The 72,089-nt window shown below is 36.5% G+C and overlaps 5 protein-coding genes across 6 annotated transcripts; 2 read left to right on the forward strand and 3 right to left on the reverse strand.

Annotated features, from left to right (window-relative positions):
• Positions 1–2,617: 2,617 nt before the first annotated feature.
• LOC104098675 (cytidine deaminase 1-like) lies at positions 2,618–3,997 on the reverse strand. Its single transcript, XM_009605472.2, has one exon. The coding sequence runs from the start codon at positions 3,725–3,727 to the stop codon at positions 2,735–2,737; it is 993 nt and encodes a 330-aa protein (XP_009603767.1). The 5' UTR covers positions 3,728–3,997; the 3' UTR covers positions 2,618–2,734.
• Positions 3,998–12,144: 8,147 nt separating this feature from the next.
• LOC104098674 (uncharacterized) lies at positions 12,145–20,066 on the forward strand. Of its 2 annotated transcripts, XR_011413205.1 has the most exons (9): positions 12,145–12,472; positions 13,098–13,165; positions 13,287–13,434; positions 13,515–13,595; positions 14,170–14,256; positions 15,506–15,591; positions 15,789–15,909; positions 16,781–16,928; positions 19,612–20,066. XR_011413205.1 is itself a non-coding variant. In XM_009605471.4 (8 exons), exons 1-8 carry the CDS (start codon positions 12,206–12,208, stop codon positions 16,856–16,858), a joined length of 936 nt encoding a protein of 311 aa, XP_009603766.1. In that variant the 5' UTR covers positions 12,145–12,205; the 3' UTR covers positions 16,859–17,086. The 2 variants fall into 2 exon arrangements, 1 of the variants encoding a protein (XP_009603766.1); XM_009605471.4 differs by lacking the exon at positions 19,612–20,066 and having other exon boundaries at positions 16,781–17,086.
• Positions 20,067–23,670: 3,604 nt separating this feature from the next.
• On the reverse strand, positions 23,671–24,569 carry LOC138903916 (uncharacterized). The gene is made up of 2 exons (XM_070192491.1): positions 24,114–24,569; positions 23,671–24,045 (listed from the first exon to the last, which is right to left on the reverse strand). The coding sequence occupies exons 1-2, from the start codon at positions 24,567–24,569 to the stop codon at positions 23,671–23,673; spliced, it is 831 nt and encodes a 276-aa protein (XP_070048592.1).
• Positions 24,570–29,094: 4,525 nt separating this feature from the next.
• LOC104098673 (tetraspanin-2) lies at positions 29,095–32,236 on the reverse strand. Its single transcript, XM_009605470.4, has 2 exons — positions 31,416–32,236; positions 29,095–29,541 (listed from the first exon to the last, which is right to left on the reverse strand). The coding sequence occupies exons 1-2, from the start codon at positions 31,911–31,913 to the stop codon at positions 29,230–29,232; spliced, it is 810 nt and encodes a 269-aa protein (XP_009603765.1). The 5' UTR covers positions 31,914–32,236; the 3' UTR covers positions 29,095–29,229.
• A 6,360-nt stretch (positions 32,237–38,596) lies between these two features.
• On the forward strand, positions 38,597–39,373 carry LOC138903917 (uncharacterized). The gene has a single exon (XM_070192492.1). It carries the CDS (start codon positions 38,597–38,599, stop codon positions 39,371–39,373), a length of 777 nt encoding a protein of 258 aa, XP_070048593.1.
• Positions 39,374–72,089: the final 32,716 nt, after the last annotated feature.

Genomic DNA, 72,089 nt, shown 5'->3' on the forward strand with positions numbered 1-72,089 from the left:
ATACTGGAACTCCAGTATAATATGCTCTCCAGTATAATATGCTGGAGTGATTTTGAATAGTATTTTCGTTCACATTTATCTTTACATGAAAAGTGGCTAAATTTCGATTCATTTTGAAACTGTGGGTATTTTTCAATTACCACTTGTAAATCTGGCTATTTTTGAATTTCTCCCATATTAAATAGAGAAACTATCAGCTATGTCCATTTATAAGTTGCTTATTATAAAAAGTGGCTAATTCATAAGATATTACTAATATTAGCCAAATATTACCAATATTAGCCAATTAACTATTCATAGTTAAAAAAAAAAGGTCAAATTTTTGCTTTCTTTTGAGTGGGTGTTATTAGAATAGATTGGGTACATCTTAAGAAGTTTGACTCCCAGTTTTGGGATGATTTGGTGGAGTTTTGAGATGATTTGAATTGAAAATTCGAAGTAGAAGATGGACATGGAAAAAATAATATGTGTATCACATATGTATCATATTAGTATCAAATGTGTATCACACGTATATCCATGTATACCTGTGTGTAGATACATGTGTGATACGTGTTTGATACATGTGTCATAAAAGAATTTTTTGAACTCGATTTTAACTACGAATTTTGATACCAAATCAGTCCAAATCACTTCCAATCTTCCTCAGATTTTGTATATTGACTCATCTACATGTTTTCGATGAATTTCAACCATACCCATTGAAAAATGTCCTTTTTTGCTTAGATTTTGGAATCTTGAATATATATATTTTTTGTATTTCATCACCTTATTTGCTACTTCATCCATGAAATTTCCTTTCCGTCTTGCATCTAATGTTGCTAATCACAATTAAAATATGAAAAGAGATTTTTGAGTGTGATTCTTGGAGAGAAAGAACCTTATTAATTTGAGTTCTTATTAATTTGAGTTTTCAATTTTTATATGTGTTTGGCTAGAATTGATAAATTTATGATTAATGATTAGAGATTGGTAAGTTGAGACTTATTTGGGATATTCCCGTAAGATTCCCTATTAAATATCTATAAGTAGACAATTTTCGTAAAATAAGCTACTCATGAAATTCGTCTATAACGTATATTATAACTCGTATTGGTTACTGAAATCAATTTATCTATTTTCCTAGAAAGCATACCGGGGATCATTTTAAGGCTCCTCCTCTGAATGGATTGTAATGATTTGAGTGATTGTTATTCACTGCATTACAAGCTGATCCTTATTCAATTTGTTCGTGAACCAAAATGATTTTTTTATTTTTTTTTATATTCGAAAAATCCCCAAAGACCAATAGCCCAAGATCAGTGTAATCAAATTCGAATTGTGTAGTTCTTGTGGAGAATAGTCATTTTGTTTGTGCATCTTTTGGGAAAAATTTGCAACCTTGAATTTAATGAAACAGTTGGGTCTCTGAGTCCAGAAAGATCTTCAAACTATACTGAAGAAAAACATACCTACACACTGTTTTCTCATAGAAAAATCATCTTTGATCAATCTTTATCTCAGGAGAAACTACGATAAGGATGACACCTATCCCTTCAAATGATTAATTGAACAGTCAACCAGTACTTATCAAATATTAAATAAAGGGATCAAGTTAATGTTAGAATTATATTAGTATTATTTTTTTGCTTAAAAGTTAATGATAGAATTCCATCAAAAGATGATGAATTTTACGATTCAACAAAAGCAAGAAGATAGAACTCTAATGAGTATATCATCATTTTAAAAGGTTGTCTCTGTAATTGGAGTTCTGCTCTAAAAGCAACCAATTACAACACGACTTTGCCTGTAAATATTCCAGTTGCATGTAAGTCCAATCTTGAGATGGACATATTCTAACATGTCTCTTTTAGTAAAAGGGTAATCAAAAAGATAAGGCATAAAGCAGCAGCAGAAAGCGGAAAGTACAATTTGACCTTCAATTACTATACAAAACAGCGCAGAAAAATAATCTTATACTGTATCTGACTATTCTTAATCAGATAAGTACACTAATAAAAAGTTGGTTTGAGATTTGGGAGTTTATATTGATTAGTTAAGCACTGCTGATTAATTTAAGCAAATGTTACCATCAAACGAAATATGCCAGTTCTTAGAATCTCATTTGTGACTTGGTAGTCCCAACTCCCACATAATATTACTCCACTACACATACATAAAGGTACATTACTGCAAAAATAATGGATTTTTGCTTGCTGATTCAACTAGAAAGTTAAATTTGCCAACCCAATGCCAGCTTTATTTGTAAAAGGGCACAAAGAAGCATGATTCACATGAACTGCGAACACCTAACTAAGCCTAGCAATAAGATCTCTATTCTTTTAGCAGAGCAATTAGATCTATAGCATTAACAACAATAAAATAATGTATCTCAATTCCAAGCAAGATGAATTACATCGAAAAAGGCATATGATCTCTCTTTTGTGGGTTGTTTCTCTCGTATCTGACCTATCCAAGTTAGCCCTTCCAAGCTTGGCAAAGAGGTGGATCGTCCGATCTTAAAATAGGTCATCAGTAAAGAAAATTACAAAATGAGCATATGTAAGCGGGTGTAGCTAACCGAAGAGCGGAAAAAGGAATCACAAAATTAAACTTACCGAATCATCATAAAAAGAGGTGGACCAAATTTTTATTTATTCATGAATTGATTCATCATCCAACTTGATATTTGTACAAAGCCAACTTACAAATGCAGACTACTAATGAACAAATATTGGTTAAACTCACATAAATTTCAATCCTTTATGCATCCATTCTTAGCAAATGAGCAATGGAACACCCTCAAGTCACATTTAGGAGAAACCATCTTAAAAAACAGCTTTGCCGTATCCTCTTGCCTTACCTTAGCACCTTCCTTCTCCACCAAAGCCGCCGCCACAATCCGCTCATATCCACCACCACCTCCGGCGACATAAGCCACCAATGCCGCCTGCACTGGCCCTAAACTTGGATTATAAGCAGCTGATTCCACATAAGAACCTCTGTAAATCTTGCCTTCAGAATCCATGAGTGCCACCCCTGATGGACACCCGCTGTACGGCGCGTGTGAGTCATTAGCAGCCTCTAAAGCTGCAATCTTTAAAAGGCTTTCCTCTGTTTCAGTCTTTTTGCGAAATCCATTGCTTAAATTCACAACGCCATTAACTCTTTTCGAATCATTATCTGAAAACCCATTGCACAGATCTCCATCGTGAATATAATTAGACAGAGATAAACCGTTGTTATGGCGCTCGAGGAGCAGAGGAGTTTCGTCATCCAATAGATCAAACGGACCAAATGGGTTAGGCAGGATTTCACTCAAAGGTTTAAATGTGACATCATCGGGATTGTTTTGGTGCTGAGATGTGATGTGGATTTGGAGAGAAGAAGGGTTGCGGAGTTCTTGAAGGAATTGTCGGCAGTGGCCGCAAGGAGCGGCGGAGACGGCGAATGCGACGAGGCGGGGGCAACGGTGGACGGCGAGGTTCGTGAGGAGAAATTGCTCGGCGTGGACGGAATGGTGAAGGGGTAAACCAGGGAACTCGAGGTTAACGCCGAGGAAGACACGACCGTCGGAGCCGAGGCCGACGGCGCCGACGTGATAATTGGAGATGGGCGGCCGGGCGAGTGTCTGGGCTGGTTGAACCAAGGCCGGAAGCAGCTGGCGGACTGAAGGTAGGCCTAGTTTTTGGGCAATGGACTCAGCCTCTGAGGCTTCCACCACAAATTTGGGTTGATCCCGATCCATGATATTCGTTTTTGTGTAATGTAATTCTTTTCTTTTTCTATTTTTTTACTTTTCTGCTATTTCCGGTGTTTATTTTGAGAAGGTTTTGTGTAAGATTTGATTGAGGGGAGGAGAGGGGGGGGGGGGGGTGTTGACGTTTGGTTCTTAGGGGAGCTCCTTGAAATGAGGAAGAAGAGGGAAAAATAATGTGAGGGCTAAATCGAATGGCAATTTATAGAACACGTTCTGGTCATTGGTGAATAATGATTTTCCTTCTTCTTCTTCTTTTTTTTTTTTTTTTAGAGAAAATGTATATGATATTCGGAATATTTAATTCAAATTCATATCATATAAAATCCCTTGAAAAGGAAAAATTTTCCATTTCAAGGTTCTAATCTGAAACTTATGATTAACGATGATTAAGATCATTCATCCTAAAATCATGCATTCACTCTCCTTGCCCTTTAGTATTTTGTTCGACTCAATTAAATCGACTCAACTTAAGTTTAGTAAATTGCCAAAAGCATTTAAAATATTTATTTTGTACTATTTGAAGTGCCTATTTAAAAATTTAGGAAGTTTGGAGGCTGACATTAAAAAGTCGTACAAATATTGGTGTTAATTTTCTTTTATAGAATACTTTTTTTATATCTTTAATGACACTATTTTATAGTCAAATATATGTATATCATAATTTAAACTCGCAAATTCTAAAAGTCTTTTTCTCTTTATTAAACTCCGTATCAAATACCGTCAATTAAATTTAAATTAGCAGAGTACTAAATTGTTAAACATATCTTTTCATAACTAGCAAGTAGCAAGTCTCTTTAAACAATAATAAAATCAAATATTAATCATAATATTAGAGAGTGCAAAGATTAACAGCAAGAATAGAACAATACAAGCTACAACTTGCATATGAATAACGCGACATATTAAATCGCATTTGCTAATGCGACTTATAAATCAATTCGTTAAGCGAGACGTACAAATTGCATTCTACTTATAAATTTCATATTATCGAAATACGACTTATAAATCGTATTATACGAATGCGACTTAAAAATCTCATTTTTAAATACGACTTATAAATCGCATTATAGTAAACGACTTGCAGGTCTCATTTGCAATGAGCAGCATAAATTTATACCTTATGTACTAGTGGAGCAACCTTGACATGTTAAACTTTTGGTGATACCCAAAAGCCATGTGGCTTCAGTTTTAAATTTTTTAATCAATCTTATATTTATTTTCTGATTTATATAAAAAAAATTGTTCCAACACAATTTGCTTGGCAAAATATTGAAGTTACAAAATAACTCCATCCTAAAATCATGCATTCACTCTCCATGTCTTTTATTTTTCACATTTTGCTCAACTCAATTAAATCGACGCCACTTAAGCTCATTAAATTGTTAAAAACATTTAGAACACTATTTGAAGTGCCTATTTACGAATTTTGAAAGTTTGGAGGCTGGCATTAAAAAATTATACAAATACTGGTGCTAAGTCTATTACGTATACTTTATAGATTACTATTTTTTTAACTTTTAATGACATTATTTATAGTCAAATACATGCATATCATAATTTAAAATCAAAAATTTAAAAGTCTTTCTCTCTTTATTGAATTTTGTAAATCAAATACAATAATAATAATAATAATATACCTAGTTTAATCCCATATGTAGGGGTGTACAAATGAAACCGACAAACCGTACCAACCCGATAATCCGAGTCAAACCGGAAAAAAAAATCCGACTATGATTTGTTTTGATTTGGCTTGGTGTTGGAAAAACAAATCCGACACATATTTGGTTTGGTTTGGTTTGGTTTGGTTTTAACTAAAAAAAGTCAAACTGAAACCAAACCAACCCGACATTATATGTATAGAAGTTTTAAATATATTTAATACATAAAAATATTTCTCGTAGTGTAGTTTATAAATATTTCTTAAGTTTTTTCATAGTTTTATGTTTTAACATATTATTTCAAGCTTGGACTTATAATTTTTGGATGCTCCAATAAGTTTTATAATCCATAAATGTTAGTAACTCAAATAAATCCTAAACCAAAATCAAATCAATAATAATACTAATAAAAGACATGCAATTTAATTGTACTATGAATGAAAATAGTGTTGGATATCTATTTTTTAGTTTTTTATTGGTTTAGATAAAATGTATAACTTATTTTTCTTTTAGTGGTTAGTCATGTAAGTAGTACTTATTAGTCATAATTTTAAATTATGTTTGTTTTCATTATGGCTTATTAATAATATTTATTTTATGCGATTTTATTATCTTTATTGTTGAATATTTTAGTACAATGCCATGAGTCATCTCATATTTATGTTACTTTATTGAAAAACACCTTATATAATTCTGTCTTACTAGGATTAAAGAAATATTTGGAGTACAAATTTTACGTTTTATGTTATGAAGATTTTATGAAAAAAAACCGAAAAAACCCAAAAACCCGAAAAATTCAAGAAAAATCGAGATTAAAAAATCCGACTTTTATTGGTTTGGTTTGCTATTTAGATTTAATAACCCGATATAATTGGTTTGGTTTGGTAATTAGAAAATCCGAACCAATCTGACCCATGTACCCCCTACCCACATGTATAGCCTGAGAAGGGTACTGTGTACGTAGAACTTACTCATACCTTGTGTGAGGTAGAGACAGGGGCGGAGGGAGTGTAGAACATACGGGTTCGGCCGAACCCAGTAACTTTGGTTTAAATCATGATTTTTTTAAATAAATTCATTAAATATGTACAAATTATTAATTTAGAACCACTAACTTTAAAAGATCTGGAATTCCGAACTCATATGTTTCAAATCCTGACTCCGCCTCTGGATAGAGGGGATGTTTCCGATAGATCCTCGGCTCATAAAAAAAATAAAATAAAGCAAGTTTGAGAAAAAAACAGTAGTGAAGAGGCCATATGTTGGAAATACCGGAGAAAAGAAACAGTAAAGACATCAAAATAATAAGATTCGTAAATCAAATACTTTAACATAAATTTAAATCAGGGAAGTACTAAATTGTTTAAAGTATCTTTTCATAACTAGCAAGTAACAAATCTGGTAAAACAATAATAGAACCAAATATTGTACAATCATAATATTGGAGACCAAAACGCAGTTTAATTAACGTAATAGAAGTATAGAACAACTTATGAAGTGGCATTATCTTAATCATACCTTTTCTCGTGGTTTCTTTTTCTCCTAGCTTTGGATCGCACAAAAGGAATGAGTTCATTACTAAATTCCCTCAACCACCTCTCCTCTCAACCACCTCTCCTCTGATTAATTATAGTCCTAGCCACAGGTCGGAGCTAGATGTCCGGAAAGGGGTTCAAATTCTAATCGCTGAAAATTACACTATGTATATAAGATTATTATTTTTTTATTATAAATATTTAATATTGAATTTCTTTAACTTTTTCGCATAATTATTTTCTTATATTTTTAAACTTTCTTGGTGAAAATTTTAGTTCCACTACCGTCATCCCTGATCCCCACAACAAAAATACCAAGAAACACATGTCAATTTTGGTTGATGATGATCATGCTTGGTTTTGAGACAGACAAAGACAAAGATATCTAGCTGGAACCATAACCAAACAAACATAAATAATTTGTTTCTGAAAGTGCCACAAGTACAATTTTGGATCAACTCGATCATTGTTTTTGGTGTTATTTTGAAGAATACGCAATTTATTTCTTAAAAGGAAAAACAGTATATATATATATATATATATATAAAGTAGTAGTAAAGTACTAGTATTAGTAGACGGTGGAGGTATTAAAACAAAAAATAAACAAACAAATATTGATGATTAAGGAGTTCCCATAATTTGTAGCATTTCCTTTCTTTATTCGATTGATTAGAAATCGAACAAAAGAGTACAAAACTTAAGTCAACTTCCTAGAAGAGGGGATGCAACCAAACCAAGGTATCAGCTCATTATATTTTTTTAAGGTTTAGAATTAATCTGCAATAATTAATAGATCTGTATAATTAAACAAACTTGACGCGTAGCTTAGGTGCAGGGAAGCTTGCATTTAACAGAATCTAATGGACGTTCCTTCTTGGAAACTGATTCATCAAATTCGAGGTTAATTCATGCACTGACAATTTTGGAATTACTAATATTAAACACTTCCATTGCAGCTTAGAATGTAATTTTGCGGTCTTATTTTTCTGCGAATGCCGTAAGTATCATTCATTGGATAAAAGTGTAGAGACTAATTTAGGATTTTGGATCAGGAACGGAAAAAGGAGAATGAGTAGGACTGGCTCGAGGTCAATTCTTTTTTTTTTAGGAGAGATCACACTCCTTTCTTTAGCGCTTGTTTAAATTTATGATTCTCGCATCAACCTCAAGTTGATATTATAATAATAACATTAACACACAAGATCAAGACAAATGAATTTTCATAATGCCGCAACCCACCCTCTAGATCCGCCCCCGAGGATCATTAATATTACAGCATAGCAATAATATTCTTTAGAACAAAAATTTTACTGGTAGATATTGGCGAATAAATCCACAGAATCCTCTTAATCAAACAATCCTTCTTCATCTTTTAAATGGGGAAAAGAACCCCTTAATCTTGAACCAATAGTGGAAAATCAAAAGATTAAAATTGGCCTTTAATATTTTTGGATTGTAACACATGGAGTAGCTTTTAATAAATTCCACGTAATTTCTTTAACCTTTTTTATTTGAAAAATAATACCCTTTCACCTTTTGAATAGATATACTCTTTAATTTTAAATGATGACAAAAAATGAACTGAATAGACTGCATATATTTTCAAAATGTCCAAAGGAACCCACAGTAAGTAAGTAAGAGACAATTGTAACTCTTAAGTTTTACCAAAATTTAATTCTCAGTTTCGGATTATTTATTTTAAAAAAAGAGAGTATTATAACAAGCGACTCTGAGACTCCCCATAAAACTAGGGAATCAATATTATGGATCCACTTGAACATTGATTCGGCAAATAGGAAGCAAATGATCAGATAACAGAGGATTCCTTGTTTGAGCCAAACTATTTTTATTTGACCTAAGATAAAACAGCACACATTCATGCCTAGTAGCATAAAAAGAACCAATATAATACTTTTTTTTACAAATAAATGTTTAACATGAAATTCTTTACTCATCAACTTCATAGGCATGCCTATTGTTCTATGTAGCAGCTTACAATATTACATGAAAGGGGAGTCTAAATTTATCGTGGTGTGATTAAAAGATCACGAAAATAACCTCTTATAAGATCAAATATGGTCCAACATTTCTTCAAACTCGAAACATGGTGAGAATTTAGTGCACTAAATTGTCTCGTAGTCTTTAATATTATATATATAGTTGGTGCAAGCTTGCAAGCATTAAGGTGGGGAACATAAAATTCTGTTATGGTTGCTTATGCAATATGGAACCATTATCATTATGAGTGGTGATATTCATTTCATTGTTTGCTTCTTCTTAAAATGCTACTTTCGTGGAGCCCTTACCCCATACCTACCTATCCCTATCCCAAACGTGTCATGTCAACCTGTTGTGCAATGAGTTATAGCTCTCATTTTTTAGCATTCTACTCCATGATTTCGAGTTCCATAAGCAATTCTATTCCATCAACAATGATTGTATTGTATTGGAATGAAGTCTTGAGTTTCCAGTTTTAGATATGAAGTCATTTTTATTAGGGATTGTTTTATCCCAAAATATAAAAATTTTAGATATGAATTCCAATTTAATCAAATCTGCAAATATATTGAACATAAAAAGAGAAAAAAGAAAAATTCATTCCAAATACACCACCTCGTTATCAATGGTTACACTTTTATAGCTTGACCATAACAGCTGTTTGGCACACAATTACATAACTAGACAAAAATGCTAGCAATTTCGCTTTGGTGGGTACGAAATCCTCCTTTCATAAATCATTGCTCAGTTTATATATTGACGCTTGTTTCTCGCCTTACGTTTGCCTTTCAATGGAGGGGGGGGGGGGGGGTCCGATATGGAGTAACGAATAAGAAAAAGGTCTAGCGAAAATTGAAACTTACAGATGTAAGAGGTAAGATAGCAACTCAATTAGTGAATTACTACTCTGTTATCAATTATGTATAATTAATTATGTGTATAAAGAAATAGAGAAAAATATCACAATAGTCCAAGTAGATGTTTTTCTCTTTTTGATTGTTAATTTATAGGGCGTCAATCTAAATTGATATGAAATACGAAAATTGAATCATCTGAAATTTGGAACTGGTATATAGGTGAAAATTAAAGGACCAATCAGTAAAAGTTATAGGAAGAAACATACAAAGATTTTGGTCCACGAGAGTTAATATTACTTCAATTTTGGGACACAGAATTTGGATGGATTTGCAAGAGAGGACATTTTCTTGAACTTAGAATTGCCTTTTATTGTGGTTGACATTGACCCTTATACAATTAGTGGTCAGAGAAATTTTAAAGACCAAATTCAGAAAGTATATTTTTAAAATGAAGGAAATTGTTGATTTGATGGTTGCAGTTTCCATTTAAAACAACAGATTGCATTGTTTTAAACTAGTATAAGTTAACATTATTTACCGTCGAGGATTGTATTAGAATAGTTCGAGTAACTTTATCTTTAATTAAAGGTATAGATTTCATGCCTTGAGAATAAATATTTTTTTATGAGAACGCTTTGCCCCTTAGTGTGCCTACTTGGTAAGAATTTAGATTAGTTAGGTCTATCGATTTTGGATACTTGATTATTAAAAAATATTAAAATCATTTTGGTTTTGTAACATGTGATTTGCACGGCATATAATGTTCTTTTTTTCCTTTTCCGGACAATTTCTCGAGTGTTTATTACTTGTACGGTAGTAATAATTGACAACCAAATGTAACATCTATATCAAGGAAAACAACAAAGAGCTCAAGGTCATTCGACACACTTATATATTAATCTCAACTAACCCATTATGTAGTGCAACCTAGCTGGTTCTTTGTCTTCAATAAAACGTTTTTATCAGTAAAAGAAACAAGAAAACAAATGAAAGATAGAAAGAAAAAGGAAAGTAGTTCCAATTGCAGCCTTACGTTTATTTCCACGGGGGTGTATTGTATTCCCTGGAAATACACATAGATTCTAAACAAATCAATTTTAACGTGACTACAAATGAGAACGTGTTGACTACAATTTGAGTTGACAATTGGACTTATCTCCGGGGCGGATGTACCGTTATAGGTACGGGTTCAATTGAACCTATAACTTTCGACGCGGCGTATAAATTTAGGTGTAAAAATTATAATAAGTAGTAGAGATAAACCCATAAACCTAAAAGTTTCAATACTAAAAACCTAAAAATTGAACCCATAAACTTTAAATCCTGAATCCGCCGCTGCTTAGCTCATGCTTATATTGAAAAAAACAACGAAGTAGCTAACAAAATTAGCTAGAAACGGAGTAGCACAACTAGCACTTTTTACGTGATATACCCATCTTTTTGCTGTCAATAGTGTTGGCTAAAAATTTACTAGACCAACTGATACGAAATTTACAACGAAGATATTCAGATGAAAGTTTGATAATTAAGTTTGAGGAAATTACTCTGCTTTTAAGCTCTAGGTATCTATGCTTGTTTTTAGAAAGTAACGTCCTAGTTTTTATAGTCAAATTAAATTATAAAACTTTGTGAAAGCAAACCTAATTATGGCTAGCATTAGTAAACATGAAATGAAAGCTAAAAAAATTGAGGGCGCATCTGTAAAGCCACTGTATTTGAGTGTAATACATGACTGATGTGTTTGTTTGGCCAAATAATTATTTGGTCAAGACTGAATTAGTTGTAATTGGGGTAGAGTAATTATACTCTTCAATTCTCAAAGGATGAGGGGTTAATTATTGATTGTAAATTACATATTGACACAATTACTTTTAAAATATGAATTTTCAAGAAAATTTTTCCCACTACTCTAAAAATTAATTACAAAGTTGACCGGTAAGTGACACAACGAGAATTTCCAAATCTACAGCTAACGTAGTAGGATGGCTATAAGTAGAAAAGAGGATTCTGTATCTCCAAAATATTTGGGGTAGGTGCACAAACAACCATTCTTTTGAGACGTTATTTAGAAATTAGTAACTACTTATTTTGCCCTGAAGTTATAAACTAAAAATTTTAAATTTAGGATAAGTCAAGACAATTTAATCCCGAAAAATTAAAATTCAAGATGCATTAGATATACTTAATAGCAGCCTTTTAGAGTGGCTATCCGGAGTCATTTTTACAAATATTTGGGCCATTGAGTAGTAGAGGCCCGAGTGAAAGTCAGTTGGATCAGTGACACAGAGTGTGGACACGTTCACCAAATACCCATCACCAGAAATGAGCTAAAAAACATTGAGGAAAAACAAAAGGCATTACTTGTGTCTACGTGCTAAAAAATGGTGTAGATAATACCATAATCCAATAATCACAAAAATGGCTAACCGTTTTGGTGTCAAATTACAGAACAGGCTGCCAAGTTTGGCGGGTGTTTATCCATTTTCAGCTCCCATAACAACTACCAATTCAGTTATTTATTCTTATAAAAAGTTAAGAATTGTTGGTAAGAGGAGAGCGTTTATTCCACGTAGAGTGGTGATAGGAATTGGGATATCAGTTTGGTCTCAGTTCATGGGCATGGCTGCCAATGTCGGTGGTAAATCTTTCATGGCTTCTGCCAGTCAGAAGAGTGCAATTGAGCAGGTAATTAAATTCTTCATCTTTCAGCTTCAACCCATGCTAGATTTTGGTTAATCTTCTCTTATCGTTACCTGTTAGGTTTCCCTAAAAAGTTATAAATTTTCGGGTTCGAACGAATAGATGACTCTTAGTTAGCTTGGTTTCTTTTCCGGACTGTTGGAGTTGTGGAATGTGGTTATTTAGTTTATGCATACAGCATATTCAATCTATTGTGCAAGGTTGGGGATTACCTGGCAAAGTTGGGAACTTTATGACGTCAATGTGGAGTGTGAGTGGTAAAATTGATCATAGAATATTATTGATCATTGAAATGATAATGAGCTCATAGAGGTGGCATTTGGTAACCCAATTTTCCTTGAAAATTCAAGGATTAATAGAACAAATCATTCTTAGAAGATTATTGATCTGGCAAGTAATGAACTAAGGCCAGAATTGGATTACCTGGAATAGGCATTGTTTGCGATCTAATTTCAGTTTCATAGTCCAGCTGAATCTTGTTGTCGCTAAACCTATCTACTGATACACCTTTGTCAAACTTATGTCTCAACATCGAATGATTCGTTCTGATTGAGGACAAGTTCGCTTGGTTCTAGTTTTCATGCATTGGCTTTTATTTGCTTTCTTGAAGGTTTTGAAGAATGTCGAATGGCCAGAACAATTTCCTTTCAGGGATGAGGATTTCCAGCGCTTTGATGAGTAAAAACTTTCCAACTTTTGCTTGCTTTTTGTTTGTGTTCCAAAACTTTACTTTTCATAGCCATAGAGCTGTGGGCTGAAAAATTGATTGGACTTATTTTTGGGTTGAGTTCATCTTCAGATCACCAGATACATTATTCTATGAAATGCCACGATTTGTGACACATATCGATGATCAAGCTATTGCTGCACTTACCAAATATTACTCAGAAGTCTTGCCTCCTAGTAATGCTCCTGGAGTAGCAATACTTGATATGTGTAGCAGTTGGGTAAGATATCTCTTGCTTGTAATTCTCTCTTTTCCTGAACATGCTTACATGATCATCAACTAGATTTTCTTCTTATCTAGGTCAGTCATTACCCTGCTGGGTACAAGCAAGAAAGGATAGTTGGAATGGGTTTGAATGAAGAAGAGCTTAAGCGAAATCCGGTAAGAGCTAAACACTACCTTTCAGTCTTAGCCTCCCTCATTTTTATAATTTTCTATTATGGCCATCTGAACATAACCTGCCTTTGTCTTTTAAGTATGATTGATGCACTTCGGTCCTGATCTTCTCTTCTTCAATTAACATGTCCTGTCACACCCCATAACCCACCCACCCACCCCACACACACGAAAGGAAAAAAGAAAAAGGGAGGAAGTTCCATGCCCTGCAAATTGTGGTCCACTGTAGACAAAGATACCATTTTCCAGAAGTCGCCATTTGGGTGTGAGAGCTTTTTTCCTGTGTCTGATCAAGATCCAGAAATGGGTGGCCATATTTTAGGAGATTTTTGACGGATTAAGGCAATGCAAGAACTTCTCTCACTTCTGCTTTATAAAAAATGAGAAAAAGCTGAATATCATATTTAGATAGAGAAAATAAAAAAGTGATATATTCTTTACTCGAATTTGTTCCCTTATGTTTCATTGTGCAATGTGGATGTCACTTGGAATGTATTCTCGATAAAGCATCACCTTGATCAGATGAATTCGTGAACTTGCATATTCGATATCTCTGCAGGTTCTAACAGAGTATGTAGTTCAAGACTTGAACAATAATCCTAAGCTCCCATTTGGAGACAATACCTTTGATGTTATAACCAATGTGGTATGTTCATCTTATCCATTTTTCATTGATATCTGGCATTGAGCAAATGCTCGTCTTTTCTGCATCCTATGTGAACATGCATACACTTGCTTAATGATGATGCTATTCATTGTACTTCAAAGTTTCTCTTGCATCATTAGCTCCGCTGGGCATTCTATTGCATAAGAATTGGATGATCCATGTCTTTTTGGTTTTAAAGAAACGGGGCTTTGGCAGCAATTCAGTGAAATTGCTTTTTAATTTAATGCTGACATTGTCTCTTCATTTATGGTTGGAATCCACTAGTTTAGTTGCTGCTTGGTCTCCTAAGGTTGAGAATAAGTCTGATTACATCTAAATGTCAGTTGTCCACTTGTGGTCTTATCAGTAGCCTCCGTAGGATCAGAAAATAAATTGTGCCACGATTGACTAGAGAAGTACTATGTAGTAACTTAGTCCATATTCGCTGGCAATGAGTTCTAATGTTTGTTCTCCTTTACTCGTTTCACAGTGATAAAAGAAACATGAAGCATCCAGCTTTTGAGATCACTGTTGGAACTTGCAACCAACTAACTTCTGATGACAGATTTTTCAAATTTAAAATGAGATAACATTTGTTCTTTCTAGGAAGATCCAGCTTCAAATCCATTGTATTCCGTCAGAGACAAGTTGCGCTCTTGCACTCAATCACATGCATCAATTGTGCTTTATCACTTCATAATAGGTTATACAATTATCGAATAGGACCTGGTTCCTTTATCCTCAACCAAACACATCTCCAAACTACTAGAATCTGTAAAAGAAGAGCAGAAATAAGAACTTATGTCAAAAGAACAAGGGGAAAACTTTTCTGAAACCGAACACACCCATAATTTCAACACCTTAAGCATAACACGGTATAGAAAACTTGGCCATTAGTGATCTTGTCCATTAAGAATGTGATTGTACCTTGCCAGTCACATTCTTCCAGAGATGGCTGGCTCTTTTTTCAATAATTTGTGACATTTCTTTCTTCTCTTTTATATGTGGATTCTGGAAATAGGAAACCATGCTTTATGCTTCCCCTTTATCCTGCTAGAGACAACTACCTACTCTGATATTTGTGATAAGTTATAGACAACATTTAGGATGACTAAACATCCGGTCTTGGACTGTAAATCATAAGTTGCATAGTTGTCATAGAAATACTATTTCTTGCATTAATGGAGTGCTCTTCTTGCATGTTGTAGTGAAAAATTTAAAAGCTAATGAACATGGATTCCCCTTGCAGGTTAGTGTTGATTACTTAACAAAGCCTCTTGATGTTTTCAAGGAAATGTCTCGTGTTCTTAAACCTGGTGGGCTTGCAATTATGAGGTAAATAATGACAAGAAAGTGAAATTTTTTATTATGTCTGACGAATACAAATCCAAAAAGTTTCTTGGCTTGGTTCCAGCTACCCTTTTTCTGCTTAGATATCTAAACTTGGGCCATTAATTTCCGGTGTTTCCTTTAACACTAATTGTAAGGCCTAAAACCAATCTTCAACTATTTGGGCTCTTCCTGTGTACCAGTTTCTCGAACCGCTGCTTCTTTACAAAGGCTATCTCGATTTGGACATCAACTGGAGATGCTGATCATGTTATGATAGTTGGGTCTTATTTCCATTATGCTGGAGGATTTGAACCTCCACAGGTAACTTCTAGGTTCTCTGCTTAGAGCATTTGTTAAAGTTCATCATCTTCGGCATATTAATCTCACAAAGAGATGATTTCTCCTCAATCCATATGATAGCAAAGGTTAAACTTATTTGATAAGTTAAAATGTCAACACCTTGTACCACTTTCCTTAGCAAAGAACACATCCCTTTTGTTTGTAAGCATTGTAAAATTGTGATTCATGACACTACATGACAACTGTTTATCCCATAATTGGGACATCTCCCCACCCCCAAAACACATACACAAGAAAAGAAAATGTGAAAGGAGCCACAGGCAAAAGTCATTTGATTCAAAAGAACAAAACGTATGAGAGTATAGGGCTAACTTCTACTATGCTAGTTCTCTTGGAGTAAGGTGTTCATATGTTACTTGCTCACTTGTAGTTTCTGCTATAATAATTTAGGCTTTAGAAGGAAAGCCAAGAAGAGAGGAAGGATAAAGCTGCTGCTATCATAATATGGATATTTCTGTCTGCCTCTCCCTTGAGCATCTTTTTAGTTTTTAGGGCATGTGATACAACTTTCTCTTTTCGTTATTTTATACTCGACGTGAATTCATCCTATGTTGAGTATCGATATATCAGCATGAAGTTATATATGATAATGCAAAAACCTGGCCCTGTTAATAGTTTGGTTAAAGGGTAAGACGCTGAATTCCTAGTGGACATTGCTAGAAAGTAGTCTGATTGGATCCACACAAATTGTACCTAAGTACTAGAGCTTTTCTTCCAGAAAACTCTTTAACTTCTTTGATTTTAGTTTAAACAATTCTGTCGCTTATTGGCTTTTAAGATTGAGAATCACTTTTTGCTTCTGCTGATTATTTTTCACGTTGTTTCATTATAGGCTGTGGATATATCTCCTAACCCTGGACGTTCGGACCCCATGTATATAGTATATTCCAGGAAGATAGCGACAGCCTGAAATTGGACTACTGGTCTAGATGGTTCTGTTAGCTCGTGCCATTTCAGCTATGAGTTTTCGTGTCGATTTGGTAAGTATTTTATTCATTGATCACAGGAATGTACAGTCAAGAGTAGTGAAAGGTGAGATAGAATAGATCTGCTCCTGATCTGAGAGAATGTATTCCCTATTTTCCTTCATAAACACATTCAACAGAGGTAATTCAAAATCCATCCAGTTTAACTATTATAGCCAAAAGTCATAAGTTGGCAAAAGTACTTATTTGGTTGGGAAGGATAGGAGGGTGTTTGGATTGACTTATTTTAAGTGTTTATTGGCTTTTAAGCATTTTTTTAGTTTGTGGTGTTTGGCAACGATAAAAAGTGTTTAAATGCACTTACTTTTAGGCATAAAAAGTACAAAAATAAGCCAAAAGCCAAAAGTTGAATATTACCAACTTATGACTTTTGGCTTTTAGCTTAAAAGTTACTTTTTAAAAGTCAATCCTAACACCCTCTGGGACTTCTGACTCCAAGCCTACCCTACCCGAAAAAAAGTTTCAGCTATTGATGTAGCCTCTAGCGGCGTGGTCCAGAACAAGCCTTTGCTGACGTTGACAATCGATTCCTTCCAAAGGGAGCTGTTGCCGGACTCTATTATGGGTTTCTGACCACATTCTCCATAGGGCCCTTTTATCTCTTCCTTCTCCGAGCTCTGGTTATGGAAGAAGGAACCGAGAAGAAGGTATCAACAACAACTGATTTTATTACGGGACAGCTCATGATTCATGACCATGTATATTTAAGTTTTAGAGGTCAGTAAGAGGACTAGGAGAGGAAAGAAAGAAGACCTACATTACACATCGCGAGGAAGGCACTAAACTATTTGTTTGTTTGTTTTTAAGAATTGTGGATGACCAACAGGAAAAATGGTGAGTCCCAAATCCCAATGTTGAGTTGGTTTCAAAAAATTATGGACCAAATTTAAAAACAATTATCTGGTACTTGGGGGCGTTGATGGTCACACTATCTTGTCGATAATGTCGGCGAGGGGTCATTTGGTTGGCCGCTTAGAAATGAAACTATTCCAATATAAATTTCACACAACTAACCTAAGAATGATATAATAACAAGAATACAAAGATAGATGCAAAGAAATTTATGTGGCCCCATGAATGGTGGAATTTAGCAAGTAATCGGAGCGCTAGGTTCAAGCAACTTCATACGATTTTATCCCTTTAACTCTTCAATCTAATTTCTATATTCATAGCTTAGAAGGCTTACCTTCACCTCTCTTAATTGGTTCTGCCAATATGCCTAGTCCACAACCAAGGAAGAACAATTCCAATATATATCAAGTGTACATAAAAGGTACAAAATTAAAGATATCAGTCTACTTAGTCAGCTCAGGTGATCTCCATAATCTATTTATTTCATAGGGGAATATAAATAATACATGGACGATTTGTAGATAACACATATTCGATTTATGATTTCACCAAGATCTCTCACTTTATAAAATAAAAAAATCCTGATAATAATTCATAAGCGATCAACGAGAGCACTTAGGCGATCCAGTGGTCCACAGAGCACTTAATTGAGACAAAATGGTACAAAGAATATGTGCAACTGGAAACACAGAAACTAACACCTAAATGCAAAACAAGCTGCAAATGGTTTTGGAGTTTTAAGTTTTGGAATTAAAAGATTGGTGAATGGGAAATAGAGGGAAAGTGAGCTCCATTTTGCTTTGGAAAGAGTAAAGTGTTCCTCATTGACGGTGGAAAGAAAAGTGAATGTGTTTATATTGAGAAAACACTTCATTTGGTGTTAAATGGTTTGGAAAGAAACTAAGTCTCGCGTTGTCGCCGTCGGCTTCGGCTTTGCTCATAGATTGATTAATTTTTTTGGACAAAATTTCTTTCAATTATTTAATTAATTAACGAAAATTCAACCTGGAATACAGGACCCGCGACTGACCCGGTCCGGTTCTTTCCCGGATTATTTTAAATCCTTTTCCCTGAATATTTCAAACGTGAAATTTTCCCACATGTTCCAACAACTATGGCTGTTTCAGAAAGGTTGCAAACCTTTTCAGAAACAGTGCCAGAAAATGGCTATAAATATGGCTTGATCCCAGAATCTTTCCTTACGAAATTTTCTCATCTTTTTCTTCTTCTTATGCACAAAATTTTCAGTGTGTTTAACAACCATTGAGTGGTTCGCAGTTCATTAGAGTTTTTGGTACCAATACACTTGTGAGTTAAATCGTTCTATCCTGGAAGATAATATTCCAGCACCTTGGGTACTTGAAGGGAATAATTTCCTTAAGGACTCACTGTGCATTCAGTGGGCTCGATTTATTCCGAAATTATTTTCAGATATTTTTTCGACATTCTGTTGCTGCTAACTTTCTATTTCTATTTTATGTTTCAGAAAGTTTACTGTTTCATTATTCATTATAGTAATACAGATTGGCTAACAATCTTAAAAAAATTAATTTTTATATTATAATCTGTATTCTGTTTTTGGAGATTAAAACCTGTGTAGTTTTCTACTCCTTTTGAATTTTTCTATTCTGATTTGAAGATATAAAAACTTCATTGGAGTATTAAAATTCAGAAACGATTTGAAAACATAAAAACTTCATCGTTTTCTGTGAAACATTATATAAAAACTTCTGTTTTATTTATTAAACGTACTATTTATCATTAATTACAGTATTGTTTACTGTTCTATTTTTTGCCATTAATTGAACTCTTCTGTTGTTGACAGTGAGAAAAGATAATTGATAATGGAAATCCTTCTGCGACTGTTGCGGCAACGACGATAGCCTCATTAACCCGAATTGATGTGCCACTGACCGAGAAATAGGAGAAATTTTCTGGAGCCAACTTCAAAGGATGGCAGCAAAGGGTGTTCTTATGGCTTACCACACTTGGTATGCAGAAAATCACCAGTGAAGAACCTCCAGTGCATGTCGTGGACATGCCAGACAACGAGAAATTTATGATTGTTGAGCGTGGAAACAGACAGATTTTCTTTGCAAAGGCTACATCCTAAGTGCTTTGGAGGATGACTTGTATAATGTCTACAGTTCTATGTAAACTTCGAAAGAATTATGGGATGCATTTGAGAAGAAGTATAAGACTGAAGATGCATGCTTGAAAAAGTTTGTGGTTAATTTTTTAGACTATAAAATAATAGACATCAAAACTGTTGGAACCCAAGTTCAAGAGCTTCAAATTATTTTTTACGACCTTATTGCTGAAGGTATGGTAGTGAATGAAACATTTCAAGTGGCTGCAATGATTGAAAAATTGCCTCCTTCGTGGAGAGATTTCAAAAACTATCTTAAGCACAAGTGCAAAGAAAAAGTTGGAAGATCTTGTGATTCGTCTCAAGATTGAGGAAGACAATAAAACAACTGAAAAGAAATCTCGTGAAAATTCAACGATTATGGGAGCTAATATCGTTGAGGAGACTACTCCAAAAAGTAAGAAGAGGAAGAGGTCTTCTGGACAGACTAAGGAGCAGAACAAGAAGAAATTCAAGGGCAACTCCTACAATTGTGGAAAAGCTTGTCACAAAGCCCCTGATTGTCGTCTCCCGAAAAAGGATAAGAAAAAGGGACAAGCTAACATAGTGGAGAAGAATGATGACATTGATGATCTGTGTGCAATACTTTCGGAATGCAACCTAGTTGAAAATCCGAAGAAGTGGTGAATTGACTCTGGATCCACTCGACATGTTTGTGCTGTCAAAGAAGCATTTCCGACTTACTCTACTGTTGGTCCCGAATAAGAGCTTTCCATGGGAAATACTCCAACAACCAAGATTAAGGGTTATGGGAAGATATTCCTGAAAATGACTTCCGGCAAAGTGTTAACGCTCAACAACGTTCTTCATGTTCCTACTATTAGAAAGAATTTAGTTTCAACTTCTTTACTTGTTAAGAATGGATTCAAATGTGTATTTGTATCTGACAAAGTTGTTGTAAGCAAGAATGAAATGTATGTTGGAAAGGGCTACCTCACAGAGGGCCTTTTCAAACTCAATGTAATGGTTGTTGACACTATTAATAAAATTTAGCTTCTTCTTATTTATTGGAGTCAAATGATTTATGGTATATTCGTTTAGGACATGTCAATTACAAAACTTTGTGAAAGTTAATTTATTTAGAAGTATTGCCTAAATTCGAGTGTAATAAATCAAAATATCACATATGTGTTGAATCTAAGTTTGTTTTATAAGTTTGTAAAACATCTTTATAAGTATGTTGAAAGGAATTCAAATCCTTTAGACTTAATTCATACTAACATTTGTGATATAAAGTCGACACCATCTCGAGGTGGAAAAAAGTATTTTATAACTTTTATTGACGATTGTACTCGATATTGTTATGTTTATTTGCCTAATAGTAAGTATGAAACAATTGAAGTATTTAAGCAATAACCACCACCTAGTATAATCCCGCAAGTGGGTTCTGGGGAGGGTAGGATGTATGCAGCCTTACCCCTACCCTGGAGGGGCAGGGAGACTGTTTCCGATAGACCCTCGGCTAAAGACGGTGAAGGAAGCCCTGATATCAAGTAATAGCAAGACCAATAATTAGAAAACTAAATCGAAGATAGCAACAGAGAATATGAAAGGGGTACCGATAACAAGTAATAGCAAGACAGTATAATTAGAGAAATAAATCCAAGGCAGCACACGAGAATATGAACGAAGTACTGCTAGTAAACTACGAAATTACCGATGTCAAGTAGTAACGGAACAAGACATGCAAATATAGCAAATTAAGGAAAAATAGGGTACCATACTAGCACTAATACCATCGAACTAGATAAGACAAATGGAAACGCACGACTACCTACTAACATTCTACCCTAATCTTCAACCTCCACACCCTTCTATCTAGGGTCATGTCCTCGGTCAGCTCAAGCTGCTCCATGTCCCTCCTGATCACCTCTCCCCAAGACTTCTTTGGCCTACCTCTACCCCTCCTCTCACATCGCCTGACTGGAGCATCTGTGCTTCTCCTCTTAACATGCCCGAACCATCTCAACATTGCCTCACGCATCTTTGCCTCCACAGGGGTCACTCCTACCTTGTCCCAAATAACTTCATTCCTAATTCTATCCAACCTAGTATGCCCACACATCCATCTCAACATCCTCATTTTCGCTACTTTTATCTGCTGGACATGAGACTTTTTGACTGGCCAACACTTTGCCCCATACAACATATTCGGTCTAACCACTACCTTGTAGAACTTACCCTTAAGCCTCAACGACACATTTTTATCACACAAGACACCGGAAGCGAGCTTCCACTTCATCCACCCTGCTCTGATACGGTGTGTGACATCCTCATCTATTTTCCCATTCTTCTGAATTATGAATCCCAGATACTTGAAACTCTCTCTCCTGGGAATGACTTGCGTATGGAGTCTCACATCCCCGTCCGCCTCTTGGGTAACACTGCTGAACTTGCACTCCAAGTATTCTGTCTTGGTCCTGCTCAACTTGAAACCCTTAGACTCTAGTGTATGTCTCCATACCTCCAGCCTCTCGTTAACGCCACCTCGCGTCTCATCAATCAGGACTATGTCATCCGCAAATAACAAGCACCAAGGCACCTCCCCTTGAATGTGACGCGTCGAAGAATCCATCGCCAGGGAAAACAAAAACGGGCTAAGCGATGATCCCTGATGCAACCCCATCTCAACCGGAAAGTAGTCAGAGTCTCCTCCTGTTGTCCTAACCCGTGTCTTAGCCCCATCATACATGTCCTGAATCACTATAATATACACTACATGCACTCCTCTAGCCTCCAAACATCTCCATAAAACCTCTCTCAGGACTTTGTCGTATGCTTTCTCCAGGTCAATGAACACCATATGCAAATCATTCTTCACCGCCCTATACTGCTCTACCAATCTCCTCACAATGTGAATGGCCTCAGTAGTCGACCGTCCCAGCATGAAACCAAACTGGTTCTCGGAAATGGACACACACCTCATCAACCTCCCTTCAATTACCCTCTCCCACACTTTCATCATATGGCTTAACAACTCGATACCCCTATAGTTGTTGCAGTTTTGGACATTCCCCTTGTTCTTGTATAACGGGATCATCATACTCTGCCTCCACTCTTCGAGCATCTTCTTCGTCCTAAAAATGACGTTAAACAGTCTAGCAAGCCATTCCACGCCCTCCTTACCCGCGCTCTTCCAGAATTCCACCGGGATCTCGTCCGGCCCAGTCGCTCTACCCCTACTCATCCTGCGCATAGCCCCTACAACCTCCCCCACTCGTATGCGTCTAGAGTACCCAAAATCTTGCTGCCGCTCTGAGTACTCCAACTCCCCCAACACAATGCCCTTATCTCTCTCTTCATTCAAGAGTTTATGGAAGTAAAACTGCCATCTCTGCCTAATTTGTGCCCTCTCCAATAAAACTCTTCCCTCCTCGTCTTCTATGCATCTCACTTGGTCCAGATCCTGGGCCTTCCGCTCCCTCACCTTTGCTAGCCTGTACAACTTCTTGTCCCAGCCTTTATCCCCAATTTCTTCGTATAAACGACTAAACTCTACGGTCTTAGTCGTAGTAACCGCCAACTTCGCCTCCTTCCTAAACTTCTTGTACCCCTCCCTGTTAGCACTCTTCTGACCCTCGTCTATACTCTCTACTAGCTTCAAATATGTCGCTTTCTTGGATTTCACTTTTCCTTGCACCTCTTTGTTCCACCACTTGTCCCTTTTATGGCCACCAGAAAAATCCTTTGAGACCCCTAACACCTCTCTCGCCGCCTCTTTAATACAATTTGCTGTCATGGACCACATACAACTCGCGTCCCCGTTACTCCTCCAGGCCCCCATAGCCAACAACTTGCTGTCATATACCACATACAACTCGTGTCCCCGCTACTCCTCCAGGCCCCCAGAGCCAGCAACTTCTCCCCCAACTCCTGGGCCTTGTCCTTAGTCAATGCACCCCACCTGACCCTAGGTATACCAAACAAAGCCCTCTTCTTCCTCGTCCACTTAATCTCCAAGTCCATAATCAAAAGCATATGTTGGGTCGTAAGATTCTCACTTAGGATGACCTTGCAATCCGTGCAAAGACCTCTATCACATTTTCGGAGAAGTAGATAGTCAATCTGGTTCTTGGCGGCCATACTCCGGAAAGTTATCAGGTGCTCTGCCTTCTTCGGGAAACATGAGTTAGCGATTACCAGCTCAAAAGCTTTAGCGTACTCCAGCAGTGAAGTACCTCCTTTGTTTCTATCTCCAAAATGAATCCACCATGTACACCGTCATATCCCCCAGGCGACCTCCCAATTTGGCCATTAAAATCACCCCCTATAATAAGCTTCTCGGTGGATGGTATACCTCGCACCAACCCATCCAAATCTTCCCTGAAGTGTCTTTTAACCTCCTCGCCCAAACCTACCTGAGGTGCGTAAACAACTACTAGCTCCCTTAGATCCTTATCAACTAAAATGCCTACCCCGTTCTTCCCTCTCACCCTCCATGAATACCACAACTTAAACCCATGAGTCTCCTGAGCCCTGTTCCCCACCCATCTAGTCTCCTGGACACAAGCTATGTTAATTTTTCTCCTATGGAGAATCTTTGCTAACTCTATAGACTTCCCCGTTAGAGTCCATATGTTCCATGACCCCACTCTCCACCAAGAAGGTGCCTTAGCCCCCTGCCACCCCCCCATGCCACCCCCCGCTCCCCCTGAGGACATGCCCTCACTCTATCATAGCTCGGCGCGGCTACTAGACCAGCACAAAGCTACAAGCATAATAGACTAAAAAGGAATAGGCTAAACAGAAACCTACCGGTACACAAGGTGCTAATAAGGGATCCGACTAAGCAGAGAAAAATTATGAATTAGTTATACACTAAAGTAATAGACAGAGATAGATAAAAGCCGACAAGTCTAGCTAAATCTAATTTAAACAAGGTACCGTAGCTGTCCAAGATACACGAAAGCAAAACGAGAAAAAATAACAATAAAAATATCAATACCACGAGTACCAGATATAGAACGAAAAAACCTGGAGCAAGTTTTCCTGAAGCGTGTCGGATCTGCTCAAGAGCACTGACAAGTCCTGCTGCGTCCCGCCGGAAAGCTGTTCGGAAGTTGCCGGAATTTATGAAACTTGTCGAAAATCTGAACACACCGGGAAATAGTCTGCCCTCGCCGGGAAGAAGTTGCACCTGTCCAAAGAAACAGACGCACCCACACACACAAAAAAGAGGGGGAGAGAGAAAGGAAAAGAGAGAGAGAAAGAGAGGGGGGAAGAAGAAGATGGAGCAGGGGCCGCCGGAAAAAGCAAAACTAGAAGGGTCATCGGAGTTGCAGCAACTCACTTGGAACACGCACGTCCCGACTACGGCAGCGAGAACGGAAAATAAAGGAAAGAAGAGAGAGAGAGAGAGAGAGAGAGAGAGAGAGAGAGAGAAAGAAAGAAGACAAGAAGAAGGAGAGAGAAAGAGAAAGAGAGAGAGAGAGAGAGAGAGAGAGAGGCTGAAGAGAGAGAAATGGACTTACCTGTAACAGCACCTGCGGCGGCGGCGGCAAAGCAGCAAATGCCGGAGTGTCGCTACTGGGGTGCTACTGGAGGTTACCGTTAAAGTCTTTTTTTTCGAAAATAGAGAACATAAGACATATTGCAACTCTTTCAGTAAATTGAATCATTTAAGCAACACAAGAATGAAGTGGAGAATCTATTGAATAAAAAGATCAAAATGATTAGAAGTTATAAGGGTAGAGAATATGAATCTCCGTTTGTCGAAATATATTCGGAATATGGAATTATCCATCAAACTACTGCCCCCAACACACCTCAATCCAATGGAATTGCGAAAAGAAAAAATCGTACATTAAAGAAAATGATGAATTCTTTATTAATAAGTTCCGGATTACCGCAGAGTTTGGGGGGAAGGCTATCCTTACAGCTAACCGAATACTCAATAGAGTACCCCACAATAAAGCGCAATCTATTCCATATGAAAAATGGAAAGAAAGAAAACTTAACTTGAAGTATTTCAAAGTGTGGGGGTGTTTAGCAAAGGTACAAGTACCTTTAACCAAAAGGGTAAAAGTTAGACCAAAAACTGTGGATTGTGTTTTCATTGGATATGTTACAAACAGTAAAGCATGTCGGTTTTTGGTTCATAAATCATTCATGTTAATACGTTAATTGAAGAAGATAATGCTGAATTCTTTGAAAGCATTTATCCGTATAAAACTGAATGCAAGTCGTTAAGTGAAAGATCTAAATGACCACGGGAAGAACCAAAGTAAAATACTCCAAGTAAAGAAGATCCAAGGCGTAGTAAACGTCAAAGAACATCTACTTCCTTTGGACCATATTTTATGACATTCTTGCTTGAAAATGAGCCTCAAACTTTCAAAGCAGTTATGTCATCTTCTGATTCAGCATTTTGGAAAGAGGTAGTCAATAGTGAGATTCAATCAATTTTGGATAACCATACATAGGAATTTGTTGATCTTCCTCCAGAAAATAAGTCTTTAGGTTCGAAATGGATCTTTAAACGGAAAATAAAAGATGATGGCACTATTGACAAATATAAGGCAAGACTTGTTGTCAAAGGTTATAGACAAAAGGAAGATCTTGATTACTTTGACACTTACTCTCCAATAACGAGGATAACATATATTAGGGTATTAGTGGCACTGGCGGTCGTGTATGGTCTTGAAATCCATCAAATGGATGTTAAAACAACTTTCTTAAATGGAGAATTGGAGGAAGAGATTTACATGGAACAACCTAAGGGTTTTGTGATTTCGGGTAAAGAAAAGAAAGTGTGCAAACTGGTTATGTCGCTTTATGGACTTAAACAAGCACCCAAACAATGGTGCAAAATTTGACCAAACAATGTTGGCAAATGGGTTTAAAATCAACGAGTGTGACAAATGTGTTCACATTAAAAACACTCCAGGTCATGGAGTAATTGTTTGTTTATATGTTGATGACATGTTGATAATGAACAAAAATATGGCAGATATAAATGCTACTAAGCGCATGTTGGCTAGCAAATTTGACATGAAAGACTTAGAAGTTGCTAATGTGATCTTAGGAATCAGAATTCACAAGACTCCACAAGGTATAGTATTATCACATTCTCACTACATTGAAAAACTACTTGACAAGTTCAAGTATTTGGATTTCAAGATTGTCAAGACTCCAATTGACGTGAGTTATGCACTTCAAAAGAATGAAGGTAAAAGTGACTCACAACTGGACTATGCAAGAGTATTGAGAAGTTTGATGTATATATGAATTGTACGCAACCAGATATAGCATGTGCTATTAGCAAACCGAGTCGATTTACAACTAATCCCAATCAAATGCATTTGAAGGCAATGAAACGAGTTTTGGGGTATCTGAAACATACCCAAAATTATGCTTTGCATTATAACAAATATCCCTCCGTGATCGAGGGATATAGTGATACAAATTAGATCACCGGATCATCTGAAGTTAAATCCACGAGTGGATATGTTTTCACAATTGGGGGTGGAGCAGTGTCTTGGAAATCATCCAAACAAACATGCATCACCCGTTCTACAATAGAATCTGAATTCATAGCTTTAGACAAGGCTGGTGAAGAAGTTGAATGGCTCCAAAATTTCTTGGAAGATATTCCATTTTGGCCCAAACCTTTGACACATATATGTATACATTGTGATAGTCAAGCGGCAATAGGCATGGCAGAGAGCGTTATGTATAACGAAAAATCTCACCACATTCGACGGAGACACAATACCGCTAGACAACTACTCCCTAGTGGTGTTATCACGATTGACTACGTAAAGTCAAGAGATAACGTGTCGGATCCACTTACAAAAGGCATATCTAGAGAGGCAGTTGAAAGATCATCGAAGGGAATGGGGTTAAGGCCTAGGACAAGTCATCATGGCAGTAACTCTACCTAGCAGACTGGAGATCCCAAAAGTTAGTCTCAAAGAGATCAAACAAAGTTATGAATGACGGTTCAACATTGTCAAATAACTCAACCCATTCTCGTGATGAAGACAATGTTAAGAAATCAGGGTAAAACATTAAGGCTTTTTGATGAATCAATAAAGCTTAAAGCTTTTTAATGATTTGCTAAGTCTGGCAGGAAATGTTCAGATAGTGTGTCTATAGGATTACACGATTAGAAATCACCTATGTGAGTGTGAAGTGTAAGCCGCTTCAAGGGGAATGAAAGTAAAGGCCCATTCTCTAAGCACACATGAAACCAGGCGATGTTCATGGCTGAAACGAATACAACCGTGAGAACCATAGATGGTTAAGGGTTGATTGTTTGACTTATGTTGTCTAGGTATACAACAAAACTCGACGGTTCAAAGATATCAAATCTACCGATTGACTGAATATATCCGAAATAAGTTCACTACGGAAAGTTCAAAGGGAAACCTACTTATCTAGAAGCAATTAATCATTGTATGTAAATCACACATTCGTACGTGCATTCCTTTGTCTTATAGCCATTCCCCCTTCATGTGGGGGATTGTTGGGATTAAAAGATTAGTGAATGGGAAATTGAGGAAAGAAAGTGGAGGGAAAGTGAGCTCCCTTTTGCTTTGGAAAGAACAAAGTGTCCCTCATTGGTGGTGGAAAGAAATGTGAATGTGCTTATATTGAGAAAGCATTTCTCTTAGTGTTAAATGAGTTGGAAAGAAAGTAAATCTCACAACGCCATCGCTCGCTCGCTCGACAATCAGATTTGGATTCGAATTCGGTCAAAGATCGATTGATTGATTAATCTTTTTGGACAAAATTTCTTTCAATTATTTAATTAATTAACAAAAATTCAAGCCAAAATAACCCAGGACCTACAACACGACCCGGTCCAGTTCTTTCCTAGATTATTTTAAATCCTTTTCCTGGAATATTCTACACGTGAAATATTCACACCTGTTTCATACAGTGCCAGAAAATGGCTATAAATATGACTTGATCCCAGAATCTTTCCTTACGAGATTTTCTGATCCTTTCTTCTGCACAAAATTTTCCATTATGTTTTACAACCATTGAGTGGTTCGCAGTTCATCAGAGTTTTTGGTACCAATACACTAGTGAGTTAAATCGTTCTATCCTGGGAGGATAATATTCCAGCACCTCGGGTACTTGAGGGAAATAATTTCCTTAAGGACACATTGTGCATTCAGTGAGCTCGATTTATTCTGAAATTATTTTCAGATATTATTTCGATATTCTGTTGTTGCTAACTTTCTATTTCTATTTTATGTTTCAGAAAGTTTATTGTTTCATTATTCATTATAGTAATAATGATTGGCTAACATTAAGAACAAAGAAGACAATATACAAAGAAAAAAATCAAGCCCAACCCTGTTTGTAACGTCGGAAAAGTTGTTCAGTTTGGGCGTTTCTGAATGCACAGCAGGCAATGAGATATACCCAAATGAGAACCACCACAGTTATGATGAGAATGACATTAACTTTCCTCCATTCTTTTCTGATATTTCCCAGCAAACCAGCTTTGCACGCATCACAGTTGTAGCACAGTTGGTTTGGGTCATTGTTCCAGATGGAGCAATCTGGGTCTGCTATTGTGTTTGTTGGGTTATTCCAGACCGTTGGGTTCATATACTGGTATCCACATATTGTTGGAGGTTTACAACATCCTGACTGCACAATTTGGAGAGAACAAAAAGCAAATGGTAAACAAAGAGAATATAAAGCTAAATATATTTGTAAACTACTAGTTGCATCATAACTTATGCTTACTAAACACTATCGACATTTATTGTGCTACCTAGTTGACATACTTGAAAAGAAAAAACGAGTTCAGATCGCCTTTAGATTAGACCCTGAATTCCTATAGTGTCTTGTGAAGCCAAAACTTGTCAATCCCAAACCCCTTCACGGAGTAAGATGATTGTTGAGGGGGAGGAGGATGGGGACCGTGCAAAGCCACTTTATGCTTGAGACACTAAAGGTCCCAAACAAACATATTAGATGCAGAAGCTAGCAACTACTATATACTAGTTAGTAACCTTCATTATCTTGTACTATGTATAGAAATAACAATATCTGAACTCCATGATTCCAGAGTGATTTCCTAGGGTAGTCAAGTACATTTGTCCACCTAACAAGTGGAAACCAGAAAGAGCGGTCACTACTAGTGTCGTCTATGGAAAAAGCAAATGCCAAGAGGCCCATAAATAGTTAGAGAGGTTCAAGATCACAGACCGGTAGTTCCTATATATTGCATACAGCCAATGGTCAGCTCTTCATTCATAGCACCATGATTAATGGACATGCTCTGTGCTAAAGAAAAAATCTTTTTGATCTAGGTTCAAATTAACTCGATCAATCCAAGCCCCTCCATCTTGGTCCTATCGGCATGAGATCGAAACAGGACTTAGGAAAATTTTTGTATTCCACACAAGACCTTAGCACACTTAAATCTCTCCAGTATGACAGCATACTGAAACAATAAGCTACAAGAATGCCAAGTCCTAAGTAAGATTCATACTATCTTTCGTGCAAATATGATTGCATTCAATTTGAACAAAAAGTTCTCAACAGACATTGATGTGGTGAATCTGTGTGAGCTATATAGGCTCATAGTGATTTCTTGTGACACAAGTAGTATAGAACCTAGAATTCATGGCATTTGGCACCGAGTATATGTTCTGATATTTTCAGATAGAATAATCTAGATATCCAGATTCATCAATCTACAACCTGGTAAATTCGACTAGTGGGCCAAAGTCAAGAATCATATTAGTTTGTCTCAGTATGGGCAATAATGCAGTTTTTGAACTCTATTAGGTTGACAAAACAACTAAATGTCTTCCAAACTATGGACTGATCCTTTCATTCACCAACAAGCTCTCATGGTAGGTCCCATCCCACCATAACAAGTTTGAATGTTGCAACACCTTTTTCATTTTTAATTAATTAACACATAAATAGATTAATATGCTCAGGTAATGGCGCAGTAATTAAAGTCAAATCTCCAATAAGTTACCATAAATTATGATTTCATCATAGTACATTTTAGTTCATGTCTTGCCCTTTATCTTTTGTTTTCTCCAGCTCTCTACAACCACCAAATACTTCTGTTTTATCTGCACTTTATTCATGCTCTTTTGACAAATGAGAAAAGTAATGATCCTGAGCGCCCCCCCCCCCCCCCCCCTTTTTTTTTTGGAGGGTAATCTCGTTGAAATATATCAACACAATAATCAGCAAAATTGTTACTTTCACTAATTATTTCTAGTTTTTTTTTTGTGTGTGTGTGTGTAAAATGATTGTTTTAACCTTCTTTCAATTACCTGGACATGCTAAAAATCCGTTCTAAGAGGAAAAGGAATGACTTGATGAGTCGAACTTTGCAATAATAAGATTGAGTTACTTAACAGCTATCTGCTAGTGAGCTATAAATTAATTCTCAATAAAAACCGTTCTAAATTAAAAAAACAGAGGAACGAAAATCTTACTCTGTTGGTGGGCTAAATTTGGAAAGGAAGAATAAAGGAAGAGGTGGAATATACCTGGATAGGGGAGAGATGAGCAGCGAAGAACTGATCAGCAGTAATAAACTCATTATTAAGCTTAGGACAAATATTAGAATCAGCCAAACAAGCCCTTATCTTCCCCCAATTATCAGAACTTGTAATATGATTCCTGAGCCAGGAAGAGAAACGAGCAAGCCTGTACTCACTGTAACCCCTACCGGGTACCAAATACGCGCCGTTGGGGCGCGTGACAACAAAGGCAAGAACTAAGAGGACAAGGAGAAGGATGATAAGAATGGCCATACACACCAAGTAGACACCCAAAAGTCCCTCTTTTTTCCAGTAAGCACCGACAAAACCAACTAAAGAAACTAGCATAACGGCGAGACCCATGAAAACAACGGGCCAACGGAGCCAGTGAATGCACTCGTTGTCTGGCTTAGAAGCAAGCCACGTGCCGGCGGCGATTATGGGGATAGAACACATGAACGCCACAAAGTTCAAAAAAGCTGTAATATTGTTGCTTAGAGACATGGCTGGCCTCGAGATATTTTAGTTTCCCTCTTCTGGTGAATTGGTTGGGGAGAGTGAAAACAAGTGTTTCTAATTCTTGTTTTTGTAATTTGGAGACTCTGTAGTTTAGCTTCAAAGGAGTTCGTTAATTAAAGTGTAGTAAGAAGTGTGTGACAGTTCTGGAAGGAAATGCAGCGGAGGCCACGCGTACTTTCTACAAGTAGCAGTGACCAGAGAGCAGCGAGCGAGGACACTGATAAATTCACAAAAGTGGGAAATTTAATTTAAGCCCCCCTACAATATCATAATTACAAATATGAACATATTGTGCTCTTTCTATATCCACACACAATTGCTATACACAAGATTTTATACATATTTGTACCTTGTCGGCTAAAACAACTCAATGATATTCGGGTGAAATTTAAAAATAGTTAGATTTATAAGTGGTAATTGAAAAATAGTCATAATTTTAAAAGTAATTGAAATTTAGCCACTTTTCATATAAAGATAAATCTGAACGAAAACATTGTTCAAATTCCGGAAAATATTCCAGCATAATATACTGGAATTCGAATTTTTTACATGTGAACTTCCAGTATATTATGCTGGAACTCCAGTATATTATGATGGAACTCCAGTATATCTGGAACTCTATCATAATATACTGGAGCTCCAGCATATACTGGTCCAGCATAATATGCTGAAAGTTCATACACATGTGCTCCAATCTCCAGTATATTATGCTGGAACTTTCCATGTGCTGGAGTTCCAGTATAATATGTTGGAAGTTCATACGCAGGTGCACCAATCTCCAGTATATTATGCTGGAACTTTCCGTGTTGCAGCAAAATAGTGGCTATTTTTCAATGACTTTGCAAACGCTGGCTATTTTTCAATTACCTAGTCCGAAAACTGACTAGCCCGTGCTATTTTTACATGATACTCTTAACATAGTGTGATATTATTTGCTTTGGGTCAAGCCGGTACGATTTTTCTCAAAAGGCCTTATTAAGAGATTCATACACCTTATATGGAGGTTCCTAATCTTTTCAACTACCAATATGGACTTTGATCTCCCGAAACCCGCAACTAGCTTCTTTTCATGTGCACATCTTCAAGCTCGTAAGGGTAAGCAAACCAAGTCTTGCACCTTCATTTTGCTACCAACATACTCGTCCCGTTGAATTGGGCTCTGAAACCAGTTGTAGGGCTCAGCCAACCCAAAGATACTCTTAACATGGTATGATATTATCCGTTTTAGGTCAGATCTATACACCTTTCTCCGGAAGGCTTCACGCCACTAAAAGATCCTTACACCTTATATGCAGACTCTAAATCTTACCGCTATCAATGTGGGATTTATTTGCACACTCAACCGTACCGATATATTATCACAATTCAATTAGTATGTGTGTTTAAATTTAAGATTATGAGATTTTAATAACTTTACTCTTACGTCAAACTACTAATGCTTACTATACACTATTTATGCGATTTTAATGTTAGTCTATCGGATAACATCACTTCTAAAATTCTCAAAATTTCAAGTTATTCCGCCGTTTAAATTAAAACTTGCCGTCATTTTTTTGTCAAATTAGTTATTAAAATTTTTAATTATATGTATTATATGATGCACAATTCAAATTATTGTCTTAAATACCGTAATATAATACACAATCAAGTAAAGCACGGGAAGTTAGTATTATTTAATCGATCATATTGTAAATTTTAATTCTTTCTATGAGTACAAGTCAGATGAGGATTGTGACACCATGCCTAATGCGTTTTCATTTTCCTTCTTTTAGGGTTTTGTGTTCGGTTTGAAGACATCATCTACTCTTCAAAGTTTCCAAGAAATAATTTCATTTTACATTTCTATTCAAGTTATTGTACTTCTATATTTGGCGATGAGGTTTTGGAGTTTGTGTACTTGACCTGATCTGAAATATCTCTCTCTCTATATATATATATATATATATATATATATATGAGGGATTTTACAATATGACGTGGCATCTCTTATATTGTAGGAAACCTATTTATCTTTTTTCTCATTTTTTTGACTTTTTCCTTTCATTTTAACCATAATTTAAAAAAATTATATCCATAACTCACGCCTCTTCATTCATTGTGACTTTTCAAGTTCATAACCCCCAATTATTTAATTTGTTATAAATTACATCTTGGGTTGTGACTTTTTGAATCAGTAACCCCCTATTTGTTTAATGTGTTATAACCCCCAATTATTTAATTTGTTATAATGTGTTATTTTTATTGATGAACAAATAAGTTCTCTTCCTCCATTATTATTTTTTGGTTTTTTTTTACTCTCCTCTCCGATTTTCATTTTCTGTTGCTTGGGTTTTCTTTATTGAGTTGCTTGGTGCGTATGAAAAACATTACTACTAAATAGAAATTTATAGTAGAGAGTGGCGGAATCAAAAATTGCGTGTGTAGAAGAAGAAAATTGATCCTACAAGCCCAATATGCCAGCAACAGTTTTATTATCTGACACTCTATCAATGTGGCTGACTTTATATTTTAAGTTTTTGGTTTTGTTAACGGAGAGGTAGTTCTCACTTTGTGATTACTTGGTTTGTAGTTATTTTGAATTTTTCACTTCTTTAATTTTTAACATTTTGCTTATGGGTTGTAATGTTTTGGATTTTTATCTTCTTTTGTGCCGGTAGATGCACTCAAAGATAGATCTGAGACTAACAAATATGTGATTTATTCTTATTGCCCCTTCCTCCGTATTTCTTTCCTCTCTTCTTTTTTTTCCAATTAAAATTTTGATTTTTATACTTATTAGCATGCTAGTTTTACTTTTTTAGATACTCATATTGTCAATGTCATTGCCTAGCTAATTGGGAAACAAACATTTATAACTAAGTGAATGTTAATGCCTTTATTTTACATATATAAAAAGTTTTTTTTTTTCTTTTTATTCTTTAAATATACAAATTTATACTTGTATATTGTCTCTGCTTTTCCTTTTTTCCTTTAAATTGTTACATTAAGGTATTTTTTTTGTGGAAACTATTAATTATCTGCCAATTATATTGGTAATCATTAATGAATTGCCTCACAAAATGTAGGAGTATCGGTAAATACATAAACAAATGCAATAATGTGCTTATGTGTGTTGTTGTGTCTATATATATATATATATATATATATATATATATATATATATATATATATATATATATATATATATATAAAGCTAGGCATAGATAAGGTGATGTGGCACCTCTCTATGGCCTCCATTCATATTTATCTTTTATCTTCTTTTTTTGGACTCTTTCCCTCTTACTTATTTATTTATTAATAAAATAAAAAATGACAGTGAAATAAGAAAAAGAGATGAGGTTTCAGGTTATTAGGAGATTTCAGTTATGGATATAAAGAGAGTGCTATTATTAGTTTATAACGTATCAATTGTGAATAACATGTGTGAGCTTCTAACGTTTCTTCCATATCTTTCACAATTAAATTACCTTAAACATCAACAAATTTATTGTGTATTATGTATGATAATAGTGAAAAACTGAAAAGACGGTATATTGTATGTATAAATTTGTACGAATTTGCTTCATATCCTTGCCATGGATATTAACGAGAAAATTAGCTATGAGATCGGTCTTCCAACAATTGAGAAGGATAGGGCTAGCTCACAAAATTGAATTTATAGAAGTCCATGCACTTCCCTTTCATGACTAAATGATCGGAGCGTACGTATCAATTTTTTATTGAAGAAGATATCAAATGAATAAGTTGAATCTACCGATCAGTATTTATTTTTGTGAGTTATTTTTATTAACAGGGTAACACTACACAACAAATAATTTGAATGGGAGCAGTTAAGCATATATAGAATCATTTTTCCTCTTTGTTTCTTAATCTTTCCTACATGAGTCTATGATTTTTCTTTTACGAACTATCTTAAGGCCTTTAAATTAATTTGTTTCATGTTCTGATGATCAAAGAAATCTGACTTTTGGGACGTAGTACACAATTTGTTGTTATATATATAAATAAGAAAGAATGGGCAAGATGACTTGACACTTCTCTTTGGCCAAGGATCCTATGGAGTATCTTTTTTCTCTTTTTCTTATAACAAGGAAATGTTTACCAACGTTTGTGTTTCAAAAACGTCGGTTACTATTCCACCTTTCATAAATTTAATGCTTACCAACGATTGTGTCACAAAAATGGTCATTACTTAGCTTCGACGCTTTCATATTCGGTATTTATGAGGAACAACAATAAATGCTAAAGATTCACACCCTATACTTATAAGGTCCTTCAACATTTTTCAAGATCAATATTGTTAATTTGATGAATAGTATTCTCGAAAAGAGAGTGGAAACCTTTTATAATGTCCAGTAAGTTTTTTTCATTAACTTTTTAAGTAATGCCATACATCTTCATACTAAAAAAGAAAGAAAGAAAAGGCGGAGAAAAGAATATTGTTGATTGTAATAATACTGTTATTTTCTTTGCAGGTGAGCCGAACTGGTTGATTGATTCTTATTTTCTTTTTTTTTTCTCTACTACAAGTTTGACCTCCCTTTGTTTTTTATTTCATGCCGTATATGACTATTTTATGAAGCCAATAATATATGATGCTTTTTTAATAACTAAGTTATATTGTATTTAATTTCCCAAGCCAATATTTCTTGAGTACTTTTTCAAGAAATGAGCAAATGTTTTTAGATTTTATGAGATTTTTTCATACTTTTAATGATTTAGAGGATGGAAAGGAGCAGTTTTAGCGTGGAGGAGTAGCTGGTTATAAAGAAGGTGTTGAAAAGTGAGAGAAGAAGAAAGAAATTGTTAATAAATATTTTTTTTGTTATTCACCAAAATAGTGTAAAATGAATGGGCAGGCAAGGAAAAATGAAATAAAGAAAAAAAAAAGAAAAAAAAGAAGAAGGTAAAAGCAACTAAAAAATAAAAAATAAAAAATAAAAAATAATAGAAAAGATTCATGCAATTTATTTGGGTTGATTTAGGGCTGACAGATTTCTTTTCCTTATTTTGTTGAAGGAGACGTTGATATGTTTTTTTTAAGATTCTAAATAAAGAGAAATTATAGAATATGACTTTTGAAAGGTGAAGAGTAGAAGATACTTAATATATTAATTGAACAAAGAAACAACTATGTTTCTTGAAATTCATCTCTTTCTTTCATGTTTACTTCAGCAAAAATAGAAAATATTGTTTCACATATATAGATTATTAGACAAACCTTTTCTGATAGATAAAAAAAATCCTCAGATGATGAAAATTAAAAGAAAAAAAGTAAGAATAAAATGTTTATAACTTAAAATCTAATCTATGTTTGAATTTGAAGATTATAAAAGCTTTATATATTTTTCATTATTTGAACATTAGAAAAAAATTATTCATAACCACGCGAAGCGCGGATTAGTTCACTAATATATATATAAAGTTGGGAATTAAAAAGATGATGTGACGCATCTCATAAGCCATGAAAGTACCTTATCTTTTTTTCTCCTTTTTTTTGACCTTTTTCCCTCATTTGATGTCTACAAAATATGGAGAAAATTAAATACATCCTATTTATGTCATTCCTTATTATCATTATTATCATTTATTTCATTTACACCCATGTTTCCTCCTTTATTAAGTCATTTTCCCACTCCTTTTTCCGCTTCTTTTTCTTCTTCTTTGTTTTTTTAATCTTTTCCGTTACATATTTAGGTCTCCTTTATGACTTTTAGTATTCAATCATGTTTCTAATTATACAATCGTTGCAATTCTTAATTTCTGTTTTCAATTGTGTATTGAATGATATAATAAAGAAGAATGATGTGACGCATCTCATAAGCAATGAAAGTACATTATCTTTTTTCTCCTTCTTTTTGACCTTTTCCCTCATTTGATGTCTACAAAGTCTTGAGAAAATTAAATACATCCTATTTATTTCATTTCTTATTATCATTTATTTCTTTTACACCCATGTTTCCTCCTTTATCAAGTCATTTTTCCACTCATTTTTTTCGCTTCTTTTTCTTCTCCTTCTTTGTTTTTTTAATCTTTTTCGTTATATGCTTAGTTCTTCTTAATGGATTTTAGTATTAATTCATGTTCTAATTATACAATCGTTACAATTCTTAATTTCTGTTTTCAATTGTGTATTGAATGATATAATAAAGAAGAATAGCAAATGGAGAGAGCACTTTGCTATGATAAGTCTAATATGCAACATGGTTGTGTGAGAATTGTGTGGGTTGTCTATCTTGGATTTTGCATCTGCTACTGCTATTATTTTCTAGAATAATTAGTTGTTTAGTTTTAGGAGGAGTCTTCTAGAAGATTCAGAATTTTAATTATAGTAAGAGTTTAGTAATTTAGTTGTAGGAGGAGTCTACTACTTTATTTATTTTGCTATTTAAAACCCTATGATTAATAAAATTTTAGAGACCGTTTTTCAATCCTATTTTCAACCTTCTTCCTACTTGCATATTTTTTCTAAAATCTATAACAGTGGTATCAAAGCCTCCATTGATCTTGACAGATCTCTGAATTCGCTGAAAAACAACAAATTTCAACTACTTTTAAACCATACGCATTTTTACCCATACCGATTTTTAACAATGGCAAGCAGCGATCTCTCTTTGAATACCCCACAAACTTTCACTGGTGAAAACTATTAGATTTGGTCAGTGAAGATGAAATCTTATCTTGAAACTTATGATCTATGGGAAGTTGTAATGGAAGACAAACTTATACAACCACTTCCCGCAAATTCTACCCTTGCCCAAATCAAAGCTCATTCAGATGAGAAAACCAAAATATACAAAGCCAAAACTATAATTCAAAATTCAGTTGCAAATTCAATCTTCTCTAAAATCATTGCATGTGAGACAGCAAAAGAAGCTTGGGAAACACTCAAACAGGAGTATCAAGGAAGTGAACGAGGCAGACAAAATCAGATTTTAAATTTGAAAAGAGATTTTGAATATCTTAGAATGCAAAATGATGAGACCATCGCTAAGTATTCTGACCGAATTTCTTTAATTGTCAATAAAATTAATTTACTTGGTGATGATTTCAAAGATGACAAGGTAGTTGAAAAAATTCTTGTGACAATTCCCGAGAGATTTGAATCCAAAATTTCCTCTCTCGAAGAGTCTAAAGATCTCTCTATCATCTCTATTGCAGAATTAATAAGTGCTCTTCAAGCACAAGAGCAAAGAAGGGCCTTCAGACAAGACAAAGTTACTGAGAGTATTTTTTATGCGAAACACCAAAAAGAAAAAGTCGATTATCCTTATTGCAAATATTGCAAAAAGAAAACACACTTAGAAAAATTTTGTTGGTGGAGACCTGATGCATTATGTGGAAATTGCAAACAAAAAGGTCATGTTACAAAAGTGTGCAAGTTCAAAGATGCTCATGCACAAGCACTAATAGCAGAAGAAGGAATTGATGATGACCTTCTTTAGACTGCAGCAACAGAAACAAGGATGAGTGTTGGATTTTGCATATGTTACTGATATTGTTTTCTAGAATAATTAGTTGTTTAGTTTTAGGAGAAGTCTGCTAGAAGATTCAGAATTTTAATTATAGTAAGAGTTTAGTAATTTAGTTGTAGGAGAAGTCTACTACTTTATTTATTTGACTATTTAAAACTCTATGATTAATAAAATTTTAGAGACCGTTTTTCAATCCTATTTTCAATATTCTTGTTGCTTCCATATTTTTTCTAAAATCCATAACAGTGGTATCAGAGTCTCCATTGATCTTGACGGATCTCTGAATTCGCTGAAAAATAACCAATTTCAACCATTTTTAAACCACACGCATTTTTACCTATATTGATTTTTAACTAATTTTTTTATAATGGCAAGCAGCGGTCTCTCTTTGAATACCCCACAAACTTTCACTAGTGAAAACTATCAGATTTAGTCAGTGAAGATGAAATCTTATCTTAAAACTTATGATCTATGGGAAGTTGTAATGGAAGAGAAACTTATACAACCACTTCCTGCAACTCCTACCCTTGCCCAACTCAAAGCTCATTCAGATGAGAAAACCAAAATATACAAAGCCAAAACTATCATTCAAAATTCAGTTGTAGATTCAATCTTCTCTAAAATCATTGCATGCGAGACAACAAAAAAAGCTTGGAAAACACTCAAACAGGAGTATCAAGGAAGTGAACGAGGCAGACAAAATCAGATTTTAAATTTAAAAAGAGATTTTGAATCTCTTAGAATGCAAGATGATGAGACCATCGCTAAGTATTCTGACCGAATTTCTTTAATTGTCAATAAAATCAGGTTACTTGGCGAGAATTTCAAAAATGACAGGATAGTTGAAAAAATTCATGTGACAATTCCCAAGAGATTTGAATCCAAAGTTTCCTCTCTGGAAGAGTCTAAAGATCTCTTTACCATCTCTGTTATATAATTAATAAGTGTTCTTCAAGCACAAGAGCAAAGAAGGGCCTTCAGACAAGACAAAGTTACTGAGGGTATTTTTTATGCGAAACACCAAAAAGAAAAAGTCGATTATCCTTATTGCAAAAAGAAAACATACTTAGAAAAATTTTGTTGGTGGGAGACTTGATGCATTATGTGGAAATTGCAAACAAAAAGGTTATGTTACAAAAGTATGCAAGTTCAAAGATGCTCATGCACAAGCACTAATAGCAAAAGAAGGAATTGAGGATGACTTCTTTAGACTGCAGCAACAGAAGCAAGGAGGAGTGTTGGATTTTGCATCTGTTACTGATACTGTTTTCTAGAATAATTAGTTGTTTAGTTTTAGGAGGAGTCTGCTAGAAGATTCAGAATTTTAATTATAGTAAGAGTTTAGTAATTTAGTTATAGGAGGAGTCTACTACTTTATTTATTTGGCTATTTAAATTTTTATGATTAATAAAATTTTAGAGATCGATTTTCAATCCTATTTTTAACCTTCTTGCTGCTTGCATATTTTTTCTAAAATCCATAACAGTGGTATCAGAGCCTCCGTTGATCTTGACGGATCTCTGAATTCGCTGAAAAACAATCATTTTCAATCACTTTTAAACCATACGCATTTTTACCCATATTGATTCTTAACCCAAATTTTTAACAATGGCAAGCAGCGGTCTCTCTTTGAATACCCCACAAACTTTCACTGGTGAAAACTATTAGATTTGGTCAGTGAAGATGAAATCTTATCTTTAAACTTATGATCTATGGGAAGTTATAATGGAAGACAAACTTATACAACCACTTCCTGCAACTCCTACCTTTGCCCAAATCAAAGCTCATTCAGATGAGAAAACCAAAATAAACAAAGCTAAAACTATAATTCAAAATTCAGTTGTAGATTCAATCTTCTCTAAAATCATTACATGCGAGACATTAAAAGAAGCTTGAGAAACACTCAAACAGGAGTATCAAGGAAGTGAACGAGACAGACAAAATCAGATTTTAAATTTGAAAAGAGATTTTGAATCTCTTAGAATGCAAGATGATGAGACCATCGCTAAGTATTCTGACCGAATTTCTTTAATTGTCAATAAAATCAATTTACTTGGTGACAAAGATGACAAGATAGTTGAAAAAATTCTTGTGACAATTCCCGAGAGATTTGAATCCAAAATTTCCTCTCTCGAAGAGTCTAAAGATCTCTCTATCATCTCTATTGCAGAATTAATAAGTGCTCTTCAAGCACAAGAGCAAAGAAGGGCCTTCAGACAAGACAAAGTTACTGAGGGTATTTTTTATGCGAAACACCAAAAAGAAAAAGTCGATTATCCTTATTGCAAAAAGAAAACACACTTAGAAAAATTTTGTTGGTGGGAGACCTGATGCATTATGTGAAAATTGCAAATAAAAAGGTCATGTTACAAAAGTGTGCAAGTTCAAAGATGCTCATGCACAAGCACTAATAGCAGAAGAAGGAATTGAGGATGACCTTCTTTAGACTGCAACAACAGAAGCAAGGAGGAGTGTTGGATTTTGCATCTGCTACTGCTATTGTTTTCTAGAATAATTAGTTGTTTAGTTTTAGGAGGAGTCTGCTAGAAGATTCAGAATTTTAATTATAGTAAGAGTTTAGTAATTTAGTTGTAGGAGGATTCTACTACTTTATTTATTTGGCTATTTAAAGTCCTATGATTAATAAAATTTTAGAGACAGTTTTTCAATCCTACTTTCAACATTCTTGTTGCTTGCATTTTTTTCCCTAAAATCCATAACAGTCTAATGCTATATCTAGCATTGCCAAACGTTGCCAAGAAGCAAGGTTAAGGACAAGCGCATATACTGCATCCCAGAACTCCGAACTGTAAAAGTCAGGTGACACTAAATTAGCATGCAACCAAATGTAGATTTCTCATAAGGTTACAAAGGTTTTTCATTCCATATTTTTGAGATTGTATTATATTCTCTTAATTTGGACAAATTAACGAGTGCATTCAGATCTGAAGAATATAAAGGAGGGGAGGTTTCAACATGACAAAATAAGGATTTTAACGGGAAAAAAAGTGACAGTGCGGCCATAAAGGAGGCAGAGATGATGGCAACAAAGGCAGAACTGCAGAGATGCGGCAACCAATCTTTTCTTTTATGTGCTTTTTCTCTCTCTTTTTTGTATAATATGAAAGAGAAGGATTGTATCTTTTTAATTTCTTTTTAATTTTGTAACCTATTTTCCATTTCAAATTGTTTACCAACGGTTGGCATCCTTTAAATTTTGAGCCAAAGCCTTGTATATAAATGTGAATTCAGATTAATGATTGGAGGTTCTTACTCTTTCTCTTTTCTTTTCTTTCTTAATTCTGTGACACTCCATACTTTGCTATTATTTGAATAGGTTGTGTATGTTTTAATTTGATCTAATTTTTACCCCGCGGATCAGTGGATTACGAATACTTTGAGATACCTATTCTAACGTTTCGCTTCGTAACACTAACTTCTTTGTGATTTACTCTAATATCGTTACCTTCCTTATTTTATTTTATTTTATTATAATTTTCTTAGTCCATTTATTCTTTCTGGATTGTAGTTGAGGACATTCTGAGTAATAGCATATTTTTTACTTTTCAGAAAAATCACTGACTCATATTAGCATATGGTTAAGACTATAAGAACTGGTTCGATCTTTGATGAGTTGATATTGATTTTTTTCAGCACTAAAAGTAATGGGTCTTTTTTCCTATATTAGTATGACAATCTTGAGATGTGAGTATCGTTTGTTATTTCAAACTAAAACAAATTTTCTTGGCGGTAGAATGTGAAGTGTACTTTACTTTTCGATTTTAACTTTCTAGAACTCTTCATATTTTTACGAGTTATGAAAATTCAAAATGTATCAGCCTTAAGAAGTTTGAGAAACTCTTTTTGTTCGTGCATAGAGAAATTTTAAAAAATTTGAGGTTGCTATTACATCAGACTTTGAAAATTTATATATTGATTTGAATTCTAAGAAAACAATACACATGAGAAAATAATCTGACTCAACTAGCAAAATAACTTCTTATACTTTTTTTCTATTACTTTTTAGATTTTAATGGTCTATTTTTTTAAAATTTATATTTGTAATTCAAAGTGAAAAAATAAATAAAAGAGTAATTCAAGTTAGTAAGTGACTGGTAGATATTACATGAAGAAGATGGAGGAAATTGCAACTAAAACATATGCATTACCAGCAAGTGAAAACTTCTTTTCATATACAAGAATAGTTTCTAGAATTTTGCTTTAGGCCTTTTGTTGTTAGGCCGTCGTGGCTTTATACTTTCATTCTTACTTCTTTGTTTAAAACAAATTAACCTATATGTGATGTTTTTTTTTTTGGTTAATTTGGTTTTATTGTTTTTTTTAAAAAAAAAATTATTGTTGAAAAATACCTCCCGCTTGAAGTAAAAAATTGGTATGTTTAGATTACTTAATTTTTGCAAGGATCTATTATTGGTTAGTTTTTGCAAAGATCTACTTTTGATGAGGTTTTGCAAGGATCTATTTTTGGTTATGTATGATTTTTTTTTTGTTTCGACAAAATTTCAAGAATATTTTATCATTTTTGAAATTTTATAGATGTCTTTTAAGGTTCACTAGTGGACTATGTAAATAATGTTTTTGTAACTGAGTTATGTTAAAAATCACGTCAAACAAAAGGAATTGCAGCAGTAAAATAAAATGTCTCAATTTATGTGAAAATTAACTGGCAAAAATTATAGCGTAGTAGGATAATATGGGAGAAACCAAAGGCTGTCTGCTTCTAATATTGTTTCCCCCCAAAATGGACGGCAGATAGATGGAGTATATAATTTTTGCTATAAATAATAGTATTTTATTGTTGAAAACATTGAAATTCAGTACTGCAAATAATGATTTGAGTATTATTATTTGCAACATCAAACCATTATTTACAAATGCTAAATTTCAATATTTGAAATATCGGTGAAATATATGTTAGTTCCGCCAATATTGCTGTATTTGTAAATAATAATTCTGTAAAATATAAGTTATCGTAATGAAACAGTAATTAATTCGAGCCCACCGAATTCACAGTGTTTCCTTAAGGAATTTAATCCCCTCCTAGTACCCAAGGTAATGAATTATTTCCTCCCAGGATAGAACGAATCACACACTGGTATAGCGGTACTTCAAACCCCAGTGTTTCAGCGAACACAAAGTTCGGTAGCAAATCACACTTACAATTGCTTTGTTTAAAGTTAAAACAATGCAGAACGAAGGAGTAGAAACTCAGAAAATCGTATGGAAATGCTGAGAGGAAGGAGTGCAATGTATAGCCAAATCAGTTGAGCGATTTCAGTCTTGTGTATTGTGTATTGTGTGTGTCTTTCTTCAACAGCAGCCAGTGTTGAAGAAGAACAATCGTCCACCCTCCATGGTGGATCAAGCATAAGCTTGTTTGTGGAACAAGCACATTCATGGTGGGAAGAGCATTAGGCGGCTGCCTTGTGGTCAATACACGGATTGAAAAATATCTGTTACAAATGCGGATAATCTTACGTTAATATTTACTATTAACAAATAAATTTGGTCCAAAAAATTAATCAATCAATCATTTGACCAAATCCGAATCCGAAGCCGAAGCCGAAGCCGAAGCCGTAGCCGTAGCCGTAGCCGAAGCCGAGCGAGCGACGACGACGACGACGCGAGGCTTGCTTTCTTCTTAACTCTTTAAGAGCTACAAGAAGAGCAATTATATATATACCCACCAAAAATCTTTTCCTCTTCCAATATGGGACAATGTCTCATTGTCAAGAGGAAAAACTTAAAATTTTACTCAAAAATTTTATTTTCCCTCCATTTCCCATTCACCCTCATTTTAAGACTATTTCATCTTAAAAATAAAAAAACCTCAACAATCCCCCACATGAATGGGGAATGGCTATATCACGGAAGTATGCATGAAAAAACTGTGTGATTTACAAGCAAGGATTAATCGCATCTGGATAAGTAGGTTTTCCTTTGAACTTTCCGTAGTAAACTTAGGTCGGATATACTCGGTCAATCGGTAGATTTGATATCTTTGAACCGTCGATCTTTGGTGTATACCTAAATAACCATAAGTCACACAATCAACCCATAACCGTCTTTGGTTCTCATTGTTGTGTTCGTTTCAGCCATGAACACCGCCTGATTTCATAAGTGCATAGAGAACTGGCCTTACAAAGTTCTCCTTGAAGCGGCTAACACTTCACACTTACATAGGTGATTCCTAAACGTGTCATCCTATAGATACACTTTTGGTATACCCCATATCAAATTTAGAAATCATTAAAAAGCCTTAATATTTTATCCTTGGTACTGAACATTGTCTCATCACGAGAACGGACTAAAATTTTATTTGACAATGTTGAACCGTCATTAATGACTTTGTTTGATCTCCTTGAACCTAGATCTTGGGATCTCCAGTCTTCTAGGTAGAGTTACCGCCACAATGACTTGTTCTCGGCCATAGCCCCATTCCCCTTGATGATTTCTCAACTACCTCTCTAGTTAGGCCTTTTGTAAGTGGATCCGACACATTATCACTTGACTTTACATAGTCAATCGTGATAATTCCTCTAGAGAGTAATTGCCTAACGGTTTTATGTCTTCGTCGTATATGACGAGATTTACCGTTATACATAACGCTCCCAGCCCTTCCAATTGCCGCTTGACTATCACAATGTATGCATATTGGTGCCAACGGTTTGGGCCAAAATGGAATGTCTTCCAAGAAATTCCGGAGCCATTCAGCTTCTTCACCGGCTTTATCTAAGGCTATGAATTCAGCCTCCATTGTAGAGCGGGCAATACATGTTTGTTTGGACGACTTCCAAGATACCGCTCCTCCACCAATAGTGAATACATATCCACTCGTGGACTTAGAATCAGTTGAACCGGTGATCCAATTTGCATCACAGTATCCCTCAATCACCGCAGGAAATTTACTGTAGTGCAAGTCATAGTTCTGGGTATGTTCTAAATATCCCAAAACTCGTTTCATTGCCATCCAATGAGATTGGCCTGGATTGCTCGTATATCGACTCAGTTTACTTATAGCACAAGCTATATCTGGTCGTGTACAATTCATGATATATATTAAGCATCCCAACACACGAGCATAATCCAATTGTGATATGCTTTGGCCTTTACTCTTTGCTAATGCAAGATTCACGTCAATTGGAGTCTTTGCAACTTTAAAGCCCAAGTGCTTGAATTTTTCAAGTACTGTTGATGTTTGGCATATTTCGATATGTATTGATGTTACTTTACCCATGTTTTAATCGCTTCTTGATGATATTTGATCTTTAAAATGCCCAACATGGTTTAATTATTGGTTTTATGACTAATTGAGTTGTTCGTGGTGAATTAGGGTGTTTGGAGTGCAAAAATATGAAGAAAAGGTGTTCTAGGTAGAGGAAGAGAGATTGGATGCGTCGCATCCAATCTAGAAAAAGATCAGATTTCGTGCACCCTTAGCAGTGAAGTCGGCCCATAGCATCCGCCTTAGCATCCGCACTTGGGCAAAGCTGAGAAGTGGAGGACGAGGTGGATGCGTCGCATCCACCCTCGCATGCAAAGCTGAGAAATAGAGGACAAGGTGGATGCGTCGCATCCACCTTCGTAGGAAAAATTGAAATGGAGGACGAGGTGGATGCGTCGCATCCACCTTAGCATCAATCCCTGAAGCCGATTTGGACTAGGAATAGGAGATCTTTGGCCCACGACTTTTGTACGTAATATATAAGCCAAAAAATGCCTCCTTTAGGTTATCTAACATATTGGAGAAGAGGAAAAAGGCACAACAAAGTTCTAAAACCACAGAATTCGTCTTGAGTTCCTATTCTCTCTTTCTTTTATTAATTCTTATGCACTCTTGTGAATTTTTGATGATTGCCTGAATATGAGTGGCTAAGAACCCTATTGTTCTAGGGTTATGGGTATACATGAATGTTGATGTTTGAAGTTTAATTTGACGAAGTTGATTTTATCATATTGGGTTGTTTATTTAATTCTGTTTTTAATTATTTTGCTGAGTAGCTAACAGTTAAATACTATCTACGAATCTAGAGTTGAACTCGAAAGTGGAAACTCTAGATTGCATATAGAATTAAATAGAGCAAGTTTTTAAACTCGGGCATCGGGGAAAGGATTTGAAATTGGGATAGACATATACCTAATTGCCTTGCTCGGTTGCAATATAGGAATTGTAAATGCGTTCTTGTTAAATTTAATTCCATAGACATATAGGTATTAAGTTAGCTTGAATAGGCGAGTAAGGGCTCGACAGATTCTTATGAGTAATATCAACCCTGTCAACCAACAATCCAGATAAATCAATTAGTTATTTTAAGCTAAGAATGCAACATGTTTGTTAAATAACCCGTGACTCTGGAATATTATCTCCCATTGATTGTTATTTAAAACTATTTAAGTGTTGTGTTGATTTCTAGTATTCCATTACTTGATAGTCTTTAGGTAGTAAATTAGACAATTATCTATTTTATAAGAAATCGCTTGAATCGATAAGCTATTTGAGTTTGAATTAGTCAAAAGTTAATCATAAGTTCTCGTGGGAACGATACTCTATTCACTATTCTATTACTTGACGACCACGTATACTTGCGTGAGTGTGTTTGGTCCCAACAAGTTTTTGGCGTCGTTGCCGGGGACCTAGAAATTAGCTACTTGACTGAGTTAAGCTGTTATTACTTATTTGTTCAAGTTTTAATTTTCAGTTTGCCTTGTTTGTATTCACAGGCTCTTCTCTTGAATGCGGAGGAGTAGAAGTGCAAACAACCTACTTCCTTTTGATCCAGAAATTGAACGAACACTTCATAGAGTGAGAAAGGAAGTCGAAGCTAGAACGAGAATAGAAAGAGAGTTGGACATCGTAGTTCAACCACAGCCAATAGAGATGGCAGGTAATGAAGAGCGTCCGGTGATTGAAGCCGTAAGGCCCAATCTTGCGAATATGACTCAGGCTATTGTGAAGCCTGATATCACTGGGCATTTTGAACTCAAACAGTACATGGTACAGCTGATTCAGTCCACAGGACAATATGTGGGTCTATCTCACGAGGACCCGCAGAGGCACATTCAGAACTTCTTGGAAATTACGGACACTTACAATTATCCGAACGTTTCCAAGGACTATGTCAGGCTGACACTATTTCCCTTTTCACTATTGGGGGAAGCCAAGGAATGGTTGCAAAAGGAGCCCGCAAACTCAATCCACACTTGGGATGATTTAGCAAGGAAATTTCTAATCAAGTTTTTCCCTACTAAGAAGACAAAATCGCTGAGAAGCCAAATTCTTGGGTTCCAACAACGGGATGGCGAGACACTTCGTCAAGCTTAGGAAAGATACAAGAAGCTACTCAAAAACTGCCCGCATCATTGTCAGACTGATGAGGTATTGGGTCATACTTTTGTTGATGGGTTAGATGAAGCATCAAAGATGAATCTTGACTCAGCTTGTGGGGGTAGTTGCATGGCGAGACCGTATAGTGAAATACAACTCTTGCTAAATAACTTCACTGCCAATGACCATAATTGGCAAGGAGATGGGGATGCAAGAAGAGCAATTAAACAGAAGTCAGCCGGGTTGATTGAGCTTGATGACTTCTCAGCCATGAGAGCAGATATTGCAAAGCTGGCGAATCAGATGAACCGAATGACAACACAACAAATGCAACATGTACAACAGATGTCTATTTGTTGTGAAATATGTGGTGACAGTCATATGAGTGACATGTGCCCCACGAATCCTGAATCTATATACTATGTGGGGCAACAAAACAGAGGCCCTCTGAATCAACATGCACAATATGGGAACACTTACAATCCAAATTGGAGGAATCATCCTAACTTCTCATGGGGCGGAAATCAACAGAATCAAAATCAGTATAGGCCTCAAGGAAATTTTAATCAGCCTCAGAAGCCACCCCAACAAATAGACGAGAGTACGAATGACTTGCTGAAAAAGTTGTTGCTAGACAATCAACAGCTCAGGACCGATTTCAGAAATCTTGAGAGGCAAATGGGGCAGTTAGCAGCAAATCAAAATACTAGACCTACAGGTTCTCTTCCCAGTGATACAGAGAAGAACCCTCAAGTTAATGCAGTTACACTTAGAAACGGGAGGGAACTAGAGGAAGTGCCAAAGAAGAGAAAGGAAAAACCTATACCTGAGGGGGAGCTGACACCTAAGGCAATACATGAGTCAAAGGAAAATGATGCAAGTTCAGAGCGAATGGAGGCTACAAGGCCACCACCACCTTTCCCCCAGAGATTGCAGAAAAAGAATGACGATCGCATGTTCAACAAATTTCTCTCTATGTTGAGTCAGGTTCAATTAAATATTCCATTAGTGGATGTACTTCGTGAAATTCCAAAGTATGCTAAGTACATAAAAGATATAGTGGCTCACAAGAGGAAATTGACTGAGTTCGAGACGGTTGCACTTACTGAGGAGTGCACATCAAGGGTCCAAAACAAGCTTCCCCAAAAGCTTAAGGATCCTGGCAGCTTCACCATTCCAGTGCGAATCGGTAATATTGATGTGGGTCGTGCTCTTTGTGATTTGGGTGCAAGCATAAATCTGATGCCTTTGTCCTTGTTTAAACAATTGGGTCTGGGAGCTCCGAGACCAACCACGGTGATGTTGCAATTAGCTGATAGGTCCATAGCCTACCCCGAAGGAGTGATTGAAGACGTGCTGCTGCAAATTGGGAAATTTATCTTCCCAGCTGACTTCATTATTCTAGATTTCGAGGCTGATGAACAAGTTCCAATCATATTGGGATGACCTCTCTTGGCTACTGGTGATGCAATAATTAAAGTGAGGGAAGGGAAAATGATTATGAGGGTGGATAACGAGGAAGCAGTCTTCAATGTCTACAAAGCAATACAACTTCCCCGCCACTATGAGGAGCTCTCTATGATATCTGTTGTGGAGGTGGATGCGCAACTTCTCGACACGAGTGTATATCTAGAGGACTCTCTAGAAAAAGCAATCATGTTGTTTGATAGCTTGATGATAGATGATGAGGTTGAAAAAATGATGCATATCCTAGATGCATCATGTGCTTACATGCAAGGAATACACCCGTTTGAGCCCCTGAATAGGCCAAGTGGCCCCCTCCAAAGCCGTCAATTGAAGAAGCTCCAAAATTGGAGCTTAAACCCCTACCCCCTCACCTTCAATATGCTTATTTGGGTAGTTCTGACACTTTACCTGTTATTGTTTCTTCTCACTTGTCTAAATTGCAGGAAGAAAAGCTATTAAGGGTGCTACGTGAGCACAAGCGAGCAATTGGGTGGACAATGTCTGATATTAAAGGCATTAGTCCAGCTTTCTGCATGCACAAAATCCTCATGGAGGACGGACACAAGCCAAGTGTAGAGCATCAATGCCGACTAAATCCAATCATGAAAGAAGTGGTAAGAAAAGAAGTGATTAAGTGGCTTGATGCAGGTACTGTATTTCCAATCTCTGATAGTAAATGGGTAAGCCCTGTTCAATGTGTGCCAAAAAAAGGGGGGATGACTGTAGTAGTTAATGAAAATAATGACTTAATTCCTACAAGAACTGTCACTGGATGGAGAATTTGCATAGATTATAGAAAATTGAACAATGCCACCCGGAAAGATCACTTTCCCTTCCCTTTATTGACCAAATGCTTGATAGGTTAGCTGGCCAGGAATACTACTGTTTCCTGGACGGTTATTCGGGGTATAATCAGATTGCTATAGCCCCAGAGGACCAAGAGAAAACTACATTTACATGTCCTTATGGCACGTATGCGTTCAAGAGAATGCCCTTCGGCCTTTGTAATGCACCTGCGACTTTTCAAAGGTGTATGATGGCTATTTTTACTGACATGGTTGAAAGATTTGTAGAAGTATTCATGGACGATTTTTCTATGTTTGGATGTTATTTTGATAATTGCTTGATGAACCTTGATAAAGTGCTTGCTAAGTGTGAAGAGACGAACTTAGTGCTAAACTGGGAAAAGTGCCATTTCATGGTACGTGAAGGTATAGTTTTGGGGCACAAGGTGTCAAAAGATGGTCTACATGTGGATAAAGCAAAGGTGGAGACGATTGAAAAATTGCCCCCACCGACATCCGTCAAAGGCATTCGCAGTTTCTTGGGTCATGCAGGTTTTTATCGTCGTTTTATTAAAGATTTTTCGAAAATTTCTTCTCCTTTGTGCAGACTTCTAGAGAAAGATGTCACCTTCAAGTTTGATAATGCATGTCTGAAAGCATTTGAGGAGCTGAAGGGAAGATTGGTGACTGCACCAATTATCATTGGCCCAGATTGGGCACAACCATTTGAGTTGATGTGCGATGCAAGTGACATAGCAATCGGAGCGGTTTTGGGGCAAAGGAGGGATAAAATCTTTCACTCCATTTATTATGCGAGCAAAACTATGAATCCCGCTCAGATGAATTATACAGTTACTGAAAAGGAGTTGCTTGCAGTGGTATGGGCGTTTGACAAGTTCAGATCCTATCTAGTGGGAACCAAAGTCTTCGTCTACACAGATCATTCAGCTATCAGATACTTGTTTGAAAAGAAAGACGCCAAGCCGAGGCTGATTCGTTGGGTCCTCCTCTTGCAAGAATTTGACTTAGAGATCCGAGATCGAAAAGGGACAGAAAATCAAGTGGCTGATCATTTGTCCAGATTAGAAAGTCGGAACCATGTAGCTGAAGGAGGATCAATCAAAGAAACATTTCCTGATGAGCAATTATTAGCAGTCACCTCAGGTGAAGCCCCATGGTATGCAGATTATGTGAATTTTATCGCAAGTGGGGTGACACCACTAGAATTGACACCTGACAATAGAAGAAGATTCTTACATGATGTACGGCTCTACATGTGGGATGAGCCATTCTTATATAGGCAGTGCGCAGATCAGTTGGTGAGAAGGTGTGTTCCTGAGGAAGAGATGAATGCTATACTGCATGACTGCCATGCTTCGCCATATGGAGGTCATCATGGCAGGGATAGAACCGCCCAAAAAGTGCTACAATCAGGTTTCTATTGGCCAAAATTGTTTAAGGATGCACATGCCTTTGTTAAAAATTGTGATAGATGCCAAAGAACCGGAACTATCACAAGGAAACACGAGATGCCCTTGCAAAACATTCTGGCAGTAGAACTTTTTGATATTTGGGGGATTGATTTCATGGGACCATTCCCATATTCTAATGGGCACAGGTACATCTTGGTGGCGGTCGACTATGTTTCTAAGTGGGTGGAGGCCATTGCTCTTCCTACTAATGACGCAAAGGTAGTGGTAAGCTTTGTAAAGAAGTACATCTTCACACGTTTTGGGACTCCAAGAGTGTTGATAAGCGACGGGGGAACTCACTTTTGTAACAAATTGCTGAACAATATTCTTGCAAAATATGGAGTTAAGCATAAGGTTTCCACTGCCTATCATCCCCAAACGAGTAGTCAAGTAGAAGTTTCCAACAGAGAGATAAAGCAGATTTTGGAAAAAACAGTAAGTGGGAATAGAAAGGACTGGGCCGGGAAGCTAGATGACGCATTATGGGTGTATTGCACTGCATACAAGACCCACATAGGTACATCTCCGTACAGGTTGGTTTATGGGAAGGCATGCCATTTGCCCGTCGAGCTTGAACACAAAGCATATTGGGCGATTAAAAAGCTAAATATGGAGATGGACTTGGCCGGTGAGAAGAGATTGCTACAACTCAACGAGCTTGATGAGTTTCAATTGCATGCATATGAAAATGCCAAATTGTATAAAGAAAAGACCAAAAGGTGGCATGATAAGCACATCCAACATCGTGAGTTTGAGCCAGGTCAAGAAGTTCTCTTGTTTAATTCAAGGCTATTAAATCTCGATGGTCGGGTCTGTTTGAAGTGGTTAGTGTGAAACCTCATGGTGCGGTAGAATTGCGTGATACAGGTTCCAATGCGACATTCTTGGTAAATGGCCAGAGAGTAAAACACTATTGGGGTGGTGACATTGCACGTCACAAGACCTCGATGGATTTAGTGGAGGCATGAAGAACGTGTTGCGTCGTGCCGCGACGTTAAATCAGGCGCTTCTTGGGAGGCCACCCAAGTTAGTTAGTTCATTGTTTTGTAGGAATTAGATCTTGTATGTAAAAAAAAATAGTGAAAAAAAATATATATATAAAAAAAGTAATCAGGCTTCACACACCAGGCCTACTGAGGTCGATGTACCACCTGCTATAGAATCAGCTCCAGTTGGTGATGATAGGACAATGACAGCTCTCCCCATGCGTGAGGATGATGTTGCAAGGCCGGAGGGGGTCTTGATGAATGCCATAGATACAGATGCTCTTCCACAGACTGCGGATGAGCCGTCCACCTTGACTTGAGGGAGTTTCTTCTCACCCTACTTTACCTTCTTTATGTGCATTGGGGACAACGCACAGTCTAAGTGTGGGGTGGGGATTATTCATATTTTTTTTGTATGGATGAATGTACTAAACTGTTACAATTTGACTGTTGGGGGGGGGGCTGTAACATTCACTGGATTAATGGCATGTAATAGCAGTAAATTCATCTATATGGAGTAACTCTCAGTTGATTCTTGAAAGTATAAGTGTAGTAAAAAATAAAAAAATAAAAAATTTAGAGTAGTAGCCTTGAGTAATTAGTAAAATTTTTGTGTAGGTAGTAATAATCCCCTGTGATTATTCTTTGTGCATCGGTTCTTTTCCATGGGATGTATTTTGAACCGGGTAGTAAAAAATTTTAATTTTTTTCTTTCTTTCCTTTGAGAATAGATTAGAGTTTAGAAAATAAATAGAGGAAGAAATATGAGATTCATAGGGGTTCTTGACTTGTTTGATAGTAGCATGTTCAGGTTTAGGCATGTGTAGTGCCTTTCCTATGTTTTAAAATTGATCATGAAGCCTTTATAAATTGGATAGCATGTTTTGTGGCACCTATTTCTCGTTTTCTTGACTTGTGTTCACTTTGCGCTTCATGCTCAATATCTCGTGGCTCCGTGAATACTTGCATTGCTTGAGAGTCGGAATGTGATCATCCTTAGTGAGTCATGTGACATGTGTGGTGAGGTTTTTGTGTTGTCCATGTATTGTACTTGTGTCTAGAACTTGCCCAGTATGTGAGTTGAAGCGAAATTTTAGGTGAAGCTTGGTTTGAAAAATGATTTTAGGCTTTCTTTGATCTTTTTGAGCTTATTGCTTATCACAAATAAAATCTATCCCTAGTTAACCCTTTTGAGCCTGTAGACCTTTTATTTGGTACCCACATTACAAGCCTATACCCTTTTTATTCCTAATTGACATTGTTTTGATCCTTTTACCTCTTAAAGCACTTTAATTGTTAGATGAGTGCTAAAAGAAGTAAGTAGGGACTAAGTGTGGGGTGACTTTTGAGTGGAACCAATGAAATAAAGAAGGGTGCACTTATTTTGTAAAATAATACACCACTAGCGGAGAAAAAAAAAAGAAAAAAAGAAAAATATAGATGAATAAATTATTGTCTTGTTATTGCTAGTGGGTATGAATTAAAGTAGTGCTTAAAGAAAGAGAAAATATTGTTGGGGGTGATATTATTTGTGAAATTGAAGTGGTGTTGAAGAATTTGCGCTTAAGTTATTTGATGATGTATTAAAGTGATTAGGAGGTTGAGTCACTATTCCTAAAATATATCCTACCTTTCCCTTAGCCCACATTACAACCATGAAAAAAAAGTCCTAATTGATTTTAGATCGAGCGAGCTTATATTAGTAGAGATTTACATTAAGGGCAAGCCTATGGTACCAATTTCATGCATGTGACTTCTTTGTGAGAGTGAGCGATTTTCTTTGATATATGTGAGTCATTAAAATATATTTGATCATGAGATTCGAATGTGTGGATTGAACTCGCTCTCTTGTTCTTGTTGTGAGGGCACATGGTTTCACGAGGGATAGGTAACGTTATTAGACTTCTCTATGATGTTGGGTGTTCAAGCCATGAGTACATAGTGACATTGAGTCGGTTTTTGAGGTTAGGGTTGTTGTGAGCATGTTGTCTTTGTTCGAATATGTTTAAAGAAGGGCATAAGTAAAGGGAAGTGTATGTGATGCATAGTCTAGAGCCTAATTGTTGCAAATAACCATGGTCATAGGTGCAGTGTGCTTTGAATGATAAGAGCTTAATTTTGTTTCGTCTACTATATGATGGTTTGTTCGAGGACGAACAAAGGTTTAAGTGTGGGGTAGTGATGTTTGGCATATTTCGATATGTGTTGATGTTACTTTACCCATGTTTTAACCGTTTCTTGATGTTATTTGATCTTTAAAATGCCCAACATGATTTAATTATTGGTTTTATGACTAATTGAGTTGTGTGTAGTGAATTAGGGTGTATGGAGTGCAAAAATATGAAGAAAATGTGCTCTAGGTAGAGGAAGAGAGATTGGATGTGTCGCATCCAATCTAGAAAAAGATCAGATTTCGTGCACCCTTAGCAGTGAAGTCGGCCCATAGCATCCGCCTTAGCATCCGCACCTGGGGAAGGCTGAGAAGTGGAGGACGAGGTGGATGCGTCGCATCCACCCTCGCATGCAAAGCTGAGAAATAGAGGACAAGGTGGATGCGTCGCATCCACCTTCGCAGGAAAAATTGAAATGGAGGACGAGGTGGATGCGTCGCATCCACCTTAGCATCAATCCCTGAAGCCGATTTGGACTAGGAATAGGAGAGCTTTGGCCCACGACTTTTGTACGCAACATATAAGCCAAAAAACGCCTCCTTTAGGTTATCTAACATATTGGAGAAGAGGAAAAAGGCACAACAAAGTTCTAAAACCACAGAATTCGTCCTGAGTTCCTATTCTCTCTTTCTTTTATAGAGCAAGTTCTTAAACCCGGGCAGCAGGGAAAGGATTTGAAATTGGGATAGACATATACCTAATTGCCTTGCTCGGTTGCAATACAGGAATTGTAAATGTGTTCTTGTTAAATTTAATTCCATAGACATATAGGTATTAAGTTAGCTTGAATAGGCGAGTAAGGGCTCGACAGATTCTTATGAGTAATATCAACCCTGTCAACCAACAATCCAGATAAATCAATTAGTTATTTTAAGCTAAGAATGCAATATGTTTGTTAAATAACCCGTGACCCTGGAATATTATCTCCCATTGATTGTTATTTAAAACTATTTAAGTGTTGTGTTGATTTCTAGTATTCCATTACTTGATAGTCTTTAGGTAGTAAATTAGACAATTATCTATTTTATAAGAAATCGCTTGAATCGATAAGCTATTTGAGTTTGAATTAGTCAAAAGTTAATCATAAGTCCTCGTGGGAACGATACTCTATTCACTACTCTATTACTTGACGACCACGTATACTTGCGTGAGTGTGTTTGGTCCCAACAACTGTCTTAATATAATGAGATTGTGACAATGCCAGACCTTGAGGAGTCTTATGGATCTTAATTCCCAGAATTAAATCAGCAACTCCCAAGTCTTTCATATCAAACTTGCTATTGAGCATACGCTTAGTAGCATTTATGTTGGCAATGTCATTACTCATTATCAGCATATCATCCACATATAGGCAAACAATGACTATGTGATTTGGAACATTTTTAATGTACACACATTTATCACATTCATTTATCTTAAAACCATTTGACAACATTGTTTGGTCAAATTTCGCATGCCATTGTTTGGGTGCTTGTTTTAGTCCGTAAAGAGACTTAACAAGTCTACATACCTTCTTTTCTTTACCTGGAACCACAAACCCTTCAGGTTGTTCCATGTAAATTTCTTCCTCCAACTCTCCATTTAAGAAGGCCGTCTTAACATCCATTTGATGATTGGTTTTCGCTTTCAGTCGTCATTTTTTCTGTAAAAGAATGACACAAAGAAATGTTTAATACACGTTTTCAAACTCGAGTAAAAATCACGTAGATTTTAATCTCCAACAAACCGCCACAAAGGCTTTACTCTCCAAAACGGGAGTATACAAAACCACAAAGGTTTTAGTTTGCAGAATAATAAGAATAACACAAATACAGAAATAAATATTAAATTCCTTAAGATTGTTAGTCCCGCCAATATTGCTGTATTTATAAATAATAATTCTGCAAAATATAAGTTATCATAATGAAACAGTAATTAATTCGAGCCCACTGAATTCACAGTGTTTCCTTAAGGAATTTAATCCCCTCCTAGTACCTAAGGTAATGGATTATTTCCTCCCAAGATAGAACGAATCACAAACTGGTGTAGCGGTACTTCAAACCCCAGTGTTTCAGCGAACACAAAGTTCGGTAGCAAATCACACTTACAGTTGCTTTGTCTGAAGTTAAAATAATGCAGAACGAAGGAGTAGAAACTCAGAAAATCGTATGGAAATGCTGAGAGGAAGGAGTGCAATGTATAGCCAAATCAGTTGAGCGATTTCAGTCTTGTGTATTGTGTATTGTGTGTGTCTTTCTTCAACAGCAGCCAGTGTTGAAGAAGAACAATCGTCCACCCTCCATGGTGGATCAAGCATTAGCTTGTTTGTGGAGCAAGCACATTCATGGTGGGAAGAGCATTAGGCGGCTGCCTTGTGGTCAATACACGGATTGGAAAATATCCGTTACAAATGCGGATAATCTTACGTTAATATTTACTATTAACAAATAAATTTGGTCTAAAAAATTAATCAATCAATCAATCATTTGACCAAATCCGAATCCGAATCCGAATCCGAAGCCGAAGCCGAGCCGAGCGAGCGACGAGGACGACGACACAAGGCTTGCTTTCTTCTTAACTCATTAAGAGCTACAAGAAGAGAAATTATATATATACCCACCAAAAATCTTTTCCTATTCCAATATGGGACAATGTCTCATCGTCAAGAGGGGGAAACTTAAAATTTTACTCAAAAATTTTATTTTCCCTCCATTTCCCATTCACCCTCATTTTAAGACTATTTCATCTTAAAAACAAAAAAACTCAACAATCCCCCACATGAATGGGGAATGGCTATATCACGGAAGTATGAATGAAAAAACTGTGTGATTTCCAAGCAAGGATTAATCGCATCTGGATAAGTAGGTTTCCCTTTGAACTTTCCGTAGTAAACTTATGTCGGATATACTCGGTCAATCGGTAGATTTGATATCTTTGAACCGTCGATCTTTGGTGTATACCTAGACAACCATAAGTCACACAATCAACCCTTAACCGTCTTTGGTTCTCATTGTTGTGTTCGTTTCAGCCATGAACACCGCCTGGTTTCATAAGTGCGTAGAGAACTGGCCTTACAAAGTTCTCCTTGAAGCGGCTAACACTTCACACTTACATAGGTGATTCCTAAACGTGTCATCCTGTAGATACACTTTTTGATATACCCCGTATCAAATTTAGAAATTATTAAAAAGCCTTAACGTTTTATCCTTGGTACTGAACATTGTCTCAACTACCTCTCTAGTTAGGCCTTTTGTAAGTGGATCCGACACATTATCACTTGACTTTACATAGTCAATCGTGATAATTCCTCTAGAAAGTAATTGCCTAACGGTTTTATGTCTTCGTCGTATATGACGAGATTTACCGTTATACATAACGCTCCCAGCCCTTCCAATTGCCGCTTGACTATCACAATGTATGCATATTGGTGCCAACGGTTTGGGCCAAAATGGAATGTCTTCCAAGAAATTCCGGAGCCATTCAGCTTCTTCACCGGCTTTATCTAAGGCTATGAATTCAGCCTCCATTGTAGAGCGGGCAATACATGTTTGTTTGGACGACTTCCAAGATACCGCTCCTCCACCAATAGTGAATACATATCCACTCGTGGACTTAGAATCAGTTGAACCGGTGATCCAATTTGCATCACAGTATCCCTCAATCACCGCAGGAAATTTACTGTACTGCAAATCAAAGTTCTGGGTATGTTCTAAATATCCCAAAACTCGTTTCATTGGCATCCAATGAGATTGGCCTGGATTGCTCGTATATCGACTCAGTTTACTTATAGCACAAGCTATATCTGGTCGTGTACAATTCATGATATACATTAAGCATCCCAACACACGAGCATAATCCAATTGTGATATGCTTTGGCCTTTATTCTTTGCTAATGCAAGATTCACGTCAATTGGAGTCTTTGCAACTTTAAAGCCCAAGTGCTTGAATTTTTCAAGTACTGTCTTAATATAATGAGATTGTGACAATGCCAGACCTTGAGGAGTCTTATGGATCTTAATTCCCAGAATTAAATCAGCAACTCCCAAGTCTTTCATATCAAACTTGCTATTGAGCATACGCTTAGTAGCATTTATGTTGACAATGTCATTACTCATTATCAGCATATCATCCACATATAGGCAAACAATGACTATGTGATTTGGAACATTTTTAATGTACACACATTTATCACATTCATTTATCTTAAAACCATTTTACAACATTTATATGGCAGATCAGGAACATCTTCCTTGATGAACTTCTGTAGACATAACGTAGTTAAGTAGAAGAACATCTTCTGCTGCCAGAGCTTGAAATCAATCCCGAAAAATTTTTCGGGTTTTTCTGTCGGTGCCAACGCCGGTGTTCGGCTTGTCGATGCGTTGGCAGTCACCATCGGAATTGCTTGGTTTTCGCTTTCAGTCGTCATTTTTTCTGTAAAAGAATGACACAAAGAAACATTTAATACACGTTTTCAAACTGGAGAAAAAATCACGTAGATTTTAATCTCCAACAAACCGTCACGAAGGCTTTACTCTCCAAAACGGGAGTACACAAAACCACAAAGGTTTTAGTTTGCAGAATACTAAGAATAACACAAATACAGAAATAAATATTAAATTCCTTAAGATTGTTAGTCCCGCCAATATTGCTGTATTTGTAAATAATAATTCTTCAAAATATAAGTTATCGTAATGAAACAGTAATTAATTCCAGCCCACTGAATTCACAGTGTTTCCTTAAAGAATTTAATCCCCTCCTAGTACCCAAGGTAATGGATTATTTCCTCCCAGGATAGAACGAATCATACACTGGTGTAGCGGTACTTCAAACCCCAGTGTTTCAGTGAACACAAAGTTCGGTAGCAAATCACACTTACAGTTGCTTTGTTTGAAGTTAAAACAATGCAGAATGAAGGAGTAGAAACTCAGAAAATCGTATGGAAATGCTGAGAGGAAGGAGTGCAATGTATAGCCAAATCAGTTGAGCGATTTCAGTCTTATGTATTATGTATTGTGTGTGTCTTTCTTCAACAGCAGCCAGTGTTGAAGAAGAACAATCGTCCACCCTCCATGGTGGATCAAGCATTAGCTTGTTTGTGGAGCAAGCACATTCATGGTGGGAAGAGCATTAGGCGGCTGCCTTATGGTCAATACACGGATTGAAAAATATCCGTTACAAATGCGGATAATCTTACGTTAATATTTACTATTAACAAATAAATTTGGTCCAAAAAATTAATCAATCAATCGATCATTTGACCGAATCCGAATCCGAATCTGAATCCGAAGCCGAAGCCGAAGCCGAGCCGAGCGAGCGACGACGACGACGGCTCGAGGCTTGCTTTCTTCTTAACTCTTTAAGAGCTACAAGAAGATCAATTATATATATACCCACCAAAAATCTTTTCCTCTTCCAATATGGGACAATGTCTCATTGTCAAGAGGGGAAAACTTAAAATTTTACTCAAAAATTTTATTTTTCCTCCATTTCCCATTCACCCTCATTTTAAGACTATTTCATCTTAAAAACAAAAAAACCTCAACAATCCCCCACATGAATGGGGAATGGCTATATCACGAAAGTATGCATGAAAAAACTGTGTGATTTACAAGCAAGGATTAATCGCATCTGGATAAGTAGGTTTCTCTTTAAACTTTCCGTAGTAAACTTATGTCGGATATACTCGGTCAATCAGTAGATTTGATATCTTTGAACCGTCGATCTTTGGTGTATACCTAGACTACCATAAGTCACACAATCAACCCATAACCGTCTTTGGTTCTCATTGTTGTGTTCGTTTCAGCCATGAACACCGCCTGATTTCATAAGTGCGTAGAGAACTGGCCTTACAAAGTTCTCCTTGAAGCGGCTAACACTTCACACTTACATAGGTGATTCCTAAACGTGTCATCCTATAGATACACTTTTTGATATACCCCGTATCAAATTTAGAAATTATTAAAAAGCCTTAATGCTTTATCCTTGGTACTGAACATTGTCTCATCACGAGAACGGACTAAAATTTTATTTGACAATGTTGAACTGTCATTAATGACTTTGTTTGATCTCCTTGAACCTAGATCTTGGGATCTCCAGTCTTCTAGGTAGAGTTTCCGCCACAATGACTTGTTCTCGGCCATAGCCCCATTCCCCTTGATGATTTCTCAACTACCTCTCTAGTTAGGCCTTTTGTAAGTGGATCCGACATATTATCACTTGACTTTACATAGTCAATCGTGATAATTCCTCTAGAGAGTAATTGCCTAACGGTTTTATGTCTTCGTCGTATATGACGAGATTTACCGTTATACATAACGCTCCCAGCCCTTCCAATTGTCGCTTGACTATCACAATGTATGCATATTGGTGCCAACGGTTTGGGCCAAAATGGAATGTCTTCCAAGAAATTCTGGAGTCATTCAACTTCTTCACTGGCTTTATCTAAGGCTATGAATTCAGCCTCCATTGTAGAGTGGGCAATACATGTTTGTTTGGACGACTTCCAAGATACCGCTCCTCCACCAATAGTGAATACATATCCACTCGTGGACTTAGAATCAGTTGAACCGGTGATCCAATTTGCATCACAGTATCCCTCAATCACCGCAGGGAATTTACTGTAGTGCAAGTCAAAGTTCTGGGTATGTTCTAAATATCCCAAAACTCGTTTCATTGCCATCCAATGAGATTGGCCTGGATTGCTCGTATATCGACTCAGTTTACTTATAGCACAAGCTATATCTGGTCGTGTACAATTCATGATATACATTAAGCATCCCAACACACGAGCATAATCCAATTGTGATATGCTTTGGCCTTTATTCTTTGCTAATGCAAGATTCACGTCAATTGGAGTCTTTGCAACTTTAAAGCCCAAGTGCTTGAATTTTTCAAGTACTGTCTTAATATAATGAGATTGTGACAATGCCAGACCTTGAGAAGTCTTATGGATCTTAATTCCCAGAATTAAATCAGCAACTCCCAAGTCTTTCATATCAAACTTGCTATTGAGCATACGCTTAGTAGCATTTATGTTGGCAATGTCATTACTCATTATCAGCATATCATCCACATATAGGCAAACAATGACTATGTGATTTGGAACATTTTTAATGTACACATATTTATCACATTCATTTATCTTAAAACCATTTTTCAACATTTATCTGGCAGATCAGGAACATCTTCCTTGATGAACTTCTGTAGACATAACGTAATTAAGTAGAAGAACATCTTCTGCTACCAGCGCTTGAAATCAATCCCGGAAAATTTTTCGGGTTTTTCTGCCAGTGCCAACGCCGGTGTTCGGCTTGTCGATGCGTTGGCAGTCACCATCGGAATAGCTTGGTTTTCGCTTTCAGTCGTCATTTTTTCTGTAAAAGAATGACACAAAGAAACGTTTAATACACGTTTTCAAACTGGAGTAAAAATCACGTAGATTTTAATCTCCAACAAACCGCCACGAAGGCTTTACTCTCCAATACGGGAGTACACAAAACCACAAAGGTTTTTGTTTGCAGAATAATAAGAATAACACAAATACAGAAATAAATATTAAATTCCTTAAGATTGTTAGTCCCGCCAATATTGCTGTATTTGTAAATAATAATTCTATAAAATATAAGTTATCGTAATGAAACAGCAATTAATTCGAGCTCACTGAATTCACAGTGTTTCCTTAAAGAATTTAATCCCCTCCTAGTACCCAAGGTAATGGATTATTTCCTCCCAGGATAGAACGAATCACACACTGGTGTAGCGGTACTTCAAACCCCAGTGTTTCAGCGAACACAAAGTTCGGTAGCAAATCACACTTACAGTTGCTTTGTTTGAAGTTAAAACAATGCAGAACGAAGGAGTAGAAACTCAGAAAATCGTATGGAAATGCTGAGAGGAAGGAGTGCAATGTATAGCCAAATCAGTTGAGCGATTTCAGTCTTGTGTATTGTGTATTGTGTGTGTCTTTCTTCAACAGCAGCCAGTGTTGAAGAAGAACAATCGTCCACCCTCCATGGTGGATCAAACATTAGCTTGTTTGTGGAGCAAGCACATTCATGGTGAGAAGAGCATTAGGCGGCTGCCTTGTGGTCAATACACAGATTGGAAAATATCCGTTACAAATGCGGATAATCTTACGTTAATATTTACTATTAACAAATAAATTTGGTCCAAAAAATTAATCAATCAATCGATCATTTGACCGAATCCGAATCCGAATAAGAAGCCGAAGCCGTAGCCGTAGCCGAAGCCGAGCCGAGCGAGCGAGCGACGACGACGGCGCGAGGCTTGCTTTCTTCTTACCTCTTTAAGAGCTACAAGAAGATCAATTATATATATACCCACCAAAAATCTTTTTCTCTTCCAAAATGGGACAATGTCTCATTGTCAAGAGGGAAAAACTTAAAATTTTACTCAAAATTTTTATTTTCCCTCCATTACCCATTTACCCTCATTTTAAGACTATTTCATCTTAAAAACAAAAAAACCTCAACAATCCCCCGCATGAATGGGGAATGGCTATATCACGGAAGTATGCATGAAAAAACTGTGTGATTTACAAGCAAGGATTAATCGCATCTGGATAAGTAGGTTTCTCTTTGAACTTTCCGTAGTAAACTTATGTCGGATATACTCGGTCAATCGGTAGATTTGATATCTTTGAACCGTCGATCTTTAGTGTATACCTAGACTACCATAAGTCACACAATCAACCCATAACCGTCTTTGGTTCTCATTGTTGTGTTCGTTTCAGCCATGAACACCGCCTGATTTCATAAGTGCGTAGAGAACTGGCCTTACAAAGTTCTCCTTGAAGCGGCTAACACTTCACACTTACATAGGTGATTCCTAAACGTGTCATCCTGTAGATACACTTTTTGATATACCCCGTATCAAATTTAGAAATCATTAAAAAGCCTTAATGATTTATCCTTGGTACTGAATATTGTCTCATCACGAGAACAGACTAAAATTTTATTTGACAATGTTGAACCGTCATTAATGACTTTGTTTGATCTCCTTGAACCTAGATCTTGGGATCTCCAGTCTTCTAGGTAGAGTTTCCGCCACAATGACTTGTTCTCGGCCATAGCCCCATTCCCCTTGATGATTTCTCAACTACCTCTCTAGTTAGGCCTTTTGTAAGTGGATCCGACATATTATCACTTGACTTTACATAGTCAATCGTGATAATTCCTCTAGAGAGTAATTGCCTAACGGTTTTATGTCTTCGTCGTATATGACGAGATTTACCGTTATACATAACGCTCCCAGCCCTTCCAATTGTCGCTTGACTATCACAATGTATGCATATTGGTGCCAACGGTTTGGGCCAAAATGGAATGTCTTCCAAGAAATTCTGGAGTCATTCAGCTTCTTCACTGGCTTTATCTAAGGCTATGAATTCAGCCTCCATTGTAGAGTGGGCAATACATGTTTGTTTGGACGACTTCCAAGATACCGCTCCTCTACCAATAGTGAATACATATCCACTCGTGGACTTAGAATCAGTTGAACCGGTGATCCAATTTGCATCACAGTATCCCTCAATTACCGCAGGGAATTTACTGTAGTGCAAGTCAAAGTTCTGGGTATGTTCTAAATATCCCAAAACTCGTTTCATTGCCATCCAATGAGATTGGCCTGGATTGCTCGTATATCGACTCAGTTTACTTATAGCACAAGCTATATCTGGTCGTGTACAATTCATGATATACATTAAGCATCCCAACACACGAGCATAATCCAATTGTGATATGCTTTGGCCTTTATTCTTTGCTAATGCAAGATTCACGTCAATTGGAGTCTTTGCAACTTTAAAGCCCAAGTGCTTGAATTTTTCAAGTACTGTCTTAATATAATGAGATTGTGACAATGCCAGACCTTGAGAAGTCTTATGGATCTTAATTCCCAGAATTAAATCAGCAACTCCCAAGTCTTTCATATCAAACTTGCTATTGAGCATACGCTTAGTAGCATTTATGTTGGCAATGTCATTACTCATTATCACCATATCATCCACATATAGGCAAACAATGACTATGTGATTTGGAACATTTTTAATGTACACATATTTATCACATTCATTTATCTTAAAACCATTTTTCAACATTTATCTGGCAGATCAGGAACATCTTCCTTGATGAACTTCTGTAGACATAACGTAATTAAGTAGAAGAACATCTTCTGCTACCAGCGCTTGAAATCAATCCCGGAAAATTTTTCGGGTTTTTCTGCCGGTGCCAACGCCGGTGTTCGGCTTGTCGATGCGTTGGCAGTCACCATCGGAATAGCTTGGTTTTCGCTTTCAGTCGTCATTTTTTCTGTAAAAGAATGACACAAAGAAACGTTTAATACACGTTTTCAAACTGGAGTAAAAATCACGTAGATTTTAATCTCCAACAAACTGCCACGAAGGCTTTACTCTCCAATACGGGAGTACACAAAACCACAAAGGTTTTTGTTTGCAGAATAATAAGAATAACACAAATACAGAAATAAATATTAAATTCCTTAAGATTGTTAGTCCCGCCAATATTGCTGTATTTGTAAATAATAATTCTATAAAATATAAGTTATCGTAATGAAACAGCAATTAATTCGAGCCCACTGAATTCACAGTGTTTCCTTGAAGAATTTAATCTCCTCCTAGTACCCAAGGTAATGGATTATTTCCTCCCAGGATAGAACGAATCACACACTGGTGTAGCGGTACTTCAAACCCCAGTGTTTCAGCGAACACAAAGTTCGGTAGCAAATCACACTTACAGTTGCTTTGTTTGAAGTTAAAACAATGCAGAACGAAGGAGTAGAAACTCAGAAAATCGTATGGAAATGCTGAGAGGAAGGAGTGCAATGTATAGCCAAATCAGTTGAGCGATTTCAGTCTTGTGTATTATGTATTGTGTGTGTCTTTCTTCAACAGCAGCCAGTGTTGAAGAAGAACAATCGTCCACCCTCCATGGTGGATCAAACATTAGCTTGTTTGTGGAGCAAGCACATTCATGGTGAGAAGAGCATTAGGCGGCTGCCTTGTGGTCAATACACAGATTGGAAAATATCCGTTACAAATGCGGATAATCTTACGTTAATATTTACTATTAACAAATAAATTTGGTCCAAAAAATTAATCAATCAATCGATCATTTGACCGAATCCGAATCCGAATAAGAAGCCGAAGCCGTAGCCGTAGCCGAAGCCGAGCCGAGCGAGCGAGCGACGACGACGGCGACGGCGCGAGGCTTGCTTTCTTCTTACCTCTTTAAGAGCTACAAGAAGATCAATTATATATATACCCACCAAAAATCTTTTTCTCTTCCAAAATGGGACAATGTCTCATTGTCAAGAGGGAAAAACTTAAAATTTTACTCAAAATTTTTATTTTCCCTCCATTACCCATTTACCCTCATTTTAAGACTATTTCATCTTAAAAACAAAAAAACCTCAACAATCCCCCGCATGAATGGGGAATGGCTATATCACGGAAGTATGCATGAAAAAACTGTGTGATTTACAAGCAAGGATTAATCGCATCTGGATAAGTAGGTTTCTCTTTGAACTTTCCGTAGTAAACTTATGTCGGATATACTCGGTCAATCGGTAGATTTGATATCTTTGAACCGTCGATCTTTAGTGTATACCTAGACTACCATAAGTCACACAATCAACCCATAACCGTCTTTGGTTCTCATTGTTGTGTTCGTTTCAGCCATGAACACCGCCTGATTTCATAAGTGCGTAGAGAACTGGCCTTACAAAGTTCTCCTTGAAGCGGCTAACACTTCACACTTACATAGGTGATTCCTAAACGTGTCATCCTGTAGATACACATTTTGATATACCCCGTATCAAATTTAGAAATCATTAAAAAGCCTTAATGATTTATCCTTGGTACTGAACATTGTCTCATCACGAGAACGGACTAAAATTTTATTTGACAATGTTGAACCGTCATTAATGACTTTGTTTGATCTCCTTGAACCTAGATCTTGAGATCTCCAGTCTTCTAGGTAGAGTTACCGCCACAATGACTTGTTCTCGGCCATAGCCCCATTCCCCTTGATGATTTCTCAACTACCTCTCTAGTTAGGCCTTTTGTAAGTGGATCCGACACATTATCACTTGACTTTACATAGTCAATCGTGATAATTCCTCTAGAGAGTAATTGCCTAACGGTTTTATGTCTTCGTCGTATATGACGAGATTTACCGTTATACATAACGCTCCCAGCCCTTCCAATTGCCGCTTGACTATCACAATGTATGCATATTGGTGCCAACGGTTTGGGCCAAAATGGAATGTCTTCCAAGAAATTTCGGAGCCATTCAGCTTCTTCACCGGCTTTATCTAAGGCTATGAATTCAGCCTCCATTGTAGAGCGGGCAATACATGTTTGTTTGGACGACTTCCAAGATACCGCTCCTCCACCAATAGTGAATACATATCCACTCATGGACTTAGAATCAGTTGAACCGGTAATCCAATTTGCATCACAGTATCCCTCAATCACCGCAGGGAATTTACTGTACTGCAAGTCAAAGTTCTGGGTATATTCTAAATATCCCAAAACTCGTTTCATTGCCATCCAATGAGATTGGCCTGGATTGCTCGTATATCGACTCAGTTTACTTATAGCACAAGCTATATCTGGTCGTGTACAATTCATGATATACATTAAGCATCCCAACACACGAGCATAATCCAATTGTGATATGCTTTGGCCTTTATTCTTTGCTAATGCAAGATTCACGTCAATTGGAGTCTTTGCAACTTTAAAGCCCAAGTGCTTGAATTTTTCAAGTACTGTCTTAATATAATGAGATTGTGACAATGCCAGACCTTGAGAAGTCTTATGGATCTTAATTCTCAGAATTAAATCAGCAACTCCCAAGTCTTTTATATCAAACTTGCTATTGAGCATACGCTTAGTAGCATTTATGTTGGCAATGTCATTACTCATTATCAACATATCATCCACATATAGGAAAACAATGACTATGTGATTTGGAACATTTTTAATGTACACACATTTATCACATTCATTTATCTTAAGACCATTTTACAACATTTATCTGGCAGATCAGGAACATCTTCCTTGATGAACTTCTGTAGACATAACGTAGTTAAGTAGAAGAACATCTTCTGCTGCCAGCGCTTGAAATCAATCCCGAAAATTTTTCCGGGTTTTTCTGCCGGTGCCAACGCCGGTGTTTGGCTTGTCGATGCGTTGGCAGTCACCATCGGAATAGCTTGGTTTTTGCTTTCAGTCGTCATTTTTTCTGTAAAAGAATGACACAAAGAAACGTTTAATACACATTTTCAAACTCGAGTAAAAATCACGTAGATTTTAATCTCCAACAAACCGCCACGAAGGCTTTACTCTCCAAAACGGGAGTACACAAAACCACAAAGGTTTTAGTTTGCAGAATAATAAGAATAATACAAATACAGAAATAAATATTAAATTCCTTAAGATTGTTAGTCCCGCCAATATTGCTGTATTTGTAAATAATAATTCTGCAAAATATAAGTTATCGTAATGAAACAGTAACTAATTCGAGCCCACTGAATTCACAGTGTTTCCTTAAGGAATTTAATCCCCTCCTAGTACCCAAGGTAATGGATTATTTCCTCCCAGGATAGAACGAATCACACACTGGTGTAGCGGTACTTCAAACCCCAATGTTTCAGCGAACACAAAGTTTGGTAGCAAATCACACTTACAGTTGCTTTGTTTGAAGTTAAAACAATGCAGAACGAAGGAGTAGAAACTCAGAAAATCGTATGGAAATGCTGAGAGGAAGGAGTGCAATGTATAGCCAAATCAGTTGAGCGATTTCAGTCTTGTGTATTGTGTATTGTGTGTGTCTTTCTTCAACAGCAACCAGTGTTGAAGAAGAACAATCGTCCACCCTCCATGGTGGATCAAACATTAGCTTGTTTGTGGAGCAAGCACATTCATGGTGGGAAGAGCATTAGACGGCTGCCTTGTGGTCAATACACGGATTGGAAAATATCCGTTACAAATGCGGATAATCTTACGTTAATATTTACTATTAACTATTAAATTTGGTCCAAAAAATTAATCAATCAATCGATCATCTGACCAAATCTGAATCCGAATTCGAATCCGAATCCGAAGCCGAAGCCGAAGCCGATGCCGAGCCGAGCGAGCGACGACGACGACGGCGCAAGGCTTGCTTTCTTCTTAACTCTTTAAGAGCTACAAGAAGAGCAATTATATATATACCCACCAAAAATCTTTACCCCTTCCAATATGGGACAATGTATCATTGTCAAGAGGGGGAAACTTAAAATTTTACTCAAAAATTTTATTTTCCCTCCATTTACCATTCACCCTCATTTTAAGACTATTTCGTCTTAAAAACAAAAAAACCTCAAAAATTCCCTACATGAATGGGGAATGGCTATATCACAGAAGTATGCATGAAAAAACTGTGTGATTTACAAGCAAGTATTAATCGCATCTGGATAAGTAGGTTTCCCTTTGAACTTTCCGTAGTAAACTTATGTCGGATATGCTCGGTCAATCGGTAGATTTGATATATTTGAACCGTCGATCTTTGGTGTATACCTAGACAACCATAAGTCACACAATCAACCCATAACCGTCTTTGGTTCTCATTGTTGTGTTCGTTTCAGCCATGAACACCGCCTGATTTCATAAGTGCGTAGAGAACTGGCCTTACAAAGTTCTCCTTGAAGCGGCTAACACTTCACACTTACATAGGTGATTCCTAAACGTGTCATCCTGTAGATACACATTTTGATATACCCCGTATCAAATTTAGAAATTATTAAAAAGCCTTAATGTTTTATCCTTGGTACTGAACATTGTCTTATCACGAGAATGGACTAAAATTTTATTTGACAATGTTGAACCGTCATTAATGACTTTGTTTGATCTCCTCGAACCTAGATCTTGGGATCTCCAGTCTTCTAGGTAGAGTTACCGCCACAATGACTTGTTCTCGGCCATAGCCCCATTCCCCTTGATGATTTCTCAACTACCTCTCTAGTTAGGCCTTTTGTAAGTGGATCCGACATATTATCACTTGACTTTACATAGTCAATCGTGATAATTCCTCTAGAGAGTAATTGCCTAACGGTTTTATGTCTTCGTCGTATATGACGAGATTTACCGTTATACATAACGCTCCCAGCCCTTCCAATTGCCGCTTGACTATCACAATGTATGCATATTGGTGCCAACGGTTTGGGCCAAAATGGAATGTCTTCCAAGAAATTCCGGAGCCATTCAGCTTCTTCACCGGCTTTATCTAAGGCTATGAATTCAGCCTCCATTGTAGAGCGGGCAATACATGTTTGTTTGGACGACTTCCAAGATACCGCTCCTCCACCAATAGTGAATACATATCCACTCGTGGACTTAGAATCAGTTGAACCGGTGATCCAATTTGCATCACAGTATCCCTCAATCACCGCAGGGAATTTACTGTACTGCAATTCAAAGTTTTGGGTATGTTCTAAATATCCCAAAACTCGTTTCATTGCCATCCAATGAGATTGGCCTGGATTGCTCGTATATCGACTCAGTTTACTTATAGCACAAGCTATATCTGGTCGTGTACAATTCATGATATACATTAAGCATCCCAACACACGAGCATAATCCAATTGTGATATGCTTTGGCCTTTATTCTTTGCTAATGCAAGATTCACGTCAATTGGAGTCTTTGCAACTTTAAAGCCCAAGTGCTTGAATTTTTCAAGTACTGTCTTAATATAATGAGATTGTGACAATGCCAGACCTTGAGAAGTCTTATGGATCTTAATTCCCAGAATTAAATCAGCAACTCCCAAGTTTTTCATATCAAACTTGCTATTGAGCATACGCTTAGTAGCATTTATGTTGGCAATGTCATTACTCATTATCAGCATATCATCCACATATAGGCAAATAATGACTATGTGATTTGGAACATTTTTAATGTACACACATTTATCACATTCATTTATCTTAAAACCATTTTACAATATTTATCTGGCAGATCAGGAACATCTTCCTTGATGAACTTCTGTAGACATAATGTAGTTAAGTAGAAGAACATCTTCTGCTGCCAGCGCTTGAAATCAATCCCGAAAAATTTTCTGAATTTTTCTGCCGGTGCCAACGCCGGTGTTCGGCTTGTCGATGCGTTGGCAGTCACCATCGGAATAGCTTGATTTTCGCTTTCAGTCGTCATTTTTTCTGTAAAAGAATGACACAAAGAAACGTTTAATACACGTTTTCAAACTGAAGTAAAAATCACGTAGATTTTAATCTCCAACAAACCGCCACGAAGGCTTTACTCTCCAAAACGGGAGTACACAAAACCACAAAGGTTTTAGTTTGCAGAATAATAAGAATAACACAAATATAGAAATAAATATTAAATTCCTTAAGAATGTTAGTTTCGCCAATATTGCTATATTTGTAAATAATAATTCTGCAAAA

This window comes from Nicotiana tomentosiformis, unplaced genomic scaffold (genome assembly GCF_000390325.3).
Source record: "Nicotiana tomentosiformis unplaced genomic scaffold, ASM39032v3 Un00156, whole genome shotgun sequence".
Taxonomy (NCBI): domain Eukaryota; kingdom Viridiplantae; phylum Streptophyta; class Magnoliopsida; order Solanales; family Solanaceae; genus Nicotiana; species Nicotiana tomentosiformis.

Excerpts from the sequence above, each read along its gene's own strand:
- LOC104098673 (XM_009605470.4), bottom strand. The coding sequence starts at position 31,913 with ATGTCTCTAAGCAACAATATTACAGCTTTTTTGAACTTTGTGGCGTTC. Across the intron at positions 29,542-31,415 it reads CTCATCTCTCCCCTATCCAG|TCAGGATGTTGTAAACCTCC; the intron begins GTATATTCCACC and ends CAAATTGTGCAG.
- LOC138903916 (XM_070192491.1), bottom strand. The coding sequence starts at position 24,569 with ATGGGGGGGTGGCAGGGGGCTAAGGCACCTTCTTGGTGGAGAGTGGGG. Across the intron at positions 24,046-24,113 it reads TGGAGATAGAAACAAAGGAG|GCAGAGCACCTGATAACTTT; the intron begins GTACTTCACTGC and ends TTCCCGAAGAAG.
- LOC104098675 (XM_009605472.2), bottom strand. The coding sequence starts at position 3,727 with ATGGATCGGGATCAACCCAAATTTGTGGTGGAAGCCTCAGAGGCTGAG.
- LOC104098674 (XM_009605471.4), top strand. The coding sequence starts at position 12,206 with ATGGCTAACCGTTTTGGTGTCAAATTACAGAACAGGCTGCCAAGTTTG. Across the intron at positions 12,473-13,097 it reads AGAAGAGTGCAATTGAGCAG|GTTTTGAAGAATGTCGAATG; the intron begins GTAATTAAATTC and ends GCTTTCTTGAAG. Across the intron at positions 13,166-13,286 it reads GATTTCCAGCGCTTTGATGA|ATCACCAGATACATTATTCT; the intron begins GTAAAAACTTTC and ends GTTCATCTTCAG.
- LOC138903917 (XM_070192492.1), top strand. The coding sequence starts at position 38,597 with ATGAAATCTTATCTTGAAACTTATGATCTATGGGAAGTTGTAATGGAA.